This window comes from Pezoporus wallicus, unplaced genomic scaffold (assembly GCF_028554395.1).
Source record: "Pezoporus wallicus isolate ANWC-B61680 ecotype Strahan unplaced genomic scaffold, APGP_CSIRO_Pwel_v1 scaffold_6362, whole genome shotgun sequence".
Lineage (NCBI taxonomy): Eukaryota > Metazoa > Chordata > Aves > Psittaciformes > Psittacidae > Pezoporus > Pezoporus wallicus.
The window spans coordinates 1,678,084-1,750,172 of record NW_026637663.1 but is presented as its reverse complement, the minus strand read 5'-3'; the positions used below and the strand labels follow the sequence as shown (position 1 = coordinate 1,750,172).

The window sequence follows — 72,089 nt, the reverse complement described above, 5'->3', positions numbered from 1 at the left end:
CTGCAGAACATGTCACCCTGGTAATTATTCTTTCCTCCAAAGCCCTATTAAATTAAAGAGTTTATGTGAATTGTCTACTATGTAATATAAAAAGTGCTTGAAATTGAAGAAAATTAGTTTCCTAATAGGAAAACTGAAAACTAACTGGATTATCAAAAGAGATGCTTTTTATTTAAAAGTACATTGCTTTCTGAAATGGTGAGTTCCTACACCTGTCACTGACATAAGAAACACAAAGAGTAACTATTGCTGAAAGAGTTGGAGTGTTGGCAATATAGTTTCCCACTCGAAAGGGAAGGGTCAAAGGGCTGCTTGACTTAGCAGGGAGGAAGGAAAAAGCTTTTACAAACTCCTTGGTATTTGTAACTCCTTCCTTTTGCTTTATTTTTCACTACAAGATTTCAGAAAGCAAGAAACATGTTCAGATGTAACTCAGTACTGTGATTAACTTCTTTTTTTTATGTGGATTGGCTAAGGAACCGTGGACATTTCGTGACCAACCCAGACATCTTAGCCTTAGGAGATGGCGGCTATGAAGAATATAGTTGAACGGACATATGAGCCATTCCAGCTGTGTGGTCTTAGCCAAACACTGAGTTAAGTTGTAAGGCCTGAACTAAAGTTACCCAGGCAGCAAGGCCTAACCTTAGGTTACTGAAGGACAGCTATGTGCAGTAGAACAAGGAACTTGGCGTTTGCTCAAGGTTAACAAGATGTAGAAGCAGGATGGGAAAACTGTAAGATGTGTGCAAAATGTAACAAAGCTTTCAGCTAACCTATTATCTACTTCGAAAATGTGTGGACAGCACTTTTGAGCCAATCAGAATCTATATTGGTTACATCAGCTAGTCCTATAAACTATAAAAGCTGTTGATGTGTGGGAATAAATTTGGCAATCGCTTGATCACATTGATCATCTCTGCGTTGTCCGTGACTCCCGCATCAACATTTTTACAGTTTCCTGTCTTATAAAGAGATCATCTCTGGAGTGAACCATGTATTTGAGAAATGTGTTCTTGTTTTGGAGGACTCTCATGTCCAAGCATCTGAGGTATGTGTGATATTATCTCTCCGTGAGGACACAGTGGAAATGCAACAATCAGGGTTCAATGAACTGACACTTCTGTAAATTCAGTTGACAGGATCAACGTAGCACTTGATAGAAAAAATTATGGAGGCACACTGGTCACACTGGTCATATAACTGTGGCATAAGTCAGTTTTGTGCATCTGCCAGCTGTGCATCCCAGTTGTGAAATGGTCAAGTTCTAGCTTTAGAGGAGTTGCACTGCATTTTCCATAACACATTCCAGTTTCCTTATAATCCTAACCTGGTTTAGACTGTAGTGCTAACTGCAAGCTGAAAAGCAATTGTGCCATTCTGCCCACAGGGAAGGCTGAGACACTCTGATGCAAAAAAGTGCTCCCAAATTTTTAAACCACTTTGACTCAGGAGTCAAGTCCTCTGCCGATGTAAAGAAGGATTGCTGCACTTCTCTATCTGCAGCTATTGTTCTCCAAGCAAGCTTTGCTTTTTATGATAGCAATGGGAAGCTTTTGTTTTTTGAAAATAGGCTGATGTTCTGTGTGAACTCTGAATTGTATTTCTAATGCACAGCATTGCTCACTTCCCAAATCACCTCTAGAGAATATAATTGGAGTCCTTTTTGCTGAAGCATTTGACTTGGCTATATTTTTTTCTTGGCTGTTCAGCTCAGTGATGTCACTGACTGTTCCACTTCTTCCTTTTTCTGGGTGAGCATCCCTATTGGGAAAGCAACCTGTACAGAATGTAGGAAGGCAAGAACACTCAGAATTGAAATGAAGCCTTCATTTGATAATGTACACATAAAGTTAACATTAAAAGTATGTTCATATTTTATGAGATAGGTTTTACACGAGCAGAATGAATCAGATTTTTCAGAAGTAAGGAACATCTGGTGCTAGATGAAAGTGTTGAGGTTTTAAATTGTGCTAAACTGTGATGTCTGAATGCAATAAATAGTAGTTATCAGAAATGACCTGGAACCTGCTTAACTGTAAATTGGGATCCCAGTTCCTCAACCTAGTTATTTCTTCATCAGAATTGTTCAGTAACTTTTATTTATTATATTCCATTATTCTCTAGAAAAATGTACTTCTTCCTCTGGTCCCCAGATACGGTCTATAACTCAACATATATATCAAATTCGTATCAATGTGTAGCAGACACTTCAACAGCAACAGGTTAGGTGTAATACCTGGATTACACAGATTAAGGATTATCTTCAATGGGGAATAAAAAATAATTAAAGTGGTATAAAAGAGAGAAGCACATACATGCTTGGCATACACTCAAGTGACATTCTTGCGTATTTTTAATTTGTAGAAAAATTGCAATAAAACTAGAAGCTCTGTTTCAGAAACTTAATAAGCCTCAGAATGTATCCCTCGCCCTGAATGCTGCTAAAGGGTAGGAAAACAATGAATTTTTCCGTTCTGGTTTGCCTGCAATGACAAGAAACTGATAGAAACAGAAGTCATTTTATTTATAAATGATTGAGAGATCATTTCTTCAAGATTACTGTCTTGTCTCAACAACTACCTATATGGGTGAGACTATTAAAAAGGAAGTGGGATTTCAGTTTATGGGTTTTATTGTTGAAACAAGATTTGAAGTAGTATCTCATTTGAAGAAAAATGTAGCAACCTTACAAACAAAGCTGATCTGCTGCCATTCTCATCTCTGGAAAACCATAGGTGTTATGTTCCTTATTTACCTGCTGCTAAATATTAGACTGAGATTATTGCAGGAAGAAAACACATGTGAATTAAGGTCAGAAATCTGTTGGAAAGGAGGTTTCCTTAGTTCTGCTGCTCATGAAAGAAATTGCAAGTTTATTTATTTGCTTTCCTCTGTAGTATCCAACTTTAATCTTAAAGTAGTCTTTCTGCAACATTGATATAATTTAAGTGCCAAGGCACCATTCTGAACTCTCATGGTTTCTTCATCTGTCCTACCTGGTGAATTAAATCAAGTTAGTAATGCTAGTATAGTCATAGTAATAAAAAATTAACCTCATTGGTAAGATTCAAGATTTAGAGTGCATTTAGATTCTTGTTCCTTCAGAGAATAAAGATTCAGCACTGGAATGTATGATTCATGTTCTTGACAGCGAACAAAACAGTTTCATCAGCATGCTGGAAGGTCAACTTGATGGTATGACCAGAAATCTTCATATACAGCTGGAACTAGCTTGGAACCAATAAGGAACTGTTTTTCACTTTGCTTTCCTGTAACAGGGAGCTGAGAATAAATATCAAAACAAAATCTTCCATATGGCCACATATGCCTTTGCTCTCAGCAATGTCACATGTGTTACTGGTAGGAGAAATAAGAAAAACACTCTTTTGCTTCCTGCATATATTGCTTTGATACAGGACTGTAGATTCTCCAGGGTTTGCAGTACAGTTTCTTTCATTGATAGGAAGAAGTCAAAGAATTCAGAAGGTAGGTAGAGTAATGGGAAAAGTGATGCATTTTCTAAAATAAGATTCCTTGCCATGAATTCATTACTATATAAGAGATCCCTGCTGTTTCAAGAGTTGTTCTCCTTCAGGTTAGATGCGAAAATGAGAAGCTGCTGCTCAGCCCTTAAGATTAACTATTCTATTATGGTTGTGTTGTTATTATTTTAAACTATTAATGCTTCTAACTCCTATCCTTTGATAACATTATTCAAAATTCCATAATGTGCAGACAAAATATTTAGCTCATCTTGATTACAGCAGCATTAGTTATTATCCATAATTTTTCAGGCATGATCAGTCAACATCCTTTTAATCACCTCTGTTCTCTGTTTATTCCTTCAACATAAGAAATTTTAACTATGCTTAATAGCATAGTTAAATAATAAGCAGAATTGTTTTAATAAGCAGAAGTGCTTATTCTTCTTAGTGATTATTCCTTTTTGATTAGCTTTGTTTACACTCCTGAGTTTCCTCCATTTTTTGTATTATAAACAAGCTCTTCCCATTGGATTTAACTAAAACTTCTGGCTTCAGCAGAGAGGCACTTCCTTTCTCAAATGTACCTCAGGAAACACGTGGAGTGGATTTCCACTGTCTGCAGCTCACTACTTATCCTCTTCAGTGTAATGGCAGTAGACTATTTTTTTGTAGCCAATGGTATTTTAGTCAAATGTTAATTTTACTTAACTGTTACAGAAGGTTTTGAGAATGATCTTCATGCAGACATATTACTAAGAGGCAGGAAAATCAACCTCAAAGCTTCAGCTGCTTCTGTATCTTGATGTGGATCTGGTGCCTCACCCCTCTACATAAAAAAGCCATTATTCACTGGAGTTATTAAAAAATGCTTTTTTTTCAGAAGCATTTACAGCGTGTGTTCCATTGACCTTTAGTGTGCCACAAGCAAGACTAGCTCTCACTGAGCTGGCCTTCTGGGCAAGTTTCCAGATCCCACAGTAAATTGGCAGGTACAATGGTCAGTTAGTACTTAGTGCCTAATTCACTTTAGAAATGCTGTCTTTGTGGTTCTGCCAGCTGGGTACAGCTTATTCAGAAGTTAGGTCAGCCTCAGTCTCTTATTCCTGAAACTCATAGCTTTAAAAATAATATTCTTTCACTTTAGAAACCCATTAATATTAAGTATTTTTGAGCACTAGGCTCTTCTTGGCATGGTATTAGATGGAGGTGGTTAAAGTATGCAGACTTCTTTGAGACAACGCACTGTAGCTCAGTGAGAAACCACATGCTTGAGATAAGAATTTCTGGTTGAAATCCTGTGATCTGTATAGTGTGGGATGTCAGACTAGTTATTTACCAACATCGTTTAAAATTTTGGCTGTATGAACAGTGTAATATTCACTGACCCAAATTTCATCAGTAACAGTGATCTCAGTATACCTGGAGAAGGAGAGGCTGTGTTATTTTGTTGTAGTTGTTAAATTTACATGAAGCTTATGTAAAAGGAATAAAACATTCAATATATTGAAAATTATTCCAATTTTGATCCAGTTTTCAGGCAAGTGTTTATGCTGTGTAAACAAAAGCTAATATTCACAGTGGAAGAAAGGACAAAAAATTGCATAGGAACAGTGTTTGCTATATGAATTTTAATGCTACTGTGATATAAAGCACCTCTTCACTTTATTCTTCTATCTTGCGCTAGAGACGTCATGCACTATAAATCAGACTTACTGGCTCATAAATTAGCAGGTTTCCAAGCCTATACTGACAGGACAATTAAATGGCCCAGAGAAAACTGTTTGCAGCCCTACACCAGCAGAGAAGGAGAGGAACACAAACAATTTATGATTCCTGGGAAGAATGTCTGGTTGACTCAAAGCACCTTCTATCAATATTAATAATTTCTCTGTGTCCAGTGATGGTGACTATCACTGTTTGCTTTTAGAGATATGAATCTTGTTTAAGATACCCTGGATATGTGAAGTTAGTCACGTGGTAAGCTGAGAAAGAAACTGCTCTTTCTGAAGTGAGCCAGTGCTCGTGTTAGATTTCAGCTTAGTTACGTATGCCATATTTGTACTTTTTGGCTTTCCAATGATTATTAATAAGCAGAGTCACTGATGCAGGCTGTTTCCTTTACCCCTAATTTTCGCTTCCACCAAGCATCTTTTTCCAGGACTTTTCTTTTACTATTACTGCCCACATTTTGAAGAGTATTACAGTGACAAAAGCAGTCAAAGCCATGAGGAGAATTAAGAAGGTTACTTAAATACTGTTTGACATACTGGGTTTCAGTAAAGATTCTGCTGAAATTCGTCTATGAATAAATACAGTACTAGCAAACGTGAGAGGCTTTAAAATGGATGTTATAAAGGATTTTCATGTAGCAATCCGATTGCTAACCTACCCACCCCATTTCTGTGGCACCCAAAATATGAATGGAGCCTTAACCATGCATAGGAGACCTATGTTTATAAATGCCAAATAATGAGAACATTATGATTAAAGTGTAAATATTATAAGACAGCAACATAAAAGGTTAGAAAGGGCAAAACGAGAGCCACACCACTACCTTATTGCTGACAGCTGCACTAAGCATCCATGCAATTGCTTGTAGGTGGATGCCTTTATTGAAATCTCTCTGTTTATATATTAATTATTTCTATAGAAAACACAGAATTATAACAGTGGATCTCTTAGTTACTGGATGAAAAGCAGGAGAAACACTGTGGCTACTTATCAAACAGAATTTAAGTCAAATCATATGCAAGTGATCACCAATGCAATAATTTTTCAAATGCCCAAGGTTCAGGTTTTTCAGAATCCCTACGTAGCTATTCCCACTGAAAGTCAAAGATGTTCTGATTAATAGTTTCACATAACTGTTAACCATTTCAGTAGTTAAAATTTTGAGGCTCCTATTCAGAGCAAAGCTCCTGGTAATTGAATACTCACTGAAGTATATTGTCACCTATCACCTATGCTTGCCCTATGCTGTTTGGGTCTCCGCTGCCCCTGCTCTGGCCTGGAGCCAGTCACCTCTGGCTCGGGGCATACACTCTCTCTTCCCCCAGTGGGTCCCTGGCAAGAACATATTTGCCACCCAGTGCCACGGAGAGATGAGGGGAAAGGTCTGCTCAGGACAGAATGGCATTTTTGCCAACCCTTCCCATCTCAGCAGAGTCCTGCCAGCTAAACTGCTGAAAATGGTCCGCTATCAGTGGAGTGATCCTAAAAGTAATTCCTGTCTGATTGAAATCACAGAGATGGGGATTTGAGTCCAATATCTGTTGTATTTTGTGAGAAGGAAAGGAAGATCTATGTCCCCAGCAACTTGAGCTGTGTCTGGAAAAGACATTGAAAAAAATGATAGATCTGTCACTTCATAAGTCAGACAAAGGATGAGGTATAATAAATACCTGTGCTCATCCTCCTTCACTGAAGTTGTTTTTCATTTTGATTAGTGATTTTAAAAGCTCATTTCTTACTTTTCTGTTTTACTTCTAGGAAGGTTTTCCATTATACAGTCTCTATATACACATGAAAACAAAGATCACAATAAACCAATATATGCACTGAGAGTAGAACTTTCTTTCTTCTCAAATTAAATAATAGTGGTGATATAAACAGGTGAAAGTATTTTACCAAGGTATTAACAGCCTCAGGATCTGTATTAATGACAGGCTTATTCAAGTATGAAATGCCTACTGGCTTTTCTCCAAGGTATTTAAACTAATCAGATGCTAAGAATAAGGGAATAGTTTTCCTTTCACTCTCACTTCAAGACTTTCAAATTTTCATTGACTTTGATGATACCTGCTTTACACCAGGACAAGTGAGAGAAGCATCAAGCCAAAGTCCACATGTAGCAGCAGGTCTGAAGGTTGAGCTGAAAATAGTATTATTGACTAACCCAATTTTAGAATGAAGGATAAGTCAACCTATAATACTGACAAAAAAAAAAAAATTGCATCCCAAGTATAGGTGGTTTCACTTTATTTTCGGCACCCATGTAAAGTCATTTCCTTCAAACTGACATTTGGCAATTCTGCATGAATTAAACCTGGCAAAAAAGCAAACCAAAAAAAACACCACCAAGTCATAAAATTTATATGTCTTTTCTTTTTTCTGAGCTTGCTAACAATGATTCATGTATTGCTCCAAAAGCTGATTGGTTTTGTGAGTTGTTTTAGCTCAGGGAGGGGAAATCTGCCCAAGGACACATTTTATATTGTAGGCAAATTCAAAGACATAAGATGCCCACAGTTTTGAAAAGGAATGTGTTGCTCAAAAGGTGAAACAAGGAAGAAAAGGTAACTTCCTTGAGCAATGAAATTAAAAAAGAACAACTTGCCAGTTCTCTAAATCTAATCCAGAATTTTCAATGGAATAAAAATTTGTTTTGATATATATAGTTGCACTTATGGACATGGTCAAGTGCTGGACTTGATTCTCCAGCAGGTTAAAGGTAGGGACTTAAAGGTAGGACTCTAAATATAGGTTAAAAGTTGGACTCTAATCTTAAAGGTCTTTTCCAACCTAAATGATTTTATTATTCTGTGGATTGTGTCTCTGGACTTACCAGAGATTGTTGTACTGAGACAAATAAACGGAGGACTTCTGGGCACACAATAAATGACCATGGAAAAATAAGAATGAAATTAGTATTGAAATTAAGTTGGTCATCTAGTTTAGTCCATTGCTCAAAATGCAGCAAAGTTCAAACTAAGACTAGGTTTTCTTTCACTGTTTCAAACAATCTGGCTTAGCATTTTGTGACAGGCTTTGTAATGTAGTTGCTGTTTGCCATTTTTCTCAAGTCATTCTGTAACACCGTAGCTTTATCTGTGTGGGAAAGGCATTGACCTGAAAGCAGTCTTAAACATGGAACATAGTGGTGTCCCTCTGTGCCTGAAGAAGGAAGATGATTAGAGATGTCTTTTGACAGATCACAGATGTGAAAGACTGCAGAAGGATTCTGGGTTTTGTGAAACTCAGGACTGAGCTGGGAACTGGTATTCTGTCACATCCCAACCAAGATAATACTCTGAGGATTAACAGTGCCCTCAGAAGCACCACACTGCAATTGCTGCCAAGATCTGTGAGACAAGTACAACATTACAAAAGAAGAAAGGGTTTTAACTGCTTTGACCTGCAAGAACTAAAAATGCACTGAAAAACTAAAAAGGATAAACAAGGAAGGGAGAAACTCAAAATGGTATCGCTGAACACTTGAACAGACTTGACAATAATGGGAAAACATTGGAAATTATTACTACAAGTATACCAAACCTTTTAAGCTTTCACGTTCCCATTCCCTTGGCATTTTCAATGACATTTCCTTGGCTAAAACCTCAACTGTATTGTAAATACTCTGCAGTCACAGGTCATTTGAGCAACTCCAGTTTGGGCAGTGTTTGTGATTACTTTTAGAAGAGTGTATGGAATGAAATAATTTAAAATTGACTACATGAAGCATACTTTTGATAATCACATGTTCTCTGTACTCATGCTTGAATTTATCTTCCCAATTACAAACATTTCCAGATTGCTTCTGACTTGTCTATTAAAATATACTCGGTGCTAATCAAAACTGTGCATAACCTACTAATCATGCTGTCAGCTGCTACTAGCTCTGTGGATATGGCAAGATTCAGGAGAAAAAACCCTTGAATTATATGGTTATCTAACCTGGTATTTGTTGATGGGCTTATCATGTACGTTCCAAAAGGGCAGGGAAAAGGAATAAACTTAGGAGGCTTGGACAAATGTTACCAGGTGCTCTAAAACTGTGGTCAGCTTTCTGAATACTTGCACATGAGAAAGGGTAGGCAAATGCCCTCTCAAGACATGTTCCAGTGTGCTTTTCTAAGTAGGACCTAGGCGATTAATTTCAATTTACACACAGTGAACAACTGAATGTAAATCAGAAAGCAGCAAATGCAGAACCATTTTGCAGTGTAATAAACCAAAAATTCTACAATTTTTGTTTCACTTGAAAACATTTCCTACCATTCTGAACTTGCTGTTTTGTCTTACTGAATTATTTCATTATTATTGATTTCCATGCCAGCAGCATTCACATGCTTAGAGAATTCTCAAGCAGTGTTTTACACATTCTTGCACATTCATGCACGCTCTCCAACACATAATCTTGCCTGAAATGTTCCAGTGGCAGTCAACGGGGCAAGAAATATTACTACTTTTATCCCTCATACTGGAAATCAAGACCTGGAGAGATCAGGGCTCTTATTAGGAGTTCTGCAACTCATTATGCACAGGTAAATTGTTACAAGCATGCAGAAGTCTCCTGTTTTCAGAGGGATTTGCATGAACATAGCACAGACTGCATGAAACAGGCTGCAAGGCCAGATCCCAGTTCATCATTTAATGTCACTCAGAGACGTAGTTATGTGCACAAAGCATGTGTCCAGCAATACTAACTTATTAAAGTTACTGAGAAAGAAACAAGAGGTATTTTCAATGCTGGTTTGTTTATTTGTTTGCTTGTTTTTCATTCAGCAGCTCATGGCTCACTAGTTATAATACTAAGCTTCTGGAATAATTGCATAGTGCCTGTTAAATACATGACAAACTGGGAAAGTGCTAGCTTCCAAAAAGCAGTTATCAATTAGTAGGGAAACAGCAGGGTGAGGGCGTGTACTAATTTCTCAATAAATCCTGATGGCCAGGCACAGCTTATGTTGGAATCAAAGATCAAATACTTTATTCTTATATTAAACACCAACTACAGTGGAATCTCAGAACAGAAGATTTTATTCTTTAGATCTGTATTTGTAAAGGCTCCTAAGCTGTTTTACAATTGCTGCTGAACATCAGTGCACTCAGATTGTTTTGCTGCTGCTCACAGAGTGAATGGGAAACACCTAGAGGTAAGAACCTGCTTCAAACCAATTTACTGTCTTATTAATGGGTAAGAAGGTAGAATGCTAGCAATGGTTAAAAGTCATAACTCTAGTTACTAGCTATAGCCACATGAAATTAGTCTTTCTATTCTTGCCCCATAGTCAATGAAGAGGGAGACCTTTAGAATATCAGCTACCTTCTTTTGTTGCAGTGGAGTGATGCACTTCACTTGTAAGAGAGAAGTAGCAGTATGTTTATTGATATAAAACCATGACTTAGCAAAGTTTGATAGTAAATGTGACAGTGGTTTAACAAGGCTCAGTGGCAAGGTACACTTGATTAGTTACTGCATAGAGGACAGGGTCAGACAAAACTGTCAGGGAGACCCTCCCATTGAGTCATGATGTTGCTGATTTGGGGCTTTCTAAACAAAGAATCATAGTCTAGTTTTTAAATGAGACACTTATTCTATGCAGGGTGCTCAGTGGAAGTCTCCACAAATCAAGCACACTGATGACTCTAAGCTATTTATACATTTTGAGAAAGAAATCAGTATCGATTGGTTGAGAATTATGCAATTTGTTCATTAACTAGTATGCCACCCCTTACTGGTTAGAGGTCCCTCTCATTTCTCATGCAAATCAGGCATGCAGGCTCAGTCTTTCTCTTCTCTTGAGTCAGTGGGCTGTAAGTCATGCTGCTCCTTCCAGAATTACCTTTTGTCTAATTACTGCCCATTTTCTTCTGGGTAGTCATCCAAGGGCTGGGGCCTGATGTTCCTTATTATCAGTCCTGACTCATTACTCAGAGAAGCAGGGTGTACGTTCTTTGCCTAGAGAAGACTTTGAATGTTATGTCAGATATCTAGCAGAGCTATGATTGGATTAGCATTGTTTTGGGAGATGTTACAAGCACCAGTAAGGTTCAGAAAAGACCCCCTTGTGTTCTAAACTTCTTTTCAGAGGCAAGTTTAGGTGCAGCTGGATCCAAATTTAATCCTAAACTTGGTCAACGGTGTATGTCTACAGGATTATATGTGTAAAATCAATCTTTTATCTCAGTTAGCTAAGATTTCAACATTTAGCATTGTTATTAATCACAGATACTAATAGGGAACAAATCCATCAGATTTTTTTTCATGGAAAAAGCTGAAAATTCAAGTCATTTTTTCCTGAACAAAAATTGGAGAAGACACCAAAAAAAAAAAATATGCAGAAGAGAGATACATAAAATCTTAATGTAGATGATGATGAGTAGAGGTATAAAATATGCATATTCAGTTTCCAGGAGTGCCAGTGCCATACCCACAGCTGATCATGGTAAGACAGATACACTAAAAATGCTCTATGTGGTGCATATCGAATGTATGCTAATAATGCCGGTAGAAGAAATGCAGAGTCCATACAGCTCTGAAGCTCACTAGAAGTATGATACTTTACAAACCAATAAAAGTCATATTCTCTCTCTCCAGAATATGGATATATACCTCCGCAGGATGCATCTGTCAGTCTTAAATTAAGCCAAATCATGACACATGTGGGATTGTGAAGAAGTACCGAAATACACTATTATGAAAGGTACAGTTACACACGTATTAAGGATTAACTTTATTTCTGCTATCTTTTACATATTAAATGTAAATATATGCAAACACAGAGGTATAAGTGACGTTTACCATTCTATAAAGCTGTTCTACACATGGCTTTGTAGAATGACAGTATAGACTTTGAATGATACAAGAAGAGACAAATAAATGATGCATGTAGTGGCTTAAAATGAATTTAAGAAAACTGAGATATCTCCAAGTGGTTGAGAAGCTAAAGATGTCATCTTCTGAGACACAGGATTTCACTGGAGGTATAAGACAGAATCAAATAAGAGAAGTCTTCATTTGTACTAAAGGAAATCTCATTAGGCTGTAACATAGTACAGGAAAAAAAGAAGAATAAAAATGGCAAATTAAGAGATTTACTTTAAAGCAGGGGAAATGGGCTAGTAAAAACCAAAAGAATCAAAGGAAAGAAAGGAGAATTTGGACAACATCATGCCTTTAAAACATGAGGAGGAAATATGTTTTTGAGGCACTGGAGCTGAAGGATGAGAATGGAGAATCAACCTCAGAGCTTGGAAAGCAAGGACACTTTGGGGTTATTTTTTTTCCAGGCAGACAGCAACATTCAGTAGGTGAATTTGGGTTCTTCCAGATCTGTGTGCAACAGCAACTGGAAAGGCTGGCTGCAGGCAGCTGCAATACCTGTGTTCACAGGAAAAGGCAAAACTGCATGTGTATTTTCCATGCATCATATCAGGGGAATCAGCATGCTTCATTTCAGAAGCTGATCTCAGTGGTGCTCTGTGAGCAAGAGACATTTCTTCCCCTCCCAGAGTTTTTGCATTCACTGCCTTCCTCTGGAAGACCCTTCATCCCCTCAAACTCATGTCATCAAAGCAGTTTTCAATACTGACCTCCCTTACTCCCGTCATACTCAGTGAAGACTCTTCTGTCCATTAGTAGGTGGGCTTAGCCCAGTTTTTTGTCTGCTTTTTACCTAGGGTTCCTGTGCCTTGTGATTTTCCCTGCTCCTGGCAGAATGCTTTTGCTGTCTCAAGGGTTTCATCTGCACTAAACCATTTCTCTGCTGCTTCACACTGTCTGCTGCTCTGTCCCTAGCTATTCTGCCTTTTAAGCTATTATTGGTCTGTCTGCTCCTGATTTTGATCAATACTCAAGTCCTTGAGCCTTTCACTCACACCATATTTCTGTCTTTGAACCTCAGTCCTTTGTACCCTGTCTGATCCTGCCACTCTTCCAGCAGTGTTTGGAAATAATAAGTCCCTAACGGTTAACTGGTTGCTTTTGTACAGATATGGCTTGATCACACAAATTGCAAAACACAAAAGAGACAGTGCTTTTACCAGCGCTAGTAGGCAAACCCAAAGGCTGCACAAAGTCCCCCAAATCTTTAAGAAACTTTGTGACTTTCTAAAGAATCCAGTACCTCAGTTTCCTTGGTATCTTCCCTGTGTAAGGTCCTCTTTCTGTGCTTACATTTTATTATAATATTACTGGTTGCAAAAAAGAATTGTTTTCTTGATAAGGGGGAGAAGATAGGAAAGCAGCTAGGCTGCTAACGTGGGATACGGGTAACTCAGTTCAAGTCTTTTCAAGGTACAATTGTCCTCATGTTATTTTGTGTAGATAATGGTTTCTCTGTCCTTCCATGCAGTATGAAGGGATGGTCTTCTTTTCTCACCAAAGTTTTGTAAGGATGAATACACTGAAGGTTTTGAAGGACTCTGTCACTACATCAGTGTGGCACTATAAGCGCCTAAGAAACAAAGGCAATTTATTACTCTTACGCCAAATGCCTAACAGCTTTCTGGTAGCATTAAACATCCACGATTTCATCAGCTTTGTTTAGCTTATATTCTCTTTTCTTTCACACCATAATGGTATTTACATATTCCCCATGCACAATTAAAGAAATATGTTACAGTATCTGATTAAATGGAAAAGGCCCAGGTTCCTGCCTCCCAAGATAGGTCATTAGGGTGACATAGATTTAATTTGGCTTTAAATAGGGCTGTGGATTCTATAGGAAAGAAGAACATTTTGTAAATATTATTCATATTCTTAATGAATATTCATATCATAATTTTGAGTCTTCTGATTTTCTTTCCTCTCAAAAAATGTAAAAAGTGTGAAATCCAGGAAAACATCTTGGGCAACACTCCAAGTCATTGCATACTTTCTATGAACATTCATTTTTTAAAAAGCTATTGGGACTTCATACAGGTAAAGGGGCTTCACGGCACAGCTGGTCACATCAGTGACCAACTGTGACCAACTGAGGCCACATGTTGGTGTCGACTTCTTTTGAATGTTCCTAAGAGGCTACTGGCCTTAGTCCAATACCTTAATTAAGAGACTTCTCATTTGGCTTCACAATATTATGAGGGATTAGTTACTCATACAGAGGTGCAGACCAAGTTAAGAACAAGCTGGGTTCTCTACACTTCATTTCTGAAGGTCTAAAACCCAACAGAAATACTGTTTAAAGCCTTGCTTTAACCTGCAGAACTATGTATATTTTCCCCTTAAGGAAGAAATTAAAAGGCTTCAGCATTTTCCCAAATTAAGCTAATGAAAACTTTGATCATGATTTAATTCACTGTGGGAGACCGCTATAATTTGATAGAGATTGATTGTTAAATCTCTGTCAGGCACTCATTTGATCTACAAAAGTTGTTAGATATTGCAAGTGGTCAGAACCACTAAAAGTATGTTTTGCATATGATATCCAAAAAAAAAACAAACCAACCCAGTGCACACCATCAAATGAAAAACCCTCTCATATCAGCTTTTCTCAGTGTAGGGGTTTTGATAAGTGCAGCTGAATTCCTTTAAAAAACTAAGAAAATTTAGAGAGGATAAAGTCTAGATCTTCCCAGAAATGGTAGTTTGTGTTTGTGCCATTTTTCCCTAATGGTCACAAGGAAGGCTGGTAATAAACTACAGTTTCTTCATACAACTGTTCCACTTTCATCACACACACATTGCGCTTTTTTTTTTCCAGAAGGACAGATGAAATAAAAAAGAATTGACTGGTCTTGATAAAAATCGATCAATATAGCATGCTACAAGGACTTTGAAGTGCAATCAGCACAGAAAATATGTCTTACTTTGAATCTGCCAGCCTTGAGAATATCTCTTTAATTTTAAGCCGCAGACATTTTAACACAATGGATAAAACCAGACATCTAAGTAACCTGAAAACTTAGCCTGGTAGAGAGCAACTCTAGGCCATTTATAATCACAAAAAAAGTAAATCCAGCAATGACTTCCCCAAAGACTTTGTAGATACTGAAGTCTTGTACAATTTTGTGCATTTTGATCATCATGTTTCATAGTGTAAGTCATCTGTCAGCTTTTTAGGAAGCCCTCCCTACAGCCTGCTATCTGTCCCATAGCAGCAGAAGAGGCTGTGATGACGACAATGGGGAGATGCACTGTTGGTCAGAGCTGCCCATGGGAAATGTTCTGAAACATCCACAGCATCCAAAGCTGGAACTTTTAGATTGGAGAGGTCGTCCCTGGAGGTACAATTTACTATTTATAAATCTGTCAAAATCTCTTAATAAGAAGGTTTGAGTACATCATTTGGAAAGACTTTTATAAAGAAAGATGAGTCTTTATAACGGCTTAGCTCAAAGATGTCCAGTTCACACAGTGCTTTTGGTATCTGCAGTTTCACAATATAAATGGCATTGAAAATGAGGCAGGGACATTTTTCTGCCTTTCTCCCTTCCCTTTTATTTGACAAATAAGTCTAGGGACAGGAAGTTTATGCTGCAGGCTTTATGCTCTTTAAGTTCTGCTCAGTTCATGGTGATAGCTGCTACATTTGAACAACTGCCTGCTGATCTCCCGTTTGCCCTTTGCTGCCTTTGATGGGACTCAGTCTCCCAGCCATGGCAGCGGCTAGAAGGGGCCAGGATAAACACACAGAATGGGTTTGGCAAAACTTCTGGGGTAAACAGAAAATCTCCCAGGCTCCCACTGCTCAAACAACCTGTGCAGCTATTCCCACTCTCTCAGGCATCCTCCTTTACTCCCTGCTGCCTGTCAGCTATGCACACAAACCATAACATTCCTGCATACCTTGCTGTTATCACAAACCTATCAAGTTCAGACACCTCCCATGAACACCCTTCCTACACCTCCCAAACCAGACGCTCTATTCCAGCAGCCCTAGCACCCTCTCTGATGTACTCATAACTGGCAAAGTTAGTGTTTATCTGTGTCTTTCCCTAATGCTGTTTGTGGAAGGGTAGCTTAACCATAAGATGAAATTAATTGGCATGTAAAATTATTTGAAAAATGCAGATTAGTCCATTAAATCATTTAAAATGTCATGCATAGTGCAGCACAAAATTTGGCAGGGACAAGGGATGATTATCACAGGTAGTCCGGCCAGCAGATGGCTTAGGAACACTGGCTCTAAGAAAAGGATGTTGTTCTTATCTCCTGGACTGTCTCTTTCCATGTTAATAAACAACTACTAGTTCAGAAATGGAAATGCCTATCAGTTCTTTTTGCTTCACTGCAGAGTGCATTAACATAACACTGGCATTTGCATAACCACAACGCTACCACATGCTTATCTCTGCAGGGTCATTTTAAACTTCAATGTCACTAAAGCTGGTAAAGGGAGGCTGACAAAGTGAGAGGTATTTTTAGTTGGAGAATAATGATGCCCATTTAGTTTCCACATATAAGCTCCTATGGAGTGTTTTCATAAATGTTAGGTTTAGCTAGGTGTCATGGTGAAAACTGTTTCTGTATAGGTGCAATTGTTCCTATACATTGCATAGTAGTTCAGGTGGACTGTGAGATGTGCCAATATTTCACCACGCTTTTTGTTCATACTCTGCTATTCCTTGGTGATCTGATGCATCAAGAAACATTTTATTTGCATTGAATTTTGCAGTTCCTAAGGGGATGGACAGTGCCTGTGTAGGAATGTGCACAGTGCCTTGTTAGAGAGCTGTGCTATTCCTACAGTTCAGGAAAAGAAACCATGAGCTATAACCAGATGGGCTCAACGTCAGAAAAGAAACTGGGGCATCAAGCAGGTGGCAGATGGAAACTGTCTGTAAGAAAGTCCAGATGGTCAGAGCTGCAAAAACACTGTGCTGGAAAGGCTGGGCCTCCATTCCAGGACCCCTGGCATCTGTATTTCTTCCTATAGTCTGCCTGAATTCAGTCTGTGTTCAGGCTGATCGTCAAAGAATCATGAAGATCTTCAAAGGAGAATCATGGTTCCTCATGACTGCTTGAGGTGGTGACCTCAAAAATGGGAAAAAGTGAGAAAGCCTTCTCAGGAGGACAAGTAGGAAGGAAAGTTGCCGCGGTGTTTGCCATCACAACACACATCATGGTAGGAGTGCAGACAGGTGTCAGCCTCAGATTTGAAGGTGGATCAGACCACAGTCAGAGCAGACACTACATACAGAAACTTGCTGTAGCCGTGCCTCATGCTGACAGATACTGTGGTTGCCCCTGAAGGAAAAACAGTGTTGCTTGGAGGCAGGAGGATAAGGTGAAGAGAGTCCAAAATGAGGGTTTTGTCTGAAAGAGGCAGTGTTTGCATTTCCTCTGATTAACAGAGCACGCATCTCACAAGCCGGTGTGACCATTACCACAACACTTGAGTTGACCTTCCCTGGAGTAGGTGCAATATGTGAAGTATCTTCAGCCATCCATACCCTCTAATATCTGTGGAGATACTCAAAACCTGAGTGGACATGGTCCTAGGAAACTTTCTGTCAGGGACCCTACTTGAGCTGGGAAATTGGACCAGGTGATACCTGGAGGGCCTTTCCAACCGCTACCTCTCTAATTCTTAGTTTTGAAGCAGAAATAAGGTACAGTGACAAAACACCATCTGCAACTGTTAAAAGGTTTGGAAAGTGCTTTGAAAAACAGAGTATTTCAAAGTGCCAGATGGTTAGCATGATGTTCTCACAGACTAGATTTATGGCATCATATATTTGAAATCAGACTTCTTTATGCCTGCCTAACTGAAAGTACCAGTTCTGACATCAAGTGCTCTACAAAAAGACAAATTACTTTTTATGCCACAGAGCACAAAATCTTCAAGTTCATTTCTAAAACTGGAATCTTGGATCGAAGTGAATATAAACCTCATTATCTCATTTCTTTCTCAACCTGAGCAGAACAATATTGTCTAACCTGCTATCACTTGGAAAATTTGAGAAGTCAGGATTGCACTAAGTATCTCTTTAAACAAAAGTTGTCAAAAAAGTAGTGGACTATGGAGCTAATAGAAGAAATGTCCATATAAAATTAATGTTCAATACTATTTATGCTTAGGATTTATTCTTTCATCATATAATGTGCCATTAATATTTCTCTTTCTCCTAACTTGTTGCGTGGTATTTATCATGTAATGACTTCACTGAGGTGAAAGCAACCTCAGAGACCCTGTACATCTTTCAAGTCAGTTTGTGCATTGTTGTACTATTATTTTTTACTGGTCTAATTTAGAATTTTATCTACCTTTATAGGCTTTCTGTAACTGCACCTAGTTTTAATTAGCAGTACAAACAAAAGGTGATGTCAGAGTTCTGGGATTTATTTTTTTTCATTAATCCATTCATAACAAGTATGTAAGTGACACTACAGGAGGAAAGGTCAATCTGATTGCTAACAGTTTCTAAGTTTTTTGCATGAAGTTAACCTTAGAAATCTTTGCACAACATATCAGCATGCTATAAACTATTTAATATTCTCTAGCTCTTTTTTAAAGTCTTCCTACAGACCCATCAGAGGACTGTTTTTCAGATTATCAGAATTTTCTCTCTCTGTGACAATTTCCATTCAAACCTCAAAAAAAGTATAGATGAGAAGTAAATACAAATGAAAAAGACAAGAATCTGAGGTAGAGATCAAATCTCACAGCGTAACAGGTTTCTTTCTCACATGCGACAATTATCATGACTGCTTAACCCTGGGACACAATAAAGGCTTTTAAAGTATTTTTAAATTATTGATTGAAAGGCAGCAAGGAGAAATGAATGGTTGAATACAACTTCATACTGCAAAAGTAACAGTAATTTAAACTGCGATCCACAAATGAATGTTTAAAGAAGGTATTTTACTGAGCAAGGGCTTGCAAACCAAGAAGGCAACCCCCAACCTGCAAGTCATTGATTTTTATGTCACTTTAAACACTATTTGTACCCATTGCACAGAATGACATACATGATCACTGCTGTCAGGCAGTAATGAAGTTTCTGTTCAACACACTCCTTGACATGAGAAAGTCAATGGAACAGCATTTGTCACAGGAAAATGAGATGCTACTAAATCCTTTGAGGCAGCATTTGACTGCTTCCTTACCCAAAGAAAGTGAACAAAGGAACCTGGTCTAATGAAATTGGACAAGGGCTGGTGCTGGTAAGGACTAACATATACACAGTTTTTAGAAGCAGCACTTTCTACTCTGGGTATGACTGAAGTTAGTATTACTTTGGGATTAAGCTTGGCAAATGAAGATGTTTTGGTGGTCTGTTTATTTCTGAATTCTGAAACGCTTTTGATGACAATAAGAAGGCTTGTGCATATCTAGGATATTCAAAGATATTCTCTTTCAAAAAGTGTTTTCCCTCATTACTCGATTCTCTGTTGTCCTTTTAAACAGTAGTGTTTGTGATCACTAAACAATATGTGCTGTTAATTCTTATTGTAGGATTGACGGTAACATATAATTAACACTAGGACTGTAACCTCAGACTTTATGTTCTCTTTTATCATCAATATCGATGCACTATCTATAACTAAGCTTAGGTCTATGAGTTACAGTTAAGAAATCCAAAGTCTAAACAATTCCTGGATTGTTCCCAGCCTACAGAGTAAGGAGGAGCGCTTATTCCAATAAAGACTTTTACTGTATTTTCATTTTAGTGATCCTCTAGCTATGATAGGGTAAGGATTGTGATTGGAAGTATATTGTAAAAATCTAAATACACAAAAGGCTGTTTTATTTCATGATTTTTTGGAGTTTCCAGAGGCACATAGAAAAATTCTCAGAGTTATTGCTACTGTCTCCTAGTAGAAGATTTTCACTCAAGGATACAACTTAGAGTTAGGATTGTTGTTACATTTAAGCAATTTAAAAATCTCATAAAGATCAAAAACTCAGAAAAAGATCAAATTGAGTTTGGGCATTATATTCTGGTTTACAATAGCCTTTGACGTGCTGAGAGTAGTAACATTAGTAAAAGGATGCAATTAAGGTCAGGGATTGTAAAACAGAAAACATCAACCACCCAATAAACTGAATGGCTCTGCACATACTGAAAAGATAGAAAGAAAATACGTATAAGAGTAAAGCCAAGCCCTTAATCATACTCATTTACATGGAGTGACTGTAGTTTAACATAGAGTCAGGGTTCAGGCTTTGGATCATGTAACAAAAAACTGTACTTGTTGCTTGGTTAGTTAATGCCTTTGGCACTGGAAAGAAAGCTCATAAATGCCAGTAATTTTTTTATATTACCATATTATTTGATTTCTTGGGCATCTTGGCTAACTACTAAATAAAAGATGACAACAGAATGAACTCAGGCATCGGTCCCTGAATCATATCTATGGCTTATCAGCAGCTTTTTAACTCTTTCCTGGCCTGCTCCAAATAGCACTCTTCAAGAGAAATTTCATGTGTGATTTTAGAGATAGATTACTTGACATGCAGATCCCCAAAGGACCCTCTCCCTTCAAAACCATCTCAGCCTTTTCACCCACCCCTGCTTGCACTCTTGAGCCCACAACACATCTTGCATTGCTGATATAAAAGCACCAGCTCTAAACATTTCTATTGCTAGCCTAAAGAGTAACAGTCCTTAAACAGAAGGCACATAGCTACATGTACCTAATACTGATAAAATTTTGCTACTAAAATCAGGTCAGCTGCTTAAATCTCAACTGAGTCATTGGGAGCTTTGAACATTTTTAAGGAAGAATCTTATGGGAAAGACCCTGAAAAGTCTGTCAGATTAATATGATAGCAAAAGCTGTGTGAAAATATGATAACTCAAAGTAATTCAGTGGAAAGCATGCCCTTAAAACAAGGATGTGACTGCTTAAATTATTCTCTTGGTTTAAATGCCTAGAGCACCTCAGAAATGCCCCAAAACTCAATTTCAACAAAATCCTTCCTTGCCCCAATAAGTTTATTTTGAGATGTCCTGAGGCAGCAAAGAAAGCTCTGCACTGAACGAATATAAGGGGAAAAAGAATAAAACCTGGACTCATATCTCCAGTGCTTAATACAGATAGAAGACCTCGAGATTACCTAGAAAAAGGCTAACCCAAAATGTGACCTTCTTAAATGCCCTAAATACTTTCATCTGGGAAAAAAAAAAAAAAAATCCTGCATTTGCAATACTAAATTCATTTAAAAAAAAAACCACCAGAAATTTAGGTGGATGCCTGAGGTATTTTTTAGTGTGTGATCCCTTTTCCATTTTTCATAGGTGAATAGAGTATTGAAATCACAGTGGTACAGCTGCAGCAAAGCTACTCCAGTAGCACTAGCTAAAAAAACACCACCATTTATAGATGCATTGTACCTGTTATTGAAACCCCCCACATTTAAAGCAAAACTTAAGTATGTCAGAGTAACTGCTCCATGAAATCTGTCCTCAAATTCTGTCTCATCAGACTACAAATTGCCTTTATTTTGCCATACATGGAAATTCAGCAGAATTAGTCTGAATGCTTGAAGAAAAAAGATTCAGAAATATTTGCCAGACAGTCACCCATTTCAGCACTCCACTATCCTTTTTTTATGTTGAAAACTTTATTTCTGAGCCACAAGTACAAGCTGTATATCCAGAACCATATATCAAGACACCGTACAGTGAGAGAAACCTCTAATTTTGCTATGCTGCCAAGCAGCATCTCTAACGCAGTTTGGTGACAGCAGTAGTAGTTGCTCAGGAGGCTGATAAGGGGAATGTATTTTTCAGCCTTTTGGAAGGTAGTCTTGAGATGCTACATTTGCATAGTGATAGAAAATCTTTAATCATCGGATGACTGTAGGCTGTTGGTACCATATGTGACAAAGGTTGGTTTTAATAAGTTGCTGTTGCACTGAGTCCTCCACTACGGCTGCAGCAGAAATACTGACGGCCAAAGGATCATTGAGGATAAAATATCCATGTGCCTAGAATCCACACTGTAGATCTTCAGTATCAAAGCTGAGTTTTGATGGAGCAAAATAAAGGTTCTTCCATCATCAGGTTCTGCAGGACAGGGGCTCGCCAACTGAGCAGAGTATTATGATGGCATAAGGCATTAATTTTAGCTTTTTATGCATGGATTTCACAATACATTTTCAGGCATCCATGTTCACAAATATGAATAGTTACCCTAGTTCTGTGAATATGCTACCAGAGCTGTACCCTTTAAGCCTTCATTGCCCATATATATGGCTAGAAGGCTGCCTAGCTTTGTAGGAAAGCAGGACAGAAAAAAATCTGTGCATACATAGTCCATACTGAATAAGCACACTTTTGTGATTTAATAACAGGCTGAGCAGTCAGTTTTGTACTCATCTGAAACCTTCAGAAATGCTGAGCAAGATGTCTAGCTCTCTAGACTATTTTATGCTTTATGAAAACAGAAAAACACCCACCTGCTTGCAGCTGTCTGCATGTCAGTGTGGCAAGTTCACTTCTGTTGAGAATCAATAAAGTCTTCAAGCACCTAGCTCAGGACTTTTGAGATATACACTGAGAAGATTAAATAAGCAAAGCATATTTTTACTCCTTTTCTTCTAAACCGAGGAAATATTTTAAACTTTAATTATTGCAGCTTCGCTACCACCCACATATGGGAGCTGTAGTCATCCAACAGAGGATTCTCTGGAGAACCATTTCCAATGCCTTTTTGGGCAACTCCCATTTCACTGTGTATTGCAGAGGAGGTATGTATTTGTGAGGTTTCCCCTCCATCTCTCTCTACTGTGCCATTTACCTGGGGCAATAGCTGCCTGGCACAGGGAAGAACTCTGAGAAGTTTTACAGCAGTTCTGAAACTGCTGGTAAGTACTGTAAGGTCTCAGTGGTAACACATTTTCATACGCAGACCCAACAGAGTCTACTACACATATCCATATTTACCTACTTAGCTACTTAGGGGCTTCTTTTCCTCAGCTCTGCTTGCCCCTCCTTTTCCTCTTACGTTCTCTCCTGTTGCCTTTCTCTCCTTTTCTGTCTCATCTTCCCATCCTGTGAAGCACTTCCTTCTGCTCCGCTCACCACACTCTTCATCGTGAATGACTGACTTCTGAAGTCATTGTTGCAAGCAACCCTAATTCATTCTGTGTTGACTGCACTGAGAATTAAGTCAGTTGTAAAACTCTGTGCATAATTTCCATCTTTGCTGTAATTAAATGTAATCTTAATGTAAATGTTATTCCCACTGTGTTACTTATTCATTTTCCTTCCATCTTAAACTATTTTTTTAAGAGGCAGAATACATATAACTTCAATATAATTTATTCAAAAGCTAGCTGACCTATTCACTTATGAAACCCCTCAGTTTTCAGGCAAATTCATTATTTACAATGAAGCTGTCTCGCAAATATTTTTCTTAATAATGCTAGGTAGCCCTCTCAAAGCTATTTCAATTCTGTCTCTATTCTCACCCTTTTTAGTTCAACTTTCCACTTTACTTAGAAACTATTTTGTTTTATTACTGATACTTCCTAGTATGAAACAAAATAGTCACAGAAGAGACATTGACCTTTTAAATATCAATCCTTGAACTACTTTTCTATAAACTAACCATATTTTATCAAGGTTTGGCCAATGCATTTGTTTCCCACTTTTCTTTTGATCATGTGGGAAGGGCAGAGGACAAATCCTGTGTTTCCTTCTTCATGTGAAACAACATAGCCATTAGGTTAGTGAGAAATCCTATCCTACAGGCTTCTTGCAGCTCCTGGCCCCGAAGTTCCAACATAGCCACAAAAGTGATCCATCTTCAACCAGTTCAGCTAGCCTTGTTTTGAGGAAAGCAGAGGTGGCCATGAGAATACCCAGGCAAACACAGGAAATGAACTTCAGACTCTTGTTTCCCACAGAAATTAGTCCTGCTACATGCCAGTGGGTGATTTAAAGTGTCTGTTTCTTTTCTTTCCAACTGTGTTTTATAAGACAGCCTTTGCTGCTTCTGGTTCCAGAGGGATTACAGTCCTATCAGTATGTTTCACATTCTGTGAAGGTACTTTGTGAGAACATTTTTCTCAGGAGGCTGAAAATGTCTTTTTATTTTTTCACTCCAGTCAGATGTAATTGGAACCTTATGGGATTGAAAGAGCTCATAATCAACATTGGTCTACAAGAGACTTAAAAACACATCATGATTAAGCTGAGTTTCAGGAATAATCTAGGATGTTTCAAAAATTATCCTTCAATGTTTACTTGCATACAGCAAAGATAAAAACAAGCCAACAGCAAATTTAAACCTCAGCTCTTCCCTAGTTATCAATCTGTCTTACCATTGTAGGGTACCTGTTTACTGGGAACAGCCTTCTTTTCTTGTTCAAGCTTTCTTCTCCTCACTACAACAGAACATTGAATATTATTCTGCAATGCCACGAGCGTTTACAGATATTTTTATAGTAGTTAAAACAAAGAAAAGAAAATCCTTCTGTGACCTGTACCTTAAATCAAGGAGAAGGCCCAGAAGTTTCCAACGTCTTCCTTTATTGAGGAAGAGCAGTATTTTACTATATGGGACAATGAGGAATGATGCAAATAATCATATCTGTTTCAAATCAAAATGAAAATATTTCCACAATAACAGAATAGGGAATAATTTGTAATTACAATAGTCATAAATATTATATACAAGTTTCCAGCAGTGCTGGAAAAACCAGCAGTGGATAAACCCAGTAGGCTGGGAATTTACTAGCACTATGGGAGACATGCGTTAAAACTTTCATGTACTGTTATGATATGCCATAATTACTTAGAGAAGAACACTATTTCTTTACAGACAATTACTCCCACTTCAAGTAGTCTTAGGCTATTGAAACTAGCAAGGAGAACTCTGTAGGTGCTGGGTGTAACCTGGTGCTGCACAGGTTTCATCACTAGCCCTGAGGAGCTCCATAACACAAATGACCTTATGGCCTTGTGTACTCACTACCCAAAGGAAACTGATGGTAGGGGCTTTGGTGAGCATCACTCACATGCACCAGTTTACAGCACATGTGTTGGTGGTGTGCAAACACCTGAACAGTCAGCTTTTTAAAATATTTGTGACAACAACGTTGAATTATCTGTGTGTATTTTGTCCACTAATTGTCTCTAGAAGCTGTTTTCCATCCATGTGCCATTAATAAGCTATGTCTGGAAGTAAATTATTGGGTTTCATGCCATATAGTCGTTCTAAGACATGCTCTGTTGACATACTGATGTTATTAATTTAGGCCTTAAGCTTAATTACATTACAGCCATGGGACAGTGGCTGAAGTAACTAGACACAGCTGTGGTCAAAATCTTGACTCAGCAATGTGAGGTTAATTAGGTAGGACTATAAAATTAGTGAGTCTGATAAAGAAGTATTGTAATTTAAATGTATATTTTTTCTTTTAAGTGGCAGTTCAATGACTTTGGAAAGGAAAAGGCTCAAGAGAGCTACCCATTATATCAGCTGAATATCAGACAACCTAGATCCTGCCTCAAACTTGTTTGACCACAGAAGTCGAACACAAGCACGTAGTGTCAAATTTAACAATCAGTGAAACTGTTCCTGCAGAGCAGTGGGAATGCAGTGCCAAATACATGCTTGCTCTCACCCTCAGAAGCCCAACATCTCCTGCCACCAGCATGGGCTAGGACAGCTGCTACGTACAAGAGCACTTTCCAGACCAGTTTCTGTGAGACTTACTACAACATATGCAAAGAAAACAGTTAGATATATGTATGGTTACAGTACAGAGAGCTATTGCCTTACGAGTCTTGATTTTCCTGTGCTTATAAAGTATCTGGAAATACTCAGAGAAAAATTGTAAGAAGCAGTGCAAGATAATCCTTGTAAGCATTGACAGGCAGAAGAGGGGTAGCATTGCCATGATTTCTGCAGAACCCAATAGTGTCAGCTCATGTCAGAATATTCTGCTTACTCCCACTTAGTTCTTTGTTGTATTATAACATAACACAATATTTCAGCTGTTTTCCCTCGGGGTACACCTAGACACATTTCAGAAAATTTAAATTCAATGCTTAGTTTCCTACCTCTTAAAGGAAAAATTGCTCTCTCTTTCAACACGTTTGCCAAACTTACCTCAGAAATTTGTCTAAGAAAGTCATCAAAGGGTAGAGCGGTGTCAGATTTGTCCATGCAGAAGGCACTGGATTCAAGGACACTTGTCTCCAATAAAATTATAATAAGAGTATGAAATAAATCACCTAATGGAACACCTGTTTTATACTGAGCTACAGGAGGCTAATTAGGGTGTTGGTAGCTAGAAATTATTTGGAACTTTATTTGTGCTAGTATTACCTACAGGGGAAAAACATCGGAAAAGGGAATAATTGAAACTTCTAACTCTTGTTGCAGTCATTCAGTAGTCTGTCTGCCTACTTACCTGCAATGAGAAATGTAATCCCTGGAAGACAGTATCTGATCACAGTTCACATGCATTACTGTATATTCACTGCATCTAGAATGAGAAGCAGAAGTAATATGATTACCCCAAAATATCCTGAAAGTGTAACAGGATAATCACTAAGAGTAGTTTAATTCTACTTCCCATGTGTTTTTACTTGCCGTCCAAGATGATGCCGAGGCACTTTTTCCTGAGAAAAAAACATGGTTTCCCTGGAAGATCTATTTGAATTGGGTACCATTAGGGACCACTTCTTCCTCTACAGCTGACCAAAACCTGGTCATTTCTCTGGACACACAGAGCATGAGCATACCCCCTCTCAAAGGATAGGAATGTACACACAGAAATTCATGAAAGCATGCTATAACCTGAAAACTAGTATATTTTAGAGACTACTACAGAACATATGTGATTGACAAATGCATCCAAAATTGTCAAGTTTAACAAAAAGCAAACTAATAAACCAGCAGGAAATAAACAAACTGTGAAGGAAAGAGAGGCCCACCTTAACTTCTCTTTCTGAATCACAAACAGCTGAAGTTGTTTGTGATTGCAGAGAAGACAACATATTTGTTTCTTTTCCTGCTACAATTCAAATTACCAAATTGTAGATAAGGCAAAAGTACTACTAACCAAATGGAAACCAATACATTCTATCTTAATAGTCAGTCAGCCTGTGTGCCTAATATTTTTCCGTAACAAGTACTGGTACTGACAATGGAAGAGTATTATTGTAGGGGACCTAAAATTACTGTTTTTTCAACAGTTAGATGAATACATTCTAGTCCAAAGAGAAAACTTTACTCTTCAGGATTAATCAATGATATCAGAGTAAAAACATGGTCTTTGGTAAAGAAAATAATACATAAATAAAAAAGCTTACACAGGCTGCACACAGAAGAAGAATTAAGTCAGATGAAGAAAAAAATCCCCATTAGTTTTTCCTTTAATCTGGCTGCAGAATTCTGACACAAAGTTCCTGAGAACTGACAAAAATATAGATCACAAAGGTAATGAAAATACCTTCCTTTCTTGTAACCTAAGCTCATTGAATCAGCTGAACAAAACCCAACAAATAAACAAACCAACCCAAAAACAACAACAAAAAAACAAAAAAAAAACCACAAAAAGGAAATTACCACAAGCAAGCAAAAAAAAAAAAACCAAACAAACAAACCAAAAAAACACTTAAATTAAGATCAATTCAGCCAGAAAGCAACAATTCTTTTTTTTTTTTTTTTGTTAGCTGAAATGACACACTCCCCTGGAAAATTTCAGGGTTGTAGTAAGTACATTTTCTGCCCCCAAAAACCCAAGGAAGTAGCAATGCCTGGGCTTTGGTCATAAAGCATATCAGATACCATTGTAACAATTTTATAGTACAGATGATTGAGTTACAGCCTCTAGGAATCTTCCTTTTTCAATTACTGGTATAGATATAACAAAAATGTCCAACGATCGTTCACATATAAGCTCAGCGTTCTGGAAAGGCAGTCTGCACTTACTACAAAGCTGACTTGCTGTGCTAGTGTACTACAGTGGACTAATTCATATGGGTTAAGCACACCTCTGTTTCTCTTAGTAAACAGTCTCAGAGAACCACTAATTCCATATAATCCTTCTCATGACAAAAAAAAAAAATTAACTTGCTCAAAATTAAACTCATTCTCTTTCAGAGACACAGACATATTTTTAAAATTCATGGGGATTTTTTCCTCAATTCCCTTTTAAATAATGAATGAGACTTGCTCTAGGTGATTTTTCTGGAGTAACAGATACTGACATTCTAATACCCTGAACTTGTAAAATATAATACTCTAAGATTCAGCTGAGTCTTCACTGAGTTTCACCCCCTTCCTTTGAGATGGACACTGCTTGAATCACTTGACTTGTTCTTCCTGTTATACAGTGTTCATACTTTTCTAACACTTTATTCCTTTTAGAAACTGACTTCTTAATGTGTGTTTATATTAAAGACTCCTATCATGTCACTATAAAAGAACTATTTTGTTGCCCCTCTCCAAAACTGGATTTCTCCAACTTATTGAAAATTTCTGGTGTTAATTTAATAAATATTGTTTCGGTGGAGACTAGACTTAGACATGTTAGATGTTATTTTATGGTAAGGCAATGTATACATTAGCAACATATACGCTGATGTTATACAATTGCAGTTTGGCTGAAGTTTTATCTAGGTTTATGTTTTCCTCCATTGTATTTCGCAAAACTATTATCTAAGCTTTAAAATAAAAAAACATACAGCTGTAAAAGAGAAAAAAAATAAAGTAATGATACCCTTTTAGAATACCTTTATTTTCTTCTTCTCCTCTGTATGTGTTGGTTTTAGTGTCAGGTTTCTTTTTTGTTCCTATCACACAAGAAGGAACAGCTCTGGGAACAGAGAAGTAATTCTGCAGTGCCTGAATGTGAAAACTTCCCTCCACATCTCATCTGACCTCTAGAAATAGCAGGCTATTTCTGTCAAAGATTACAGTTCAATTCAGCCTTTCTTAATCTTAGTGCACAGCAACCAGAGCACTGCAGGTCAAAGGGAAAATCCAGACATCCCATCATGTCTCCTAAATGGAAAAGATCAGACTGACTTGTGCAGTGGGACCCAAAAAAAAGGCGTGAAGGACAGAGAGAAAAAACAACAAAAGCTGGTGCCATTGCCCCGCCCCTTTAAAGCTTCTCAAGATGTTCTGAAGAGGCAGCTAAGGGCTAGCTGGCAACCCAGCTGCTCTGTATCAAGTGGAGAATGAGAAAACAGAAGAGATATCAAATACGTAAACAGTGCATTTATATTTCTTGAGATGTAAATATCTTTATAAAGCTTGTTGTCCAAAAGTTGAAAACCTAGCAAAGGACAGTAATGAACATCTTCAACACCAAACCACTAAATTAAATATGACATTAATGGGATCCATTTAAGGTATTTCAGCTCTGCTTTGATGGCCATTTTAATTACATTGCCACTGTGCTGAACTGCAAAACTGCTGACAGCATCAGAAAACCAGGGGTTGCAATACAGAACCTCAGAAGATGTTGCTAGATCCCAGTTTACATGTATAATTAATGAGATATGTCTCTCTCTGGGCACCTCTTACAGGAGTGTAATTTGATTCAGGTGTCAGGCAAACACATGGGTACTCACTGGCAGTTCTGGCCTATGATCTGAGTACAAGGGCCTTTTCCTCTGATGGGCTCCAGCACTATGATGCTACGACTGATGTGACAGTCTCTCTATGATTACGGCCAATAGGTAACTGGCCTGTTGATTTAAAAGTCAGATGTTTGTTGCTGGATGTGTGGTGGGTAAGAAGGTTAGATCAATTTTAATGGCAAGAAGGGGAAGGGTTACAAATACCTCTCAAAAGCAATTAAAATTCCGTCAGAGCTAAAGCCTTCCACAAGAAATAGTATCCCATGCAGTTTGTTTGATCTCATACGTAGGACATTATTCCTTCTCTAGCTTTCTAGAAAACTACAGAAGTTAAATTCTAGCTTCCTTTAAACATGAAAGGAAAAAAGGAAGGAGAGTAATACTTCTATGACTGCATTACATGGATTATTTAATGGTTTCTAAATGATAGGAAAACCAAAACGTAAATAGCTTAATACCTCACAAGGGAAGCAACACCATAACTTCATCATTTCAAGTATACGTCTAGTCACTAACCCTTAAGAAATATATGCACATATTGCAATTTACCATATAATATTTTACTGTCAAAAAAGTTTTGAAGTCAGTCTGGCTTTAAACAGAATTTGCTCCCCCTTCCTCTGTTACCCAGAAAGTTCTGGTATTGGCAGTTCATAGGTGATAATTTTATGGTAAAGAAATAAGCATGGTTTAAGGAACAACATCTTCCTCCACAGACACACAGAAAAGCAAAGATCAGCTCAGTGGTAAATGAGAAAGAGACTGAAAATAAAAATAATAATTTCAGAGAGTCACTTATACCCCTAGTGCTGTGCCTTGTACTGTCATTCAGAATCAGGAAAGGCTCAGTAGGAATTATGTACAAAGACTTTTGGAGACTAATGCTGGCCATGCAATGGAAATGTTCAAATAACATCTTGAATACTATTTAATTGGAAAGAATGATGGAAATACACACGGTCCTTAAATTCGAGTGAGAATCAAGTCCATTTCAAATGCAGCAGTAACTTCAAACTTCCCTTCATTATTGTCTTATGGAAGATACTGGGCAAAACATCCAAAATAAGTAGCAACATAGAGAAGTTAGTCTGGAAAATGCCGTTAAACTTGTCTCATAAACCAGAAACAAACAAAAGGGTCAGCAAACTGAAAAGCTGGAAATGAGAGACAATACAAAGAAGTTACCGACTCACTTTTAAATACAATGCTTAATTAAACTGTGCAACTCCTTGTCATAAGATAGAATCATAGAATAGTTAGAGTTGGAAAGGACCTTAAAATCATCTAGTTCAAGCCCCCCTGCCATGGGCAGGGACCCCTCACACTAAACCATATCACCCAAGGCTTCATCCAACCTGGTCTTGAACACCTCCAGGGATGGAGCATTCACAACCTCCCTGGGCAACCCATTCCAGTGCCTCACCACCCTTACAGTAAATAACTTCTTCCTTATATCCAACCTAAACTTCCCCTGTTTAAGTTTGAACCCGTTACCCCTTGTCCTATCACTACAGTCCCTAATGAAGAGTCTCTCCCCCAACATCCCTATAGGCCCCCTTCAGATACTGGAAGGCTGCTATGAGGTCTCCACGCAGCCTTCTCTTCTCCAGGCTCAACAGCCCCAACTTCCTCAGCCTGTCTTCATACGAGAGGTGCTCCAGTCCCCTGATCATCCTCGTGGCCCTCCTCTGGACTTGTTCCAGCAGTTCCATGTCCTTTTTATGTTGAGGACACCAAACTGCACACAATACTCCAGGTGAGGTCTCATGAGAGCAGAGTAGAGGGGCAGGATCACCTCCTTCAACCTGCTGGTCACGCTCCTTTTGATGCAGCCCAGGATACGGTTGGCTTTCTGGGCTGCAAGCACACAGAAAGCCAACCATATACAAACAGCTATTCAGGATTTTGATGAAAGAATAAGGCTTTTGTCATTAACTAAGTCCCATAAATCTCATGACATAAATCAGAGTATCATCCACATATAAGGAAAGAGTGAAAAACAGAGTAGAGTGCCCAATATGTATGACTGAATGAGATCTGTGCAATTTACTGGCCTGAGTAGCTCATTATTGTTTCTTGCCCTTCAGTAAGGCCCACAGCCTGTAGCAGTCTCTTCCACAAACCTGCATTCAGTGGTGTTTTTATGTTGTTTAGTATTTAAATTCAGGCCTGGAGTGCATTTGTGAAACAAATGTCCCTATCATCTCCAGAACACCACCATACACCTACTTCTGTGACTAGTGACACAAAAACCCTATTTTCATGGAGTGCACTTGGCAACACTTTGCTGTGGCTGCAAACTTTTCATCTCAGCTCCCCCTATCATATGAACAGACTTCAGATAACAGAAAAAGACATGATGACAGAGGCTCTTCAGAGCAGATGGCGATGGGGACCAGTGAGAATAACTGCTTAGCATGCTACAGGCAGCAGGTTAAATGCACCCATATCGGGTTAAGAAAGGTAGCAATCTGTTGGATATATACTGGGACAGGAGCTCCAGCTTTTGCAAATCTCACATCAAAGATCTTGTTTATAAAAGACAACACTGTCATCTCGCTAGCAACTTACCAAATACCACAAATCTGGTTAGTCTATTGGCCCCTCTCAGCTACTCTTTTGTCTTCTCTTTCACTATTCATTACCTTTCTTCTTGTTCATTTGCATGTGCTTCTGCCAGAAGCCTCCCTGATTTCTGATTTTCTTGCCTCTTTTCCATTCACTATGCTTCTGCAGAAGATGCAGAGATAAAGGAAAAGTGTGGTGTACACAGGTCACTACAACGTGACCCTCAGAAAGAAAGGGAAGTAGCTGTTCACTTCAAGAAGGGAGCAGTAGTTACTGAGCTGTGATGAAAACTGAAGTAAGAGCTTGAATTGCCTTGTAATATTTAAGATTAAAGAATTTGTGCACATCAATTGATATTTTCCTTAGATAAACCCCTAGATCCTTCACTTAAATGGTTTTGCCTTACCTCTTCATCTTTCCAAATCCCTCCCATTTGAGTTCTCCTGTCTTCAGGTCTGTTGGATAAATAAAGCATCTAAATGAAGTGCATTATAAACCCAACCAAATATCACCTGAGTTACTGAAAGGAGTAAGATGTATACAAGCATCAGACTAGCAGCTCAAATTACCATTCAGTTAAAAGCTGTGTACATTATACCATTAATGTAATTTATTTGAACACTTAGATCCACATTTTTACCCACATCTCAGCCTGGAAGAGGGTTTGCTAAAAGAGATGAACCAGCATGGAAGCATATCACATAAATCCTTACATTATGGCAGTAAAATATTTTAGATTTGAAATAAACTGTCACCATCATTTAAAAGGCAGAGCAAAATGCAGGCATCAGGCTGCCATACTTCAGATTTCTTCAGTACATAGCTTGGCTATTTAAACTAAAACTTTGCTATTACTTATTTTGCTTTCTTTGATTTAAATGACAGCCTTTGCATGTCAAAGGTAACTTAGATCAGTGTTTTGGGAGAAGATTTTTGCTCTCCCTTCACCTCTTTTTTCCAAGAATGGTTTATTTCTGAATGCTGTCTTAGCTGGAGAAGCTGTGTAACTTGGATTAACTCTATCAGCAACTGAAGGGACAGGTGGCAATAAGGCAAGTGATGAGGCAAGTGCACCTGACCAATGTTGAAGAAGGTCAGACAGTGTTAACCCCATTAAGCAAAATGACTGAAATGCTGGGGAGCTGGAAAAGGAGTGTTAATCCCAAAGAAAAGAGTTTACCAACCCTATATGAGCACATTGTTAGAAAAGAGGGATAAGTGCACTTTTTGTGTCTGGAGGAGAATGGAGGCTGACAGCGTGAGTAACTGGAAGACTTTTAGTGGCCTGCAGATACAAAGCAAGAATTTCAGAGGAAGCAGACTGTAAAACAGCACAGGTATGATCTGGGAGGCCCCACAAAAAGCTCAGCAATCAATCATCCCTGTCAGTGCCACTCATGTTTGTAGGCAGACTGGTAAAGAGGGCTGAAAATCCACCTATTTCAGAAGGTGACCTCCACCTTTCTGCTATCTTTCTTGGCAAATGCAAACGTGCTCTAAACTATACTCCAATAATGTTTCCTGAAGAAATACAGCAGTAGGTGGCAGTAGTTCGTGGGGTTTAACACTTTGAGTTTAATCGGGTCAGTTTTGGAGCATTTGCAATAAATGTGGAAAAGTATCTACATTTGCCATCTAGCATAGGAACTAATCATGTAACTACAAATTTGTGCAAAAAGATCAATACCTGTTGATCAATATATACATATTCTATATACTTCAAGGTATGTATGTTGTAGTAAGCTGTTTTGTCACACTGACATAATTAAAGGAAGCTATGAAAGCCCTGAGCTCTGAAATGTCTATTTTCTATAAATGCTGCAAGCCTATGAAAAATTCAAGAAAATCATAGGCTTTCCAGTTAATTCTGGTGAATTATGAGTATTCCACATCTGGAAAATGCCCTTCAAGCTAAAACGTTATCCAGCAATTTTATCAAATCTGAACCTGTTTTCTTCTGGACAGTGTGTTCATATTGATAAATTTAATACCCAAGGTTGAAAGAAACAGAGAAATATAAACACAGATGTAAATAACTGTTTGTGTGGCCCCAGATACACATATTTTTTCAAGTAACAACATTGTCACATGAAGGTTAATAATAAACAAATGTATCTTTTTAATGTATGCTCAACACCAGTTCCAATGAAAGGTCATCTTTAGAAAGCTTAAAAAAAAAAAAATCCATTAAAACATGTTCAGTTGGATAGCTTTCTCCTGCTTTTTCATCTCTTCTTTATGCCTTGCACTCCAGTAGGCTCCTCTTCATACTGAGGGCATCCTAGTTTGGAGTTTCTTTTCCCTCAGTTTGCTGTCTTGTACAAAACCAGTAAGAGATATGACAAATCAATATGTTGGGTTGATGGCAAGTCAGCAAACAACCCGTAAATCCCAGCTTTAGCAAGTGGGCAGCCCAGTGGAGCCCCAAGGGCTCCCGAAGCCCGCTTTCTTCACTGTTTGCTTTTGCTTACAAAAGCACATGAACTGGAAAAACTGGACAGTGATTGTCACTACTCATGTAGTTAGTAGACAGAAGACAGTAAATTAAACAAAATGTGTAGCATATGATCCCTATTTCCTGCCTCAGGATAATGCTTATATTACAGAAGGTGTTTGTTGATAGGGTATATGTACACTGGGAGAAACTGTCCATTTTAGTAACATGTTTCGTTTGAGCATCTCAGAGAAGTTTACACATATTGACTAAGTTTCATAATGCCCCTAAAGAATTTCTGATTTCTGTTCTTATATAGCGGATGAGTAGCCTGAAGGGCAGAGAGAAGTTTTGCCCAAGGTTATAAAATGAGACATTGACAGGATTAGAAATAGGTCCTAGGAATCATGGTATGAGTGTTGCTTAAATACAGTCTCTCAAGAGCAAAAGTGAATATACTGCAATCATGGTTTATATTTCCCAAAGCTTTCCTACATGAAATATGCTATAAGAACCAACAGAATGCAGAAGAAAATGTGCAGTATAATGCAGAGGCATTTTATGAGATTGTGAGAGGGTTTTCAGCCCAATTGGTTTTATTCTTTTAAATAAGAGCGAAAGATCAGAAAGAAAAAAGGAAAAAAAAAAAAAGAATGAAAAACAATCAACCAGTTCCATTCCAGCTAATAAATGACAATGAGAACTGGGAAAGGACATGTCACTTTCATCTGCCACAATTTTTCTTTTATTTGCCAAACATCATACCCAGGGAAAAGTGCATGATATGAGGATATCTATCTTCCTGATCATGATAGAATTACCTTAGGCAATTGCCAGCTAAACTGCTAGAGCTGGTTGAAATGTTTGAAATTGAAAATGTTTGCAGAATATTTTTATACCTGAATAGAGAATTAAAGTGGATGTACTGATTTTTCCTTATCCCTTATACCCTTTCCTCCTCCTGTCTCCATTTTCTGCTTGCTAGCTGGATGAGAGAATACAAAAGGGATGAAGAAGGCCAGGAAAAAGAAAAAGAAGGTGATTTGGATAAAAAAGAAGGGCACAGGACTTTGAACATTTTAACAAGCAGTCAGAAAAAAATAACTCCAGAAATGATATATTCCAGAAATGGATGTCTTAAAGTAATGTTTTCCAATTGCATTCATACCTAAACCTGGCAAAAAGTGTCAAGAATTACTTATTTATTGTGTCACTTGTGATAAAGCTGTGAGAACCACCAAGAGGACTAGAGATTGGAGCATGACGGAGAGTGGGGCAGCTGGGTTTGCTTAGCTTGGAAAAGAGAAGGTTAGATGAGATCTAATTGCTACCTTCAGCTGCCTTAACAGGAGGATATGAACAATCAGGCTCTCCCAGGAAGTGCACACTGAAAAGACAAGAGGTGACAGTCACAAGTTGCAGGGAAATTTCAATTGGATGCAAGGGAAAAATTCACAGTGATGATGGTTCAATGTGTGAACAGATTGGCCAGAGTCTGAGCATCTCCATCCTTGGAGGTTTTCAAATCTCCACTGGGAATGGCTCTGTGCAACCTGCTCTGACATTACATTTAAGCCTACTCTGAGCAGGGGCTAGACAAGGTGACCTCCAAAGCATTTATTCAGTGTAGATTCTGATATAATTATTCTGTAGGAATGTATCTGAGCATTATTCTGAACCTAAAAATAAGTAAAGGTAAATGCTCTTTTAAAATTCCCTATGTTTTCTGGTTATACTATGAATATAATTTCTGGCAAATATTACAGTAGTAAGAAACATTATTTTGTAAAGTCTTAGAAGGAGCAATGAAGGTTTTATAGCTTCTGCATTTACTAAGCCCAAGTGTTACCCACATGGCTTCCAAAACAGAGATTCGCAAAGCAAAAACATTGCCACTTTGACTACCATCACCTTTTATTTCTAATCAACATAAGAAGCTTATCAAAAGTAATCAGTAAAACAGGTAATAAATCTCCATGCAAAGTACAATTCAAACAGGTTAATTAGAAAAGGAAAAGGTGAACTTGCAAAGCTGTCCTTATGTAAATCCACATTCCTGACTCTGTAAATGAGGGCTTCGGAAGCATCACCTGCAGTTTTGGTTATCAGCTAAACTGTATGCTGCTTTCAAATTACTGCAAAATCTGTAGTCAGAAAGATTTGGAAGGCAGTGCTCAGCAAGGTTTTCTGAAGAGAGAATACTCTGGAACTGTGCAGGGTGGGAAGAAAATTGGAATTTGGATAACTGAGCAACCATCTGTCCCAGACTGTTAAAAAACACACCCTAAGGGAATCCACCACAGCTTTTATCTGGATGTTACTCCATGTACTCATAGGGAAGAATTTATTCTATTCAAGGATCTTTATTGCCATTGCTAATATCATTCTTCTAGCCAGGAGGTGGCAGGAGTAACACAGGGTAATTGGGATTAGTAGGAGACAGGGAGTAATTGGAATATGAAGGAACTCAGGAAAATATGACATGAGCTGCAGGTGGGTAATGAGAATGAGATAAGCCAAAATCTATGGCGGGGAACTTTGGCAGAATTACTACTTTATATTATTCCTAATATTAAAAAACTTCCATATGATAACTAGTATAGTACAAACTATCCTTCCCTCATGTGACATGCTCCTACATTCTAAATGCATGAGAAAATAAGCCTTGGTAAGTAATTTTCTAACTCTTAACTGGAGAATTCAGACACTCCTTTCCTTCATTATACATTAAGTCCCTCTGTTGCACTAGCTAGGACATAAACAGAAATGTCAATCCTAGCTCAGCGATTTATGTAAAATGAAATATAGGGTGGAATTGGTTGGGACTGTTATCAGAAGAAACCCCAGAGACCTGTTCAGTCCCACAATAAAATTGGGTAGCCCTGAGTGTATACATAACCTTAAGTGACCTAGAGCCTGTGATGCTTCTCACTGACATTATCCTACATTGGCCACTGGTTAATGGATTGGGAGCTCAAGTAGTGTTAACCTCTATCTTTCCAATTGCAGGGAATGATAAGGGAAGAAACATGAAGAGCCAGCTCAGAACCTGGTGTCACTAACAGAATTTGGGGTTTTTGATCATGTGACAATTTACACGACAGTAGGCCTGCTAGCAACAGACAGGGTGTACCTATCTCAAAGGGAAAAAAGGAACTTTGCATAGGAGTTAGCAAAGCTTGTTGAAAGAGCTTTAAACTAGATTTAAAGGAGGAAGGGGTAAAACCAGGCTAGCCAGAGACAAACCTGGGGGCAGCATGGTAATATTAGAGGGATAGTCCAGTATTAGGGTTAGTTCTGTTTAATATCTTCATCAGTGATCTGTATGAGGAGACTGGGTGTACCCTCAGTAAGTTCGCAGATCACAACACCAAGTCAGCTGGAAGTGTTGATCTCCTGTAAGACAGGAAGGCTCTGCAGAGGGATCTGGACAGGCTGGATGGATGGGCTGTGGCCAATGGTATGAGGTTCAAGAAGGCAAAATGCCAGGTTCTGCACCTGGGTCACAACAACCCCATGCAGTGCTACAGGCTTGGAAAGCTGCTGAGTGGAAAAGGACCTGGGGGTGCTGATTGACAGAGCTGAACATGAGCCATCTTATGCCCAGGTGGCCAAAAAGGCCAACAGCCTCCTGGCTTGTATCAGAAATACCACAGCCAACAGGGCCAGGACAGTGATCATCCCCTGTACTCAGCACTGATGGTGAGGCTGCACCTTGAATACTGTGTTCAGTTCTGGGCCCTTCACAAACACATTGAGGTGCTGGACTGTATCCAGAGGAGGGCCATGAAGTTAATGAAGGGTCTCTTCTTATGAGAGGGCTCCTCTTATGAGGAATGGCTGAGGGAACTGGGGTTGTTTGGTCTGGAGACGAGAAGGCTCAGAGGGGTCCTTATCACTCTCTATAGCTACCTGAAAGGAGATTGTAGTGAGGTGGAGGTCAGTCTCTTCTCTCAAGTAACAAGTGTCAGGACAAGAGAAAATGGCCTCAAGTGTGCCAGGGGAGGTTTAGGTTGGATATTAGGGAAAATGTCTTCACTGAAAGGGTTATCAAGGAGTGGAAAAGGCTGCCCAGGGAAGTCATTGAGTCACCATCCCTAGAGGCATTTAGAAGATGCACAAATGTGGCACGTGGACACATGGTTTAGCTGTGCATTTCGCAGTGCTAGGTTAATGTTTGACTTGATGATCTTAAAGGTCTTTTCCAACCTAAACGATTCTATGAATTCATGATTCAAATCCATAAATGCAGATTAGTGATGTGAATTCATCGGTAACATTACTGCTGATTTATTGCTTCTTTATGAAAAGAAGGTCTGTAGCTAGATTTAGATGGCTTCTAGGAGCTCCTCCTTGTGCCCTCTGCATAAAGCAAGCAGGGTGAGAATTCATGGCATCTGTATCACCAAGTGAGAAAATACATAGGATTTTGCTTGGCTGATACATGCCACTTCTTAATCACCTACACAAAACCAGTTGTCTCCATTTCCACAGGAGACAAATAGGACTTTGCACTTGTCTTAAGTATCCGCAATCACAGCTCTGTTCAATTCAGTGCTTTACACTTTGCAGCCTTCACTTTTCACACCCCAGACTGTAAAGTGCTTCCTTCCTAAGGAGAAGACAGTGTTGACTCAGTAAGGGTGGACATAAAGAAAGATTTTGCAGAAAGTTTACAGCTTGCACTTTAGATAAGTTTTCTCACATAATTGAGACTGCCTTTTCTGTAGTAAACACCTGCTCAGTTTCCCATTATTCTGATTTTAAGTGATTTCAAAGTAAAAGTATCTTGGTAAGCCTGTGTACTCAATACACATTGCTACTACCTATGTTTAAAAAATTACAGCTGTCATTGGAAGTCCACCTCTCAATCAATGTTTGTCACTATAATGTGACAGAACAACTCCGCAGGCATTTATCATTCTAATTATTGATCAGCAGTACATTAATCTCTGTTCAGTCCTTTTGTGCAAGGAAAAATAAGCGTTATACAGTGTGCTTTCCCTTGGGAGATTTAATATTATTGTTGATGGCACATTATTAAAATATGTTAATGGATTTTTCTTTTTCATATAAGTCATGATTGTGAATACAGATTTCTCATTTATATAATACAAATATATATTATATATGTCTAAAATATTTAATATATAGTTTTTATATATAAATATATAATACATATATAATATAGACGTACATATACATGTATAAAAAATATACAAGTATTAATATATATGATATACATATGTGAAATACATATATAATACAGAAAACCTCATACAACAATGAGGTTCTCTGAAATTTCATGGAGTATCAGACAGTAAGTCTGCCAGTGAAGGCAAATCTCTCCTTGCAGGCAAACCTACATGAGATCTTTGCTGGGACTCCATTCCCCTCAAGCCCTCAGTCTGCAGGATAAAGACCTTCCAGATTAGTCTGTGCTTCTTTCTAGGTTGAGTGTGCTTAGGGAAGTAATACAGTGACTGTAATAGCCATAACAGAAATCTGCATTTGATTCTGCAGAGAGCATCCAGGAATGCCAAGGCAGTAAGTTTTGTTTCCTTAAGTCATCCCCTCCTCTAAGGGCCTTTCTATGGGATTTGCAGCACTTTCTTGGACTTTCATTTTAACAGCTATAAATAAAATCTATTATGAAGGAAGCACTTTTTTTTTTTTTAATTGAGTAGTTCATATTTTATATAGGTTCATCTTTTCATTAAGATTTTTGGATCTTTATGATGGAGGAGCTGGAGGAACTCTTGGGTTATTCCAGGGGGACTGAATCTGTTTGCTTGATTTGCTGTTTGGAGAGGAATCTCATATATTCCAGTTTTAATATTCCAGGAAAGGTTTTGACTGTCTATCAAGGTATTCTCATCAGTCAAAACGTTTCCTTTTCTCCTCCCTTTGAATTAACATAACTAATGACAGGTAGTGGCAAAGCTTTGAAGACAGAAGTCACTTCAATCCTTTATAGTTAGCAATACCTCTCTCTTCCCATGCTCATTCAGGCAGTTCAAAGAAACAGCACAAAAAAATGTTGACATCTAGGGTGTGTGATTCATTCTGCACTGTTCAGCTGTCAGGTTCAGATGTTTGCAGCTGTGACTTTCAAGACACAAATTTGCTGCAAAGTCTTTACCAACGGAGCCAGAGAGGTGGAATGGCTGGGCAGGGAACATGGAGCAGAGGATCTGGAGAGGCAGGGGAAACCTAGCAAGAGACTGGTGGCTTTTAAATACCACAGCTGGTTGGGGGAAATAGCAGATAACAAATCACTTTCAGATAATTCAACTGTTCTCTCCAACCAGCTATTGCTGTAATTTTTTCATAGTTTGAAAGGGTTGAAAAAAATTCTTAAAACTTTGTATCTGCTAATGAGCAATATAATGTACTTGTCTGAAGTTTGAAGAGTTGCGCCAGATAATCTCAATAGGATATGTTTATTAGTGCCTGGTTTGTAATAAACATGAGCTATTGACACAAAGTATAACCAAACCAGAAAAAGCTGCATAAATTATACAAAAAGAAAGGAACCTCATCTAAGAAATTTGAAGAAATAGTTTAAATGACTTGATAAGAGAATGAAGACGTAGGTGATACCTGCATCCTCCTTTTCAAGGTCCCTGGTAGACAGAGGGCACTGAGCAAACCTTTGTGACTTGTTGTAGAAATAACCTTTCTGTCACGACACTCCCCTGGAGCCCACCTTGCTATAAGAAGCTGTCAGCAAAGAGCAGTGACTGAGTAGGCAAGGCTGATTGATGCTTTGGCTGAGCAAAAGTGCTCTGGCACTAGCTTCCTCATAGTGCCAGTATTTCGCAATACCTTGGTCAACTTCTCCAAGAAGCGTTCTTATGTTTCTTGTATATGTAGCTGTTAACCTATAACAAAATGTATGCGTACACAAGCAAAATAAATTATTTCATCTTTTTTTTTTTCCCTCATTTGTTTCTCCTTACTCTCTTACCAAAAATTTCCATTAAGCAAGTATTCATCATGTGGCAAGTGTTGGAAATCCCAAACACCGACACAACAGCAACCAGGTGAAATTAGATCAGGGCAGGCAAAAGAAATTATGAAAGTTTCAGACACTGAATGTTTATGGGGAAGTTGCAGAGACCTCAATACATTCAATCTGAAGAAAAGATGAAAGAGAAAACACAGTTTACAAACAAGTAAAAGACTGTTGGGAAAGGATATTAATCTGTCAAACCTGAAGCTGCAACTTACATCACTACAAAGAGAATGGATGTTAATATTTCCTCAGAAGGAAAAAAATATTCAGGGAAATCATATTCAAAGCAAATCACTTGTGAAGAGCTGCTTCATGAACTTCTTTTAAGGTAGAAATAGATTAAAATCTTCAGTGGACAGATGGAATATTTGTATCTCAGACTGGTGAGTACTGGTGACAACAGCAGGAAAGCATTAGCCTTTTCTGCAGTGGGAGCTGATGTCAATTTTTTAGAATAATTTTGAGCATTTCCATGTAAAACATTTCCTTGATATTGATGGGACCCAGGACATTGCCAACACACCCTTGACTATGCTGCTCTTTTCCTATGTGGCACAGAAGCTTCTTATGGCTGAACTGAGGTTTATAGTGGAGTGCAAAAAGTACTGTCTGGCTCAGTTTCTGAGATGGGTATGGACTTAATACTCTGTAGACTTGTCTGGACCAAGCAGCTACCTGGTCCATGGTTGTTTGTAGTTGTGATGGACAGAAGTGGATAATTCTTGCTGTATGAAATCTGCAGGAGAGAATCATGCATTGGTTTGTGAATGGAGCTTTCACCATTCTCTCCAAAGCTCCTAAATATAACACTGCTGTATATATCAACATACTATTGACTTTTAAAGACTTTTTAAATCTGGTCTCTCACCAGAGAGGAAATAAAGAACTAACGCAATACATAACTCTAAAAGCTGTTGCAATGTTTTTTGATGAAGGTTGGAATTGAGATCTGTTGCACTCCCATGGATTAGCTCACAGGCCCACTGGGAAGTACAGAACTGGGAGCTGCAATTTGTGGCATATCTATGCTTGTCGCCCTCACAAGCAGTAGTAGGCTTTATTTCCAACTATGATACACTGTTTCAAACATATTCTCTCCCTTTTAATTTCACAACCCCTGCATGGTAGTTTTCCTCATAAAACTTTCTCCACTGGATTAACTCATCCTCTTTCTTCCCTGGCAGCATTCATTGTAGCAGGTTATTAAAATATGTAGTCTGCTGAAAAATTGGGTGTACAGCCAGAGCTGATCTGTGCTGCTCCTTTTAGTGCAACAATTCTTCAGTCCTGTTGACAGCATTTTACAGAAGACACAGTTGTGTCTTGGTTTGTTGTTTCCTTTTATCTAAAATAAGGGAGTGCAAGCTGAAATTATGCAATTGGTGTCCCTTCAAGAGAAGAAACTGCAAATAAGAGAGATGTTGTTGGGCGTGCAAATTCAAGAAGTCGAACAGATTCACTATGAGCGTCAGAGGTTTGGGTCTCTAAGCAGAGCAAGCAGCTGCACAACTAGTCCTGGCTGAGGCTACACTGGAAAATTAGTGAGGCAAGACACTGACAACGCACATCCCATGCCACAGTACCAAAACTTGGCCTTGGGAATCTAAACACTGCCTCCCCCTTCTCCGCCACGTGGACTTGTACAAACAGTTTATCCATGAAGATTACATACCTAAATGAGCCACTAAACTCTGGCATGGAACTCTGGGGTGAGTTTGGGATGAGTGAGTGAACCTGGGATGCACCCGTCTGGCCAGATATCTAGAAGGGGTGGGAAGAGGTGAGATATAACTACCCTGGTCTGACTGGTGAGGGGAAGAGGGAGAAGGGGAACTGTACAGCTGCATGGACAAGCATGCCCGTATAGTGTCATTGGGATGCCATGCACAGCAACAAGCAGCCCAGGAAGGGAGGTGACTGCAGCCTTCTAAGCCCCACCTATACATATGGTGATAGATGGTTTCACAGTTTCGTTTCAAAAGCATTGGCTGAGTGGAAGGTGCACCAGCACCAGCAGCAGCCTCAGGACCTCGGCACAGATGTGGCAGGCAGGGGGCCATGTCTGTGGCCCACAGTCCTGGTTTTTGATGGCAGAGCTCTGCTCGATTGTATCCTGCATTGTTTTACCCCTAATGGGTTCTCACACGCAGAGAATGCGATAAAGGACAGAGATTTCCACCAGCACCAGGACCCTCTTGCTTATGGTATGCCAGCTTGAAGGTCTCAAATGAGCTGCCCTCTAAAGTAATATGTTTTGAAAAAGAGCCTTGAATATCTTCCACTTGGGATGATTTCCATTCTGGTTACAGCTACAGTTATTTAGCGTGCAAAGATGCATGCCAGGGTGTGAGAAGACCCCAAGTGCAGGAGTTAGGGGGAGCAGAGAAGGGTTGGGGCAAGGAGGGTTGAAGCCAAGAGTAGAGAATTGGAAGGATGCACCATGCTGAGGACCTTGGCAAGAGCATAGATGAGGGATCACAGAGCTTGGTGTGGCCGGTCATGGCATGAAAGGGAAAGGTGAGAGAGCAGGGGTATGAGGCCGGGAGCCATCTGTGCTCAGGGGTACCTGAAACATGGGGTTGGTGTTGTCCAGTCCTGGGTTCATCCAGGGTCCTGACTCTCCTGGCAATGCAGCCAGCAGCCTTGGGCAAGCTGCCTTCCTTTCTAGCACCACTGCTGGAAAGGGGGAAAAGGCTTGAGGTACCAGCAGAAGGGCAAGAACCTTCATCTGAAATTTATTGTGCTGTCTTCAGAAAGCTGCTCCATTCCTCGGTTTGCTGATTTGCAGACCTGCAGTGATGCTGCTTACCTTCCTCACTGGAGCGCTGCAAAGCTCAATTCATTAGTGTTTGTAGCCTATTTTAAAACCCTTAACTGAAATGTGCTAAAGAAGTGAAACACATTAGGTACAAAGCATGTGGATATTATTGATGATCATACAAAATATGCTTCAATAAAAGCTTAATAACTTACCAAGAGGAAATAAACCCTTGTGTTACCTCAAATGCACTACACATGGCTAATTTACAATTCCTGGCATGTTTCTACAGAGGAGAGACAATCAGCACACATTATTTCAGAAAAGGGTTTTACAGATAAGCAAAATGAATATAATTAATAGTCTTCTTAGCCAGCATAAATCAGCATCACTCCTGTAATTGCCCGGTCACTTTACACTACCTGCATAGCTGGGCCAGTTTTGCTTGGTGTGACCAAAATTACCAAAATGAATAATTTTGCTAGAAACATTTGGCACTGGGGCTTACAGAGGGAACTGCTGATGGACTGTGTTTCCCCAGATAAATTTTAATACTCAATTTCAGTCAGACAGATTATACCACCTTTGTAATCTTTTTCTGAATTGAAAGAAATTCTTTGAGAGAGCCCTTGGGAATTGAGGGCACAGTGGTATTGTGATCGTTTGGAAAACTGCCATAATTACTTTTTCTATAAAAAGAATATCCATATCACACATTGTGAAGGACAGAATTTTTAAAGAGATGACAAAACCCGATCTGAGTGGATTAAAGTTGAGGGGCAGATAGTTGATGGAATGTATAAAGTGGGTTTACTTTTGTTGCACTGCAATATACATTGTAGGCAGCCCGTGTTTGTGCAATGAGTTGAAATCTCTGGGTCCTGCTTGTAGAGGTAGTTCTCTGGTCTCTTTCTGCCTCTTAAGAGGCATAAATGATGAAAATACTTTTTAGCATGCTGTTGCATGGTTAGAAGTCATAAATAATTGCAAGCATATTTTGTGAAGGATGTTCAACTAATCATCAGGAAGACATCCTGAAAGATTTTTTGCCAGTTTGAGCTTAAAAAAAAAAAAGAAAAAAAGAAAAAAAGAAAAAAAGAAAAAAGAAAAAAGAGAATTGTACCAACTGCTGCTAAAGGTTTTGTTTATCTCTTCTGAGGAAATGCGGAAAATTAAAATTGTTATTTTCTAGGTTGTGTTTTTTTTCCCTATATTTTATGTTGTGGTCTTTATTTTATATTTTTTTAATTATCTGTAAACTACAATTGAAGTAGTTAAGCAAAAACAGTTCAGAAAATTGTTCATCTCTCTGACACAGACTCTCATACAGATTCTTAACTTTCTGTGCTCTATGCAACCCTCATGACCTGGCTGAAAGCTAAGCACATAGGTGTGCAAAGCCCAAGGGCTACCACCCTCCTTGACTTTCACTCACCACAGCAAGTATTCCTTCCTGTAACTTTATAGGTCCTCTTTTGGGTAGCTGTTTTTCTATGTACACCCCCACCCCCAATTTCTCGTATCACATGAACTTGTTTCAGCTTCCTTGGTTTTTGGAGCTTGTTCAATAAGCACATCCTGGCATCTCCCATCCCAGCATCCTGCTCACCTCCCACTCCCAGCAGCTCATTCTCATCCCCAGACTACCCACTCCTTGCAGCAATTTGCACTCACACTGTGAATCAGAAAAAGAATGTGGCTGAGAGCAATTAATTTCTCAGGTTATTTTTCAGCCAGTTCAGTCCCGTAGCTAGTTCATTGAATGTTGGCACAAATGATTTGCCAACCCCAAAGGAAAGGTGACTGGGAAGGGACCCAGCGGCACAACCTCTGCATCAGCAGTACTGAGTATTCCACCCTAAGGTCACTTTCTGAAACCAGGGTACAAGTGTGATACCAGTATCATGCTATTTTTGTCCTGTCAGAGTGCCAGGTTTTTAAGAAGGAAGATGAGGTCTTATCCAAATGTGCATTGCTTGTACTCCTGTGATGCTGAACAGCTTGTCCCTGGTACATGCAGTGGGCTGCAGGGAAAAGGGACCATCAACATACCCCCATGGTGGGGCTGTCCTACCCATTCCCAGCTTTCTATCAGATTATCAAACTGATATGCCAGCTGATATGACAGAGACTTCATTTTTAGTTAAACCACTAAACTGTGTATACTGTGTGCTTTAATTGAGTAAAGCTCAGAAATGGAAGGTCTGGGTTCCACTACTCAAGTGTCAAGACAAAAAAGTCCATGGAGATAACTTTGGCATGAACTCAGTGTTTAAGCTGAACTGCATCAGTGCTATGAGCCAAGAATATCCAAATGCTGCATACTCCTCCCCAGTTTTTTTCTGATATCAGCTGAGCATTTCATGTTATTTTCAAAAAAACATATTTTTATCACCATAACTGATAAAATGCAGGAAAGCACAACAGAATCGTAAAATATCATCCTCTGAATGTCATGGTGCAAAAGGCAAATGAGCAGGATTCTATTTAAACTATGAAGTAATGTGCACACCTACAGTACAAATGTTCTTCATCAAGCATCATATCATCATAAAGTTGATGGCAGGCAGAATACGTTGTATAACCTCTTGCAAGAAGTGAGATACAAATCCCAACACAAGGAAACAAAAGGATAAGAATTCTTTATTTTCATTGAAGGATAATTTTCTGCGCTTTCCCAAATGGAAGAGGGGAGAGGAAGGTTCATTCAAAGGATAGAGAAACTTTGTAGAAAGTCAGCATAAACACCACCAAATTAAACAAGCAATTTAACTCAGTGTCCTAATGAATGAATAAATACAAATGCCAGCAGCAGATGCTGAAAAGCAGTAGCAAAGAGTTATGTGTCAAGTTGTGTCCATTACAAAATAATGAGGATATCTTTACTTTTCACATTGCTTTAATTTTATTCATTTTATTAATTCATAAAGTCATTTGTGTCAATTCATAGACAAGAAAGACCATGGATAATATGACTGGTGACATTATTCAGCATCTTCCACGTAAAGGGGAGTTTTATTACTATTCTTCTTATTATGACTATTATTTACTATTGCTATTAACATTTACTATTGGCCACAGATGTGCCAGAAGAACAAGGGCAGCAATGGTGTGTGTGCATGTGTATCAATCATCCTAAAAATTAAATCGTTCTACATTTTAATCTTACTTGAGTCATTTAGTAAAACCAATAACTTCATGCGTAGTAACTAAGCATGTAAAAAAGATTAAAAAAAAGAATAATAATAAAAAAATAAACAAAAACCAATTTTAAATGTGGTTATATATATTATAACATGGTTATAAGAGTGACCCAAGAGTGAGTAAATCAAAACAAAATCATGCAAGTTCATTGCAGTATGATGTTCCTCATGCCATTGGTCACTAAGCTCAATATCTTGTTTCATGAACTTAGTCACAGCTACACTGGAGTCTTTTCCGAAGCCATTCTAAGTCCTTCTCAAAAAAGTAACTGTGTCATGTATTTGCAGACTAAAATTCACCTGAGAACCTACCTTGAGAGGACACAGAATTGATTGCATCATCCATGTTTCATCCAGCTGTTTATCAAAGCAGAGGGAGCAGGAAGGAGAAACTATGGTTTGCACCTGAAGGGACACTTCTTGTTAATTCCTGCTGATTTCATTCTGGTGGGGAGGAACATAAGCACCTTTCAGGCAGTGTCCTAAACAGTGAGAGAAAAATGACAGTAAATATACTGGGCTACAATCATTTTTTTCTCAATATCTAACATTTTTTCTCTATAAACCCCTCTCAAAATGGGCTTGCAGGTAGATGCCCAGGCATCTGCCAGGCACTCACTACAGGGGCCTCTGCTTCCCACTGTATCTCAGCAGAGACAGCATGTTGCTTTGTGGTGGAGATGACTTTTTCTGCAGTCTTGGCTCTAATCTGGGTTTAAGAAAGATCCTCTGCAGTCCACAAGACACCTCATCACTGGCTGGAAAAGGAGGTGTCTCAGAGGGAGGAGGCATTGCTGGCTAAATGTTCCCATTGCTACCTAAGCTACATGACAGGGATGGAAACAAGCCACCAGCTATGCTTCCCACAGGAGCTGTTCCCATGCAGGGACACGTTTTCAGCCACACCATGAGATGTACCTCCAGGGGATACCTGTGCCCTGTGCCCTGGTCCAGGCTTACACAGAAGTTTTGGTAGAAGCCACCAGTATCCTAATACACCTGATTCAGAGCTGCTGATATGCTGGGGACAGCTTTGGACAAGCTTGTTTACAAAATTGGATCTGAACACCCAAAGTCTAGTGGCACCGCATTTCAGGCTCCCCTGCTTGATATGCTATTCTAAGCCCAAATTTTCTGACTCCTAGTTCAGCCATCCTTTCTAATAAATTTTAAAACAACATTTTTATTATTGTTGTTATTTAGAAGGTTTCATTTGATCCTCACAATTCTCCCTGAAGCTTTCACATCACTCAATATTAGAACTCTTTTTGGCAGGGAAATTGCAGTTGATGCCTTGTTTTGTTTTTGTTTTTGTAGAAACGAGCTCTGTTCTCTTTTATATCTATAAGGACATTACACATATCAGTGGTGATACAGACCTGAAGTCATGATCTAGCATAGGAAAATGGCTCTGTCCCTTCATAAAAGATGAGGATTCGAGTTAAGGAACACCACCAAATCAAAGGTGCACCAGCAAAACCTCTTCTTGTGTGATTTTGCTGCAATGAAATAATTTTTTCCCATTAAGAAAACAAATGATGAATGGTCAAAAACAATTTTATTCTAAATTCTATTTTATATGAGGTAGTCATCAGCAAATTGGGGATGCAAGAGCTTCAGTGTTTAAAGACAGAAGGAATCATTAGATCATCTAGTCAGGCTTCTGAAATATCATATGCCATTAAGTTTTATGCTAGTGTCTTCTATTAAATCCAAAGGCTCTAGAAAAACTGAAGAATTTCAGGTGCTTACATCTTTCGAGGAGATTAAACTGTGTGGATAGTTTGAAAACATTGGAGAAGGGGGTGGTATTTATTTAAAACATGAGAAAAAAAGAGCACAGTGAAGTGCAACTATTAAAAGTAGAAGCTGGACTTTTATGCTATTTAACAAAACTCTGTCAAGGAAACAGGGACCACAGGAGACAGTTATTGAAGGAAAAGCTCTTGACTGTCCTGGCAAAATGTATGTGAGGACATTTACAGGGACGGGAGAACACACACACCAAAAAATAAAATCAGTAGAACAGATAGAAATCAGTGTGACATTTCTATTAAAAAATTGATATTAATTTAAACCCTATTGCAGATGGTTTGGATAGGCTCCTTGTAGCACACAACAGGACAGACTGTAAATCCATTTAAGCCCATGGGAAATCAGTACTGCCTACCACATCCACTGAATTTCCACTGAACAGTGAAACAGACCCTCTTGACAGTACTTCCTCTGCAAGACTTGCTGTTTCTTGTGCACAGCCCCTGCTGGTGAGAAGACAATATCTATAATCTTCATTTTTTTAAATACTAGTGATCTCTTCATTTATGAACGCATGTCACGTCCAACATCAAACATGACGAGTAAATCTGGACTTGAACAATACATGTGGCTAAGCATAGGTTCTGTAATGGGAGTGCAAAAATATGGGAGAGCTCTTCAGGGGAGGTGGTTCAGGGATAGCCTGATGTCTGAGTCTTGACCACATTGTGTTGTTCCCTTCTCCCTGGAACCCATAGTGAAGTATAGGGGTATTCCATTACTATTCTATTCCATTCAATTTATATTCATTTCCATCCCATTCAATACAATCGCATGACAGATAAGACATCAGAAAGGCAAATGCTAGTCAGATGGATACGTGCAGACCTTCATTACAATCATCTCATAGTTAGGTAGCTGCATTCAAGAGAATTGCTCAAGGGAAGAACTGTGAAGAGCTACTTTGTCATCTCACTTCATCAAGGCCCATTTTCTTTGATTACAGCTGAAAGGACAGAGGAGCAAAGTTTATACATGACATATTGAACACCCTGAGTCTTTACTCAGGAGGAAAGTGGCTTTAACATCTTTTATCAATGACTCTGCAGAGATAAGACTTTGATTTGAACCTTTGGCCCATTGTCAGCATTGTGCATGTTAGAGAAAATTGCTCTGGGCAGCTGCACCGGTGCGCTGTAGTATCATGTGAATTCAGTCTCCAAGCTCCCTGAGCAATACAGTGCACCAAAACAAGGATGTGACTGGTATTTACTTCAGCCTGCAAATGAATAAAAGCAAAATGTCATCCAGTGCTTCAAAATGAAAACAAATAATTCCTTTGGACCGACTGATCTAATTTTATCAGCATTGACTCAAGTGGCAGGCCAGGGTGAAAGTCTTCCGAAATTTCTGTGTTGGAGCAGAAGAGATTTGCCAGTCAATACAGAAATAAACTCTACCCAGCATTTATCTTCTCTAACAGATTATTAGACAGTGGAATCCATAGGTGAAATTTCATGGCTTGTGGTATCCAGAAGGTCAGACTAAATGATAATAATGGTCTGTTCTGAAGCAAAAAAATAGCCATGGCTGTTAACACAGATAGCATGCTATTTTAAAATTGATTGAAAAATGGTGAATTGAGCGAAGGAAGGAATATTGTAGTAAGAGTGGAACAGATAATTTAATCTTTGTTAGAATTTCTCTAGTCTTGCCAGATTTTGTCTCTGCTTTGCAAGAGAAGAAAACATCACAATCCTTTCCATTCTTCCACAAAAGTTCTGTTTCAACACAAGCAAAAAAAGAGTGATCTCAGCTCTGCATAGCTGGAGCCAAGGGCTGGGGCTGCAGGTTGAAACTCATAAACCAGTAAAACATTTCAGTTGTAACATATACCAAAAAAATGGCAGAATTGAATAGGTATTTGCATTGCACAATCTCTTAAAATCTTGTTCTACTTTTTTCCAGAGCTTTGTTTAAATATGCATTTGATAAATTTTCATGAATCTTATTCATAATTTTTCTGCACTCAATGCAATCAAATATTCTGTTTCATTTATTATTTGATATTGTTTAGAAATATCTGCAATGGGTCATTTTTGGTATTTATGTGCATATATAATTCATTGCAGGCCACACTCAGTAATATATATGAATTCTGAGGATTATTTCCCTTTCCCATATGAGATCAGGGAGTGACTAAAGTCTTCATACCCTGCTATTGTGAAATAGTGTAAACACTTGCCTCTGTTGCACAGGCAGTGAAGAATCCCAATAGAGGAGTGCAGGGCCATTTCAGAGCTGTTCTTCCATATCCTCCCCCTGCCCACCAATGGTCCCATGCTGCAGATCTTGCTTTTCATGAAACTCTCTATCCAGACACCCTCAAACACAACTGGGGAACCTCTTAGCCTGGAGCATTGGCTTAACAACAGACCTGGTGTAAATTCTAATTAGAGTTTCCATGTTGTTAGCAAGCTACCTAAAACTTGACAAACAGCCTTTTTTCTTGCTATATGAGCATAGCTTGGACTCACAAACTACCTCCTATTCCACAGATGAGGAGTGAAAAAATGGTTATTAAAATAACAAGTATAAAACAACAGTGTATTTTCACTCTGTGTAAAGTGAAACATTAAGAACATATGACCAACTCTTTTCATTCCAGGCAACTGCACTAGAGAGTTCCAGTTTACAATGGTCCACAGCATCCCTGTCCTACATTTATCACCCTAGGCACCAAGAAAAACCTAACCAAATGCTGGATCCCTCTAAGAACTGATCAGAAGCTGCTAGAAGAGTGGGTCATAGGAAATCAAAACACCTTCCCCACTTTCATCTGCAAAAACAACCTATTCATCAAAGCACTCCTTCTCACCCCCTCCAGGTGACCAGCAGAAGCCTTGAAGCAGTAGAAAAGCAATGGCAGTTTTAACAGGACAGACACTCCCAGAGCAGGGTTTGATCCATCTAGATACTGAGAAGCTCAAAGCCAGTTCTGTGAGCGCAGCTCAGAAATCCTTGTGGTGAACTTAATAAAAGGGTTTTCTTGATGAAAATTGGCAGCTGGTGACAAGTTCAGTGATTTTGAAGGGACGTGTTGTGAAGAAGTATGCAAACAGTATTAGCAAGGGCTTACTCAAATTTTATGTTTTTCTCTGCCTGCACGGCAATCCTGACTAGGTAAAGATGATAATAGCTGTCTTTGAAGGTACACATCTCAGCTAGGAGATTTACATATTTGCAACTGCACAGACTAATTCCTTTTAAGAGGGTTAACTGTCAGTGGTTCAAAACCCAGAATAGATAGATATCTATTCACTCTCATGCCACTAAAATCCTTGTGAAAAATTGGTGACAGGTTCTTTTTTTTTTAAAAGGCAGTAAGATACAGCACTGATATCACAACCTTAGGCTCCCACTTATTTCAAAGCATCCATCAGCTTCATAAACTCTAATAGAGACAAAAATATTTTAACACAATTCCTTTCAGCTGAAGTGGAAAAGCAGCTAAAAAAGTGACAAATATTACGTTCCCATAATTGGAAATTGAGCCATTTGGACAAACTGTGATGCTCTTGTTTCTCTCCTTGGCAATCAGAAGACAAAACACCAGCTATTTTCTCTAAAAAAGGAGTAACAGGCTAGATGTTAATTCTTGAACCCTGTGGCTCACCAGGGACTTCTGTACTGCAGATGACTCACACACAGACAACTTTTATCAGTGTAGACTCTAAGTTGTCTCTTAGCAGCATGTTGAACAAAATCACACCCTTACTCTTTTTTCCCTAAAGTTATTATGCATTTGCAGGGTCCTTGGAATAGCCTGGCTGCGCTCCAATGCTCTGGAGCTTCAAAACCCAGGCAGAGCTCCCAGACCGTTTCACTTCTATTGAACACAAAGCAAATGGGCTTGTTGCTCGTCTCTTCTAGTGCAAAATGAACAAGAAAGATCAGGTAGATTTGATTACACTGTGCCATGTTTGCCTGACGACCAGAATTCTCTCTGGTTTCCCAGTTCTGCATCTGGAGAAATAAAAAAAAGTATACACCACTGCATTTAAAAACAAAGTAATGTGCTGTTTTGTTTATTCTTTTTTCTTTTTCTTTTTTCCTGTTAGTCATTTTACACTAATGTGTTTTCTAAAGGATATTACGGCAAGATGTGTGCTCTTGGGAAGAAGAAATCTCTATACAAAACATGCAACCACAGAATCTGTATGCTAAGCTGTAAGCAAGTTGGTTTACTGTTTTTTAGTTCTAGCTCTCCCTCTCACAAAGATCTTTATTTGCAGACAGCTTAGAAACAATTAGATCTGAGCATCAAAAAACAGAGTGAGACGAAACCCCAATAAGCTGGTCACAAGTTGGGCCACAACCTCACCAGTTACATTTCAGAAGACTAAAATTTGTGCTAACAAGTTTCAGTTAGCACAAGTAAGGATGTTGTAAGAGTAAAATCAGTATCACATATGGGATTACTGCTATCACAGGCCCAGGGACCTCATCAGTATTCATGTGCAGCTGAAGTCAGATAGAGTTCTTGGCCTGTTTGAAGGACTCTTTAAAGTTTGGTTCATTTGGATGCTTCCAGTGGCAAGGTTTGCTCTCTCCTGTGGCACCAAAGCCTGCTCCTCAAAACCAGGGAAGAATGTATGGGTCCAACCTTTTGAGTTTTTAACATTCTAAAGCTAAGGTTATAGCAGCAAGTACAGTGGGACCACAGTGGTGAAATATTTGACTTGGGGGCTTGCATTCCTTTAATTATGTCCTCCTTCAGAGAAATTTGCTTGATTTCTAATATAAGACATGCACCATACAAATAAAAACATTGCTTCGGACTTTAGGGAGCAGCATTTCCAATCTTGTTTCTTTACAAACACCTCCAGTGCATGTGAAAGGTAGTGATTAACAGTCAGGTTTATGACAGACAGTGACATTACTATTGCCTGCCTGTGTCTTCCCAAAACCTGCAAATGGATTTGGGCTGGGGTCTGTTATTCCCATCCAGAGCACTCCGTATTTCTCTGAGTAAAGAGTGACAAGTTTCACACTGGTTTACCAGGTCTGCAAAGGAAACTAGGAAAATAGGTCCAATGCACCCTCTGTTAAATCTTCAAGCAAAACTGATTCTCTCAGTAGGAGGATAACAAAGCTCCAGATCACAGCATCAGAACAGCCTTTTGCAGAGCTTTTCCCTATTCCTTCTACCCTTTTAGGAAATAAAAAAACATCTGTATCAGCTTGGAAAATGGATGGACACTCATCAAGAGGAGGTCTGCTTTGAATGAAGTACAGGAAATAGAGTTATCTCAGGACTCATCTCAGTGACTTTAGATGCCTACTTTTCTGGAGGTCAGTTGCTTGCCCTTGGCTCTGTTTTCAGTCAGTGAGACTATCAGATGAGTTGCACTCCATTAAGAATGTCTATTTCTGTGGCTAGAATCAATTTGGTTCATCCTAAGATTGTTAAGAGCGGTGGGAGGGCCGGGTCTTAAACAGTGTTTGTCTCTGCATCAGCTACTCAGTGAGTACAGACAACTAGCCTATTTTATATGCTGTGTTTTGAACAGTTAAAATAAAATTAAGTGAATTCCACCAAATATTGTTCCTGTTTCATACTAACTGCTGCTGCCCTTGCCCAAGCACCAGCCTGGGACCTCACAGATTGTTGAGGTGATTAAAAATGTGTGTTCTGCTGGTTTTCTGTTAGGGTTATGCCTCCAGACCATTTGGTAGCTGTAAAAATCCTGCCTAGTTTCAAGCCTGTGCCCAGATTGGACTGATTTTGGTCATTTTAAAACATTTTCAGAACTTCCAAAAAAACCCTCCAATTACTGTGCTGCTGAGAAAGACTGAAAATCCAAAGTCCAGTGTTGGTGTCGGTTGCAGCTATGTAAGCCAGTGGACTGACACTGAGATCAGTTGAGGTTAGCAACTTAATTTTATCACAGCTTCAACCCTGTTTGCCACTCTTTCTCATAACGACCTCAGTATTTTTCCTTCACCTGGTTATTTAGTATATCTTATATACTAGAAAGAGAGGTTATTCTGTACTGCCCATAAAAACCTGTTATGCCCTTCTGGTATATTTTACATGTGAACAATCCTGGGCACAGAAAAACTTTAGTTAGCTGCTTCTTCTCAGTTTAAACATCATGTCTCCAATTATGACAATGAGCAATCAAGCACTGATAGAAACTTTTCATTTTAATTACATTCAATAACTCCTCTAATTTCTGTGGTATTAATTTACTTCCAGGCATTACTGGAAACCACATTATTGGATTTAGTGTTGTGACAGAAGTATGACACGAATAAGCTCCACAGAACAGCAAGACAGCAGAAAACTAAAGAAAGACCTTTGTTCCTCTTTTCTGAGAAGTACAAGCCTTAGGCAATTTTGTGGTTGGCTCCTTCATCAATTTCACCTAACACCTTTGAACATGAAGCCTACATTCAGTTTGTGCTCATGAACAACAAGCATTACAACTTCCAGACTATAAGTGCCCTGGTCAAGGCAAAAAAAGACTAATGACCATTTCTACCATGTAAAAATATGCTTCCAGGGGAAGCACAGACAGACTCTCCTCACAAAGAAAACTTTACAAAGACAGAAATGAGCAAATAGTGTAGCAGGGACTTTTCAGATAAAACTAAAAGGTATTCATGTGGCCAGATTATTAAAATTGACATGTCATCAGTGAGACATGTCCTTCATCCAGATCCCCAAGTCAGGAAAACTCCTAAACTCACACCTGAGGTTCCGTATGTCCCTAAGAGCTGTGGATGACCACGAGACTTGCTTTAGGTGCTTTTCTGACTAGGAATAGGCTTTCTTCCAGCCACGACATCAGACAGTTTTTAAGATTTCCCGTGAGAATTGCTGAGAAATCACATGATAGATGAGGTCCTGTTCGCTAAGGCAGTTGCCATCTTTGGAAAAAGGTCTCAGAAGAACTCCGCTGTTGTGACAACAGCTGCCTGAACATTTACAGCAAAGCGTGTGGTTGTATAGCGGGCAACAAGGAACAGCTGTGTGTTGAAATGGGCATCACATAAAAACAGTACAAGATTTGTGGTCCAGGGTGAAGTACATGATACCACATAAACAAATCCTGTGGGTGAGTTTATCCAAAAATTTCCTGATGTTTTGAATAAGGCTGTTCTTGTGCCAAAGGACCCCAACGGTGTTGCCGAACTAGCAATGCTAGTGATCTCTAGGTCGCAAGTGGGTTTAAGGATGTAAAGGAGAAATAAACAAAGACAAATTCTTGGGAGCAAAAGGAAATTTCAAAACAGCAACCATAATGTTTCCAAAACAGCTGTATTTTGACATCATTCTTCATGCCTGACTGCTTATTGTTAGTGACAGTGGACTCCCTATGTGACAGAGGCATGAACTGTTTAGGGCCAGAGCCTGCTACAGGGGAAAATAATTTTGGGGGTGTGTGAACGTCAGAATCCAATCCGTGAGCAAATGACCTTGTGTTAAAAGGCACAAATTGCCTTCTCTGAATACTCAATTGCATTTTATCCTTCCTGAGAAAGTATTGTTCTCTTAAGTATAGTTTTTGAGGGGAATTAAATCTATGTGAAGTAATCAAGCCCATGAAGAAGCTGCTGACCTTGGGAAAGGTGAAATGCCAGAGACAGGAAAACCTCAGGTTCACATCTACTTGGAGAGTCAGATAACAGCAGCTGAGTCATCAGTTGCAAGAACAGGTTTATCAATACTAAGATGTTTCACCAATTTATCTTCTCTGTGCTTTACTTAAGATCAGAGAGCCTACAGAAACTTGGCAGAGACTAACAGGAAGAAAACAGACTATGTCACCGATAATCTCATTTACACACAGAGAACCTGAACGGATCAGCCTCCCTCTTTCTACTCAAACTGACATAAACCATAAACAATGTCACCCACATTGGCTTTTAAACTATTTTCAACCATTTGCCTTAAGCAGTAGTCACTTGATACTGAGTGACTACTAATTGTGAAAGCAGACATCAAGATCCCCAGTGCCTCACTTATTAAATGGATAACATTGATACTAGTGATGGAGAAGATCTCAGGGATGATACAGATCATTCATCTTCTCTGTGAAGATTGCCTCTGCATCCTAACCTTCTCTATGTTGGGGGAGTGCAAGCAGTAGCACACCTGGAGCTGTACTTGAAGACGAAAAAGCAGTATGAAATGATGACATGCTTTGGAATATTTGTGTGAAACACACTGTAGAAGTACAAGCAGTTACTTTTACGGTATATTTTGGCTTTTGATCCTAACACACACATGGGGTGTGTTCTCTGTTACATGCCGGCTTGCTTTTTTAAATGCAGGTATAGGACCTCCAGGTCCAGGCGCATTTTCCTTCTTGTGTGAATAGTGGATCAGTGTTTAGTTTTGCACTTGACAGTTGTTTAACTCCTATGTCTTCCTCACTCATCAGAGTACCTGTGCTAATTAGGTATCACATGGCGAGCTGGTTATAAAACACTCATTGTCTCCTTCATGAATGTAACACTGTATGTGCTCCCATGGTGTATTCAGGGGCTTTGGTATTTCTGCACCTGTACATTAATGACACATTTTAAGTGACTTTTTCCTTCTGTTTTCTTCCATTACTCATTTTACAATGCTTTGAAAAGAAAGGCTTTCAATGCACTCCCACGGGCACAGGGGGTGACAGGCACTAAATAATGGCATTGACAGCATTCAAACAGGTGTCACGCAGCAGTAACTGGAAACCCAAATGTCCATGGTGCGTCCCTTATCACAAGGTGTCACAATGGCTCTCCCCTGCTAAGCAGCTTCATTTAGTATGTCTCCTGCACATACTTATTTTTCTACATGGACTCATTATTTGAGATAATACTTGTTCCTTCTGTTGCAATAAAACTATGAGTCAAGACTTATTTGGGGATGTGAAACTGCCCCCCACAAAAATCAGAAGAAAGTTTCAAAATGAGCAGGCATGGGAACAGCACAATGGATCCGTAGACAGCTAACTCACAGGGACATTCTCCCAGAGTTTCTTATGTTGATGCAAAGTTTCCTTGCAAGATTTTTCTCCAATGAACATAAATGCTCATGTGGAAAAGACTGAGTGAGGCATTAGTTTGAACACAAGTCCACACCACAACTGTCGCTGCTCTCGTTAGAGGTACTATACTGCTTCTGTGACTGCAATAGGAACGGGGAAGAACTATGAGAGTGTAGGTTCAGGCAAAGTTGATATCATATATATGAGTATTAAATTTACAGCGTTTATGCTGAAGCCAGGACACCAACAAAGTTAGATACCAACTATGAAAACAATAAGTGGCACATTAAACCATCTTATAACCTAATGAAAAGCTATGTTTGTGGTGAATCTGTGGACTGATATTTTTTTTGTTATAAGCCAACTGGAAAATGCTGATGAGAGAAGAGTCCTTTCTCTGCTGTTGCAATTATTTATAGTGTGTTTTTTAATTATTTTTTCCCTCCATTACTCCTGCCTTTTATTGCAGAACTGACTCATTTTCTCATTTAACAAAATCCAGCCTTCAAGCATCTCACTGGCCTCTAGAAAAGAATTAACCCATTTGAAGTCAGCACTAAGGGCTTCAAGCAGGTGTCCAGAAGCAGGTGTGAACAGCTCTCAGTAATTACTTTCAGATCTCAATTTGTCCTTCCATCTCTATTTGAAATCTAACCTTAAAAGAAGCAAATAGCAAGTACCCCATGTCATCTTCAAAGCATGTCAAACTCAAAGCAAGAACGGTTACCACACAGTAGCTCCTCCAACTTTTCCCGTCACTGCAAGACCTTGCAGATGATTCTGAGATGTAAGAAATTAGGAGCAGTGAAGGTTTTACCTGAGGTGTCAGAGTGCTCTTGAGAGAGGCTATGACAACGCAGGTCCATTTCAGAACTACAGCTGAGGAGTTTGTGTTTGGCCAGAATTTATGGACAAGGCAGCCAGCATTACCTGGCCACAGTGATATCCAGTGGAAAAAGACTTTAACACAAGCCATAATGAACCCATATTTCCTTTCTTTCTCTAATGGGAATATATTTCAAGTTACTGTAGTTTAACAATAATAGGGTTACTTGACAGTTACTTCACAATAGACTGTAGTCTCAGACACATTTTCTTCCTTTGGCAAATACATTCTCAGAGCAAAAATTACAAGGCAAAAAAAAGAAATTACAGCTCTGAGCAATGTGATTACAGCAAAGATAAGCAGGAATTAGACCATACAAAGAATGTAATTTTAAGCTTTTACGATCACAGACTAGATGTTGTGAAATGCCTATGACAGATTATATTAACCACATCTTGGCTGCACACAAAGAACAGTGCTTTCTCATCCTCCTGGCTGCAGTAGGGTTCTAATCTTTTTCCCACATTAAGATGGCATTTTTGAGGACACCTTGGCAACTGTAAAATGGTGTCTTGGTCTTGGATTTGAGTATTTGATACTTTTTTAAATTATATTTTTATTGAAGAAAATATAAAAAAAATCCCTTAGGCCTCAAAGTTAGAATGTTATTGAATTTCTACCATCCTGATCTGAAGTTTTTCAGCTTACTTGGCTTCTCCTACCTTAAAATGCATGAAGACTGTTTAAAAATCTAGCTTTTGCATAGGAAAATGAAACTGCCATCATAAGCCTAAAAATACTTGACCAGGCTTTCTAACTTCAGGGATTCTAATTTGTCACCTTAAAAAAAAAAATCACAGAAACTCAGAATATTATACTAAAAGTGTTTCTCAAAATTCTTGAAGTTTCTTTGCATCTGTGTACAATCCTAAAAAGTATTCAACCAGAATTGTCATAAATCCAGATGCATTATAACCTTTCAAGTCACCTTTCTGTGACCTTCTTTTATAGTTAGGCTTTCTAAACACTGATTCAATCAATTAACTGAAAAGTATTTGCTGAACAAATCAATCATTTGCTGTTCTGTTTTAGCTTAAGTTGCTTATGCCTTCTCCAGTTCCAGAATTAAACACCCATGGGGAAGTTAAATGAAGCAAGGCACAGGCAATATATCTGATAGCATCATAGCAGCATAGAATGGTTTGGGTTAGAAGGGGCCTTGAAGATCATCTGGTTCCAACTCCTCTGAGACACATGCCCATGGCGAACCCCTGCCACTGATGAACAAGGTCAGGGTTCAGCCCAGGCTCTGCCTGGACTCATCCTCCCAGATGACCCTCTCTAAAGCTTTAATGTCTCTTTCTGACAGTAAGCAGCTTTATTTTTTACATGTAGGAAAAATGAGTGAGACAAGCAAAAGAAACCCTTGAAGCACAGTGGATAGCCAGACAGTTTTCAAAGTATGGCATACTCTGCTATGAAGCACAGAGACAGGTCTGTCAGGATTTGTCCATTTAAAAGGTCATTAACCAGCCCAGCCTGCATGTTTAAGCCTATGGTTGATAGCAGCGCTGCCAGGCCTACAAAGTGAATTACGATGGTAGCTACAATAATAAACAGTGTGCATTTTCAGTGTCTAAGCACAGCACAACTGAGCGCATGTGTTTCTGTAATTGTAATGTGTTGCAAAAATTCACCTGCAGAAACCTATTGCAACTAGTGCAGCAAGGCAAAAAGGAGGGATGGTGCCCCTAGGCCAGTGAGTCCTAATACAGACACATGAGCATGAACAAGGACTGCTAGACCATGGTACTACTGATGGGACCCCCTCCTCCTGGAGGGGGTGTTTGTTGTCTTTTTTTTTTCAACAGTTGGACACTTCATAGAATCATAGAATCGTTAGGGTTGGAAAGGACCTTAAGATCATCCAGTTCCAACTCCCCTGCCATGGGCAGGGACACCTTACACTAAACCATCTCACCCAAGGCTTTGTCCAGCCGGGTCTTGAACGCTGCCAGGCATGGAGCATTCACAACCTCCCTGGGCAACCCATTCCAGTCCCTCACCACCCTAACAGGAAAGAATTTCCTCCTTATATCCAATCTAAACTTCCCCTGTTTAAGTTTTAACCCATTACCTCTTGTCCTATCACTACAGTCCCTAATGAACAGTCCCTCTCCAGCATCCCTGTAGGCCCCCTTCAGATACTGGAAGGCTGCTATGAGGTCTCCACGCAGCCTTCTCTTCTCCAGGCTGAACAGCCCCAACTTCCTCAGCCTGGCTTCATACAGGAGGTGCTCCAGTCCCCTGATCATCCTCGTGGCCCTTCTCTGGACTTGTTCCAACAGTTCCATGTCCTTTTTATGTTGAGGACACCAGAACTGCACACAATACTCCAGGTGAGGTCTCACAAGAGCAGAGTAGAGGGGCAAATCTCTTCCCAGAAGAAAACCTTCTGCAGGTCTTTGAGAAAGCAATGTTTTAGTAATAGGAGCAGTCAAGTTGTACAATGTTTGGTGCTACAGAATTACATGTAGGTAAGGTCACTGGAAGTGGAACAGGAAGTGGTGCTTCAGCAGTCAAGGCCAGGTGCTTGGTGGGTTTAGGTTGAACTTTAATATATGAGAAGAGGTTGCACTTTCAGATTGGTCTGCCTGGCTGTGACAGAGAGCTCTCATTCCATTCCAGAAAGAAATACAACAGGTACTTGTAGTGTTATAGGAAGACTGAATTTCCAAAATACTGGCTGAAGAACAAAAGCTATATATACCAGTAATGACAAGGTATTCACTGATATATTAACCAACACATTTCTTCATCACAGTTACAGGCAGTCAATGAGGTGTTACACTGAGGGTTTTCAGCAAATGAAAAGGGCATTAAGAGAGAGATGGTTAATGGAACAGAATAATAGAAAGTAACTGCAGAATGATCACAAATTGATTCAACTTACATTTAAAATCAAAGAATAAATAGGAGTAGGTCTTTAGATAAGGATTTGGATTTCAGAAAAGCAAATTTAAACAAGCTAAGAAAGCTGATTAATGAAATCAGTTGGACTGAGGTGATACAGCAGCTTGACTGTGGAAGGAGAAAGGAATTTTCAACTGTTTGAAGAGCTAAAAGTAACCGCAATATTTACCCTCAGCCAGAAGGAAAACTTATAGACATGGATTCAACACTTATGTAAATAATATCCTCTTTTAAAAGGATATTAAAAAACATATTACAGACTTGAAAAAGGATATAAACAAAAGAGATAAAAAAATCTTGCAAGAACTAGAAAGTTAAAAGGACAGATGAGTAAGTAAAAAGCTAGATTTCACAGGTTAAGACATACAAGGTTAAAAAACCAGAACTGCCAATTGTTCTCAGCTAGATCCTGCAAGGATACAAAACCAAACAACAAAATGCCCTTTGGAAATATACAGCAAAAGGAAACAAGGGAAAAAGTTTGCTTGCTAGTTCTGATGATTGGGTAACCTGTAGATTACAGATCTTCTAGGTGTGATCCCAAAACTAAAGGAACAGTATACCCAGATTTTCAATAAGCATGAATGCACTGGCAGTGAAGGCAATATATAGAATGGGAATGAGGATATGGAAATTAAAGCTAGTCCCTGAAGCAAAGAACAAAACTAAAGAAGGGTTCCAAATGAGTATGGGAAGGGAGTGGGAGTAATCTTCAGGCCAGAAATAAGGTTCGGCACATGATGTGGGTGCATTTGTGAGCTATTTTTAGGAAATCTCCCAAATCAAATGTGGTACTTTCTAAATGGATACTACTTATAAGGAGAAAGGAAGAGGGGCAGAGGATCAGAAAACTTCTCCAAATATGATCCAAACAAATATCATTATTTGACTACGGTAGTACGGCTTTACCTACTAAACTACCTCCTAAATACAAGTGTCTCCCACTGGTTTTCTTGCCACTCCTGGCTGCGCTGAATTCCAGCTAGCTCTGTGAAAAGCCCAGGAACAAGGAAAGCCCAGGAAGAAAAAGCATGTAACCATGTCATGTATGTACTTTCTGGTTGTATTTATACAGGACTTTTCACTGAAGTATTTTTCTGTTGCTTTTTATGTCACAGCTTCCTGAAAATATTACTGCTTTCAGAAAATAGAAGTGCCTGAACAAGAGTTACTCATTTGTCAAACCTGGCAAGAGACTTTCTGGCAATATGCCTGGATGGATGCCTGAGCATACTGCTTTGACCTTCGCTGATCCTGTTTTGAGCATAAGGGTTGGACTAGAGCCCTCCTGATGCCTCTTCCAATCTGAATTACCTGATGGCCCTGTGAGGCTAAGATACCTCAATACTGCCCAGTAGCATGAGCAGAAAGGCCGAGTTTTCACAGGAGGAGGGTGCCCTCTGCCTAAGCACACAAAGTGAGCCCTCTCTCAGGCACTCCTGTGGAATTTCTGTCCCACCTTTCCAGGGAAGGATGCCTACCAGCTTTTTAAGGGACTGTTTCACAGGCCTGGGAGACCCAACTATAACACTATCTGAAGGCTTTTAAGTTACACAGTGTGAGCAGCAAGAACCATGACAGCAAGCAAAGCTGACCTCTGTCAAATGCCTGCTCTCTGAGTACAGCACAGTATCCAGCCTTCAGGCTATTCTAACTACCATGTAGTACCCTGGCTGGACAAAAAGTAGAGACATGTGAAAGTAACTTGCACTCATTCTTCTCACTGCAGACATGTGCTTCCACCCATGGATGAGGGGATGAGGAACAGCACACTGCCTGTCTCCTTCCTGAAACCGCCCTCCTGTCCCTGCTTTAGCAAGCAAGACAATCAAATAGATAATTCAAACTCCAGACTACAACCCTACTGGCCTCCAGGGATAGTATACTACAACAGAATAAATCTGAAAGGACTGTTGCCAAAGTGTGGTTCCCTGCCCACTGCTTCTCCAGGTTTGACGAGAGTGACCCACTGAGACTGTGAAAAGGGAAAACACCACTTGGGTCTGTGCAGCTCCCCTCCAGTGAGCGACCCTATGACTGAAGCATCCCCTAACAATCCACTGGTGTACACTGTCTAGACAGATGCTCAAAGAAGGCTGAAGAAATACTACAGTACACTCAAAAGGTTAACCCCCTCCCAACATATTCTGAAAGTGACAGTAAATTCTGCATACTGCCTGAGACAGCTTCAGTGCATATATTCAACAAGAGCTTTCTTGGCTGCATTTGCAAGAGTCGGTTGGTCTCCAAGACTTATTAAGTCCCAAGGCTGTGTTCAAAGAGTCAGGAACAAAACAAAGACCAAGACCTTTCTGATAAAGAAAAAGAAGGCCCTGACTGAGTGTGTGTTATGGGATCTGACCCCTGCCACAGCAAGTGTTTATTTCTCTCTTGAGGGTGGGCTAGAGCATGGGTAAGATTTGTTTTCCTGGAAAGGGTAATAGGCCTCTTAACTGAACAGGAAAAAAAGATTTAAAGCTATTTTTCCAATGAGATGCGGGTTACAGAGAAAAACTCCCTTACCAAAATTCTGATTTTGATTTACTATTTTTATTATTGGACAAAAATAGTAAATTCTATTATTCTCCTACCACTTGTCTGCATGGCTTCAGCATTAATTTCTATATCTTTTTCAGCTATTCAGTGCTTCATGAGTGCCACTGTTAAGTGCTTGATGACGCTACGGTCTCTGGATATACTGCCCAAACTATATATCCAATGGCCCACTGTTATAGCACAGCCAGAATTGCTCATTGCTCCAAAATGGTTCAGTTCATTTCAGGAACACCTTTATGACAAACATTTTTATTTCACCTATTAATAATGAAATAGCTTGAAGGTAAAAACCAAAACTCAAAATACTGGAAATTCCCTCGAGGTAAAAATTCTGTTTTCCCATAATCTCTACTTTTAATTGGATAAACAGAAAATGAAAATGAAAACACCTCTGCAAAGGCTTCTCACTTTGGCACAAAGGCAGTCTCATTATACCACAGAGCCACAGGGCTCACTAAAGTGGCTGAAAACATAGGTCAGACTGGATTAGCTGAAGTGGAGCCCAGCCAGAACACAAATGTTAAAACTAAGGTTGTAGGAAATGTCACTGGATCTTTAATTATTAAAGGTAGGCAGCATCTTGATCTTGTTGTTGAGAAAAGCAGATTATACATATGCATGCGGAGATGGGGGTTATACCTTTGTGCAAAGTCCAGTGGTACTCACAATAAATTTTAAAACATGGTAAGCTACTCATTATCATTCCCCTCCTAGAACTGCTGATTGTGTCAAGTTACCAGATTCAGAAAGGACAGTTTTCAATTATATTCTAAATTCAATCCTTATTTCTTTTTTAAATTTACCAGCTTATTATAACATAAAAATACTCCCTTTAGGATTTGAGGTTTTTTTTTTCAGAATTAGAAACTGTCCTGGTTTAAACCCTAGCCAGACAGCTTGTTCACTCACTCCCAGTGAGTGGTGCCAGGCTGGAAGCAATCAAGGCTCCCACCCCCTGGGGGCTCTCCCCTTCCCCGCTCCTGAAGGGATGGGGAGGAGGATCGAAAGAGTGCAACTCCCACGGGTTGAGACAAGAACAGTCCAGCAACCAATGTACAACACAAATCACCACCGCCACCACCAAGGACAACAATGATAAGAGAAAATAACAAGGGAAGAGAATACAATACCACTCGCTGGGAAACGAGTCTGACCCAGAAGACCATGTGTCCTTCTGGGTAACTCCCAGTTATCCCCCCCAGGCATGACGTGCTGTGGTATGGAATACTTCTTTGGCTAGCTTGGGTCAGGTGTCCTGTCTCTGCTTCCTCCCAGCTTCCCCTCCTCCCTGGCAGAGCATGAGGCTCACAAAGTCCTTGGTCAGGGTAAACATCACTTAGCAACAACTGAAAACATTGGTGTTATCAGCACTGTTCCCAGGCTAAAAGTCAAAACACAGCACTGCACCAGCTACCAAGAAGGAGAAAAATTGACTGCTACTGCTAAACCCAGGACAGAAACACAAAAAATTATTTCATACTGCAGGAAGGCAAGCTTTCTGAGATGAGACTTGTTTACATAAACAGCTTATTCAAATACGGTGGCAGTCTCTTTCAAATAACTGGAAGGTTACATTCAGGAAACAAAGTCCTAAGATTGCTAAACCTCCTCGGAGAAAAGAGTTATCACCATCTTCCTGAAAACCACTGCTCCTCCTCAACCTTTTCAAGAGTGTGCAGCTGAGGGGTGGAGGAAGGTGTGAGTGAAGAAGCAGGCATCTTGGACCATGTCCCCCAGGACATGGCATAGCATGGGATCATATGGGTTAGTAGAGGTACACAACACACAGGTGGGAGGAAAGTGGAATACAGTTAACTAAGACCTGCACTCTGCAATCAGTTGCTCTTTCCAAGTGATTTCCATTGCTGTTAAATGAGGGCAGGAGACATCGTGTCTATACGGGTATCTGTTAGCCTCATCTCCTCGGTGTGGAGACGACGCACAGAACACAGGGAAACTCAGTGCACTACTGGAGAAGCTTATGTGCTCCGAGGAGGTAGTTCAGATTTATATTCACAAGACCCGATTTGCATTTTCGTGTTCTTTGAAATCTTCTTTTAGGAAAGCAATTTACTGTTGTCAGATGAGATATGTTGAGGTAAGCAGACTGCCATGGTCCTTCAAAAGAAGAAATTCACCTAGAGGGAGCTTTTGGCCCATTCTGATCTTTGCTGAACCATTTCACAGTAGCACAGCCATTGGCTGTTTCTGGCCTTGGTTTTGTTGTCTTGCCTTGTTTGGTTGTCAGCTAGGAAATGGTAGAGAGTTAAGTGTCTGAAGCATTTTCTAGCGTGAAAGGACTCGGCAACAGTGGGAACATGTAATTGAAATGGTGTCTCATTTCTGGTTTGCTTGTTTCTGAATTGCTTGTGATCACTTCTTAAAACAAACAAATTTATAACAAGACAAAACTGAAAATCTACCTCTGAGTGCCCTTGCTGCTGGGAACTGGAGGATTCAAAGAAATTATCTGGACATTAAGCTTTTCCCTTTAATATTTCATCATATATTGCATATAATAAAGCAATGGTACCTTCTCCCCCTTCTTCCGTGGGAGCCACCAGTCCAAAACATTTCACTGAATCTAGAAAATGAGATAGCGTGAATGAACACTGTAACCAGGAAAAAGCTCAGATATTCAGGCAGAGGGTTCAGCAATTTCACAGTTCCTCCTAGGAGCATCTCTGCTTTCCAACTTCAAACCTCCAAACTTTGAAACCTTCAAAACTGAACTGGTATTTCAGAGTAGAACAAAGAGTACATATTGGCCATGGGAGGAAAGCAAACTGGGTACAATGGTCAATATCTGCCACCTGCGGTCTACTTTATGGCTTTTCCATCAGATGGGTCAAATTGCTAGAACTAATAAACAGGTTTCTAACTTTTGGCTATATCTCTTCATTACTGCCTCTTAGGTTGGTATCATGCTGCTGCTGTACTGTTAGCTGGAATGGCAGAAACCTGTCCACCTCAGTCCATCTCAAGTAGTAGCAGAATCATTAGGTGAGTTACAAGTTTTACTTGCCGCCACACTGGAGACACCATGTTGGGATATAAGAAACTAAACGACTGGATATGGCACTCCATTTTACTCTGCGAATGTCAAGACTGGGTGGAACATTAAGGTAGGGTTGTTATAGCAACATGATAGTTATCTCAAAACAACTCTGATTTTTGCAGAGATTGCCTCAACAAGGCAAGTTTTGAGGGGTGAGGTAGCGTCTTTCAGTAAAATAACTGATGCAATGGGAAAGAGAAATCAAACAAGCTTTTGGACAAATCAGCCGTTCCTGAAGAACTGTTTATGTTCTTGAAAGTCTGCCTGCTTTATGCAGTTATTTCAGTTGCCCTCAAAAGAATTTGTTATCAAACTCTTCTCACCTATATCTTCAGACTGACCTGGATACAATAGTCCTTCGACAGACAGACTGCCACACTGAGATACACAACTGCTTTCAGAGGTACTGTGTAGTGGGAGACTACAGCGGGAGACCAGTTAGCTATGAAAAAGAGCAGCTGAACAGAACTGATAGAAAATAGTGTCTGTCTCACATTCATAGAGTCCAGCTCAATAGAAATACAATAACATTTTCACACTAGTTTCCATGACTAAATACATTCAGACAAAACAAAAAAAAACAAAACAAAACCCAAACCAATCAACCAATCAAAACCCAAGCAAACAAACAAAAACCACAGCACCAAAACTACCCCAAAACCTGAAAATGACCAGCAAGCAAATTTATTTTTCCCTTTAGTTACTGTATTTATGAAGTGGTGCCAAAAAATCTTGTGGCAGGAGCTTTGTGTGGCCAGAAATTATGTGGACTGAAGGAAGGTATGAAAAAGAAGGTAAGATAGACAATGCAGGGAAGGAAAAGAATCAATGTATCAAGGACCAAGGGTAAGATCACAAAACACAAAAAAGCTTAGAAAAAAATTAATGTCCAGCTGGTACAGTGTGAGGAAGTCAAGTCACTGCTGGACACAGGTAGAAAGTCAAGAATGTGAAACACAAAGAATGCCTGTTCCACGTATAGTCCTGCCCCTCTGCAGGGCTGAGTGATATCACTGCTTTGATGATATCCAGCAGACCCATTACGTACAAAAGCTGAATTTGCTCTGCACCATACTTGTGTATCCCTGTTCCCCACCGAGAAACCCTGAGTTCTTCAAGACCATATTTAAGTTTATAGCCCTTGTAGAACCTGGTTTAATTTATTTTTCACAGAGCTCTGAAGGAAATAATAATTTTCTTGCTTTCACATTCCTACAACTTATGTATTTGTCATCCCCAATGCCAACAAAGGGCTCTTCTACTTTGTTGAGCAAGTACATCAGTGAACCCCAAGACCAGTTAAACTCTGAGAGAATACTGACCAGAGTCCAGAAACATCCAGTGCACAGGAAAAAAAATCTCAGCAGCAGAACCTGGCCAGCAGGAAATTCCCCAGCTGGGCACAAACAATGAGATTCAATTTTTGCACTGCAGACCTCTACAATGCACACATGCACTCACAAAGTGAGCCTCTAAGTGTCCACAGGCAGCATTATCCACATTTACAGTATCACAGTATCACAGTATGCTAGAGATTGGAAGGGACCTCAAAAGATCGTCTAGTCCAATCCCCCTGCCGGAGCAGGAACACCTAGCAGGTCATTCCCCAACCTATACTGGAACCTGGGGTTGTTCCTGCCCAGATGCAGGACTTTACACTTTCCCTTGTTATGTTTCATCAAGTTATTCCCTGCCCAACTCTCCAGCCTGTCCAGGTCTCACTGGATGGCAGCACAGCCTTCTGGCGTGTCAGCCACTTCTCCCAGAGGCAGAGGCATCCAGTAAAGCCTGAGGTAAGTGGTGACTTTGATTAAGAAGTAATTTAGCTTAGATTACAAAACTGCGGATATGAGAAACCTCTCAAAAAATCTCTGCATGGGGAAAAAAAGTACAGGAGATGCTTTGTGAGGAACAAGAGTCTGAAGTTATCATTGTGGAGCTGGGGTTAACCTGGAAAGGCTGTGTGACACTAGTGCTGAACTTGTATGGGACACCACAAGTAGGATTAAACAGACTTTGAGTTTTCAAATCTCTTCAGCATGTCAGCTCTCCTTACTCCACATTAGCAGAACAGATGTCTTGAGCTACATACCAGTCAGGCTGGGCATCTTTCAGTCTCTGCTACGAACAAAGGGATAATGGGCCTATTTTCTCTCAGCGCTTGTTCTGTTGTTCGAAAACTACAACATTTAAGGCAATGGCATGAAGTCTTATTTAGCAGCAAAATGGAAAAGGTACAAATTTCTCTCCATTGTGTCCTGAAAAGCTATTTTTAGTTTAAACGGAGGGGACAGTGCTTCAAGGGATGAAAGGTCAGTGAATCACTCGTGCTCTTCCCTGCTCTGCCAATGGTTTTCTGTGTGACATCTTTTAACTGGTCCAAAGTTTTTCCCATCCTGCTGACCTGGGATACCCTGGAGCAGGTTGATCTGATTTTCTTCGTGGTCATCTTGTTTTTACCACCAAAATGTGACCCCTACTTTATATGTATGCACTGTTTATGCATGGGCTTCTTCAGCAGCCTTATTGGTATTCACTGTTGCTTTCTTTTATTCCACACTGGACTTGTGAAATTCAGAACATGAAGCATTTCTATAGGGTAACAGGACTTTAATAAATTATGGACTTCATAAAAGACATGCTTAACCATGCTGTCCAAAATATTTCTTTCATGTTTAAGTTGCATTTTTTTAAAAGACTTTGAAGTGATTTTGTATGAATCAATCAGGGTGTTTCAGAATTATGAGAATAGCACATTTAAATAGTAAATAGTTGTGCCAGTTTATCTAGTAGATACATTTGCAAATGAAGCTATTTTCCTTGTGGAATAAGAAGATTACCAATAATTTTTAGTATGAATTTCCTTTATCATTCTTCTTTTACTTCTAGACCTTGCTGTTGCTATCATCACCTTCCAAATACAGATAGATGCAGCAGTTAGCGTTACTGACTATATATTATACCTGGAAATAAGCAATTAACCAAGGCTGGTTTTATTAATCAGAGATTTAAAAATTATGCGTTTTAAAGTGTGATGTTAGCCATCTAAGTGACCTTAGAAAAGCAAGATAGCAGTCCAATTCTGCGTTCCTGTAAATGGAATGCCATGAAATTCAAAGCTTATGTGAGAGCATCTAATATTACAAGGATGCCAAGTTCATCCACATCTCCCCTAAAGCAGTTTCCACCTAAAAAGCTGGCCTAGCATCCCCTTTTCTGAGAGTGGAAGTATAGCCAGATGATTTATTCCTGAAGCGAAAAATATTTCCATAGCTTTCCATATCAGGAGATATGACTATCTTGCTGCCAGCTCTGTGGGCAGTTTAATAACCCTGGTAATGATGTATTACTGCATGCCAGAGGCTGTTGTTGACTTTGGATGGCTCATCTTGGTCTGCAAAGGGAGCTCTCTTGCTTGGCATCCAGAAGAAAGATGATGAACTCAGAGAGAGGGTACCAAGGCTTTGGTCTGGCTATCCCAAGGCATCCCAAGGTAAAGGTATATTAGGGGCCTGGAAATACCCAGGGATTCAGACTTAGGACCTGAGTAGTTTAATGATAAACTACTAAACACTACAAAGCTCTATAGCAACCCCGATTTATCTTAAGGTAGCCTCCCCTTCAGATAATAATAATTCAGATAACCTTTCTTCTCCTGCCCCTCTTCTCATTTCTTCTTGCCAATCACTTTCTTGGAAGCAGTAGAGTCTTTTCCCTTATTTGAACGTTGAACTGTTTACCTACCTGCATCTGCTTTTTAAAAAGGAGAATCATTGTATTTGAACTGAGTGTAAATTCCTGGGCTTTGATTACATACAGCACTCTGGATTTTACATAGGCAGTAACAATTAAAACAATAGGCCTTTGGAGTTGCAGGCATGGAAAGAAAAGGTTAAGATCCCTACCTGATCAGAGCTCTTAAAATGCAGCCAAAGAAAGTGTCTTATTGGGCTACCTGACTGACCTGAAAAACCACAACGCATTTTCACCTAGCACTGAGATATCCAAGAGACTGGCATATTAGAAGGAGACAGTTTCCCATTCCTGCCTGAAAACATCAGAATAGATGGATATTCACTATAGAAGTTTGTATTGATCACCGTGGTCATTAATCATACTTGTTCATGAATAATGTGTGTTCTGAAGCATAAGACAGATATTTCCTATTAAATTGTAACTCAG

General features: G+C 39.3%; 1 long non-coding RNA gene across 1 annotated transcript; it reads right to left on the bottom strand.

Annotated features, from left to right (window-relative positions):
- Nucleotides 1–12,339: 12,339 nt before the first annotated feature.
- LOC130598027 (uncharacterized) lies at nt 12,340–45,544 on the bottom strand. Its single transcript, XR_008971917.1, has 3 exons — nt 45,304–45,544; nt 44,298–44,407; nt 12,340–12,591 (listed from the first exon to the last, which is right to left on the bottom strand). It is a non-coding gene; the product is annotated as an uncharacterized LOC130598027 (long non-coding RNA).
- Nucleotides 45,545–72,089: the final 26,545 nt, after the last annotated feature.